General features: G+C 43.3%; 6 protein-coding genes and 1 pseudogene across 9 annotated transcripts; 6 read left to right on the top strand and 1 right to left on the bottom strand.

Annotated features, from left to right (window-relative positions):
- The first annotated feature begins 3,600 nt into the window (after positions 1–3,600).
- LOC121585996 (frizzled-6) lies at positions 3,601–10,714 on the top strand. Its single transcript, XM_045224968.1, has 6 exons — positions 3,601–3,793; positions 4,087–4,495; positions 6,465–7,067; positions 8,212–8,360; positions 8,578–9,030; positions 9,148–10,714. Exons 1-6 carry the CDS (start codon positions 3,603–3,605, stop codon positions 9,302–9,304), a joined length of 1,962 nt encoding a protein of 653 aa, XP_045080903.1. The 5' UTR covers positions 3,601–3,602; the 3' UTR covers positions 9,305–10,714.
- A 1,531-nt stretch (positions 10,715–12,245) lies between these two features.
- On the top strand, positions 12,246–21,340 carry LOC121585458 (collagen triple helix repeat-containing protein 1). 2 transcript variants are annotated; one of them, XM_041901799.2, is made up of 5 exons: positions 12,246–12,450; positions 13,256–13,339; positions 16,450–16,668; positions 16,976–17,192; positions 20,844–21,340. In XM_041901799.2, the coding sequence occupies exons 1-5, from the start codon at positions 12,340–12,342 to the stop codon at positions 20,984–20,986; spliced, it is 774 nt and encodes a 257-aa protein (XP_041757733.1). In that variant the 5' UTR covers positions 12,246–12,339; the 3' UTR covers positions 20,987–21,340. The 2 variants fall into 2 exon arrangements, with proteins under 2 accessions (XP_041757733.1, XP_041757734.1); XM_041901800.2 differs by lacking the exon at positions 13,256–13,339.
- A 1,247-nt stretch (positions 21,341–22,587) lies between these two features.
- LOC121585998 (mitochondrial folate transporter/carrier-like) lies at positions 22,588–31,330 on the bottom strand. The gene is given in 8 exon segments (XM_041902396.2): positions 22,588–22,856; positions 23,141–23,286; positions 23,524–23,637; positions 27,521–27,675; positions 28,228–28,313; positions 30,260–30,336; positions 30,338–30,411; positions 30,676–31,330. Coding segments are annotated over 8 exon segments (969 nt in total). The 5' UTR covers positions 30,869–31,330; the 3' UTR covers positions 22,588–22,732.
- Positions 31,331–31,397: 67 nt separating this feature from the next.
- On the top strand, positions 31,398–34,635 carry LOC121585999 (tRNA selenocysteine 1-associated protein 1-like). The gene is made up of 7 exons (XM_041902397.1): positions 31,398–31,516; positions 31,924–32,021; positions 32,204–32,303; positions 32,519–32,571; positions 32,834–32,987; positions 33,139–33,172; positions 33,389–34,635. Exons 1-7 carry the CDS (start codon positions 31,493–31,495, stop codon positions 33,535–33,537), a joined length of 612 nt encoding a protein of 203 aa, XP_041758331.1. The 5' UTR covers positions 31,398–31,492; the 3' UTR covers positions 33,538–34,635.
- Positions 34,636–39,441: 4,806 nt separating this feature from the next.
- Positions 39,442–42,057, top strand: LOC123492633 (annotated as a pseudogene).
- Positions 42,058–50,450: 8,393 nt separating this feature from the next.
- On the top strand, positions 50,451–52,170 carry LOC121585459 (popeye domain-containing protein 3-like). Of its 2 annotated transcripts, none has more exons than XM_041901803.2 (3): positions 50,451–51,069; positions 51,180–51,288; positions 51,847–52,170. In XM_041901803.2, exons 1-3 carry the CDS (start codon positions 50,588–50,590, stop codon positions 52,168–52,170), a joined length of 915 nt encoding a protein of 304 aa, XP_041757737.1. In that variant the 5' UTR covers positions 50,451–50,587. The 2 variants fall into 2 exon arrangements, with proteins under 2 accessions (XP_041757737.1, XP_041757736.1); XM_041901802.2 differs by having other exon boundaries at positions 50,451–51,090.
- A 950-nt stretch (positions 52,171–53,120) lies between these two features.
- bves (blood vessel epicardial substance) lies at positions 53,121–58,619 on the top strand. 2 transcript variants are annotated; one of them, XM_041902402.2, is made up of 8 exons: positions 53,121–53,207; positions 53,935–54,221; positions 54,732–54,856; positions 55,491–55,678; positions 55,846–55,954; positions 56,158–56,325; positions 57,040–57,181; positions 58,421–58,619. In XM_041902402.2, the coding sequence occupies exons 2-8, from the start codon at positions 53,957–53,959 to the stop codon at positions 58,558–58,560; spliced, it is 1,137 nt and encodes a 378-aa protein (XP_041758336.1). In that variant the 5' UTR covers positions 53,121–53,207; positions 53,935–53,956; the 3' UTR covers positions 58,561–58,619. The 2 variants fall into 2 exon arrangements, with proteins under 2 accessions (XP_041758336.1, XP_041758337.1); XM_041902403.2 differs by lacking the exon at positions 58,421–58,619 and adding an exon at positions 57,600–57,647.
- The last annotated feature ends 3,044 nt before the right edge of the window (positions 58,620–61,663 follow it).

Raw genomic sequence — 61,663 nt, 5'->3', positions numbered from 1 at the left:
CAGAATAATAGTAGAGAGAATTATTTATTTCAGCTTTTATTTCTTTCATCACATTCCCAGTGGGTCAGAAGTTTACATACACTCAATTAGTATTTGGTAGCATTGCCTTTAAATTGTTTAACTTGGGTCAAACGTTTCGGGTAGCCTTCCACAAGCTTCCCACAATAAGTTGGGTGAATTTTGGCCCACTCCTCCTGACAGAGCTGGTGTAACTGAGTCAGGTTTGTAGGCCTCCTTGCTCGCACACACTTTCAGTTCTGCCCACACATTTTCTATAGGATTGAGGTCAGGGCTTTGTGATGGCCACTCCAATACCTTGACTTTGTTGTCCTTAAGCCATTTTGCCGCACTTTGGAAGTATGCTTGGGGTCATTGTCCATTTGGAAGACCCATTTGCGACCAAGCTTTTGACTTCCCTGACTGATGTCTTGAGATGTTGCTTCAATATATCCACATAATTTTCCTTCCTCATGATGCCATCTATTTTGTGAAGTGCACCAGTCCCTCCTGCAGCAAAGCACCCCCACAGCATGATGCTGCCACCCCCGTGCTTCACGGTTGGGATGGTGTTCTTCGGCTTGCAAGCTTCCCCCTTTTTCCTCCAAACATAACGATGGTCATTATGGCGAAACAGTTCTATTTTTGTTTCATCAGAACAGAGGACATTTCTCCAAAAAGTACGATCTTTGTCCCCATGTGCAGTTGCAAACCGTAGTCTGGCTTTATTATGGCGGTTTTGGAGCAGTGGCTTCTTCCTTGCTGAGCGGCCTTTCAGGTTATGTCGATATTTAATAAAATGTCATATTGCATTCAGTCTTTATGGTTCATTCAGTAAAGCCTGTACTCGATTGAAATGAGTGTGGAGCAGACAGAGAGAATGCTGGAGGACTCTTTGTGTGGTGTCTATCTATCAAGCTGAGGTGCTCCTCTTATTTCAGGACAACCTCAGGGAGCCACAGGGAACTCTGGGTACTTTGTTGTGTGGGGCGGCCTTTGATTTAGGAGAGGAAGGGGAGGTAGACACACCCAGCCTCACACAAAGACTAGCCAGCATTCCTTCCACACTGTACTCTCTCTCTCTCTCTCTCTCTCTCTCTCTCTCTCTCTCTCTCTCTCTCTCTCTATTTCTACCTCTCCCCCCTCTCTTCCTTTCTTTGTCTCTCACTCCTTCACTTCACTTCAAAGTGTCAGTGTTAGGTATCTATAGTAATAGATGCATACAATGCCTACTGCTGACAGTCAATCTGACCAAATGGCATGTTGGAAAGTGTGCCATAATGGGGATCTAGGTATTGTTATGAAGTTGACTTTCCTGTTGCTCATCTGTTCAGTGTTATTCGATATGATTTTCCAGATGGAGGACTAGCCCTTTCCTTTAGGGACATTGTTCCTGTTACCATGTCAATGTGCCAATATTCTACTAGTGTTTGGCAGCTTAAAAGTAACACTTCAGGCACCTGTAAGGAAACGGACCAAAATAGCAGCGAGTGAAGAACTAGCATATGTTTTTAGTATACATTTCAAACTCAACCAATGCATTTTGAAGTTAGGATGCTATATTGTGTAGCCCTTTCTTTCAAATGACCAAATCGCTGTCTAGTGGCCTCATGGGTGAAATGTTATTAATATTTTCATAATTTAATAATTAATAAACATAGTTTAAAAAACAACTGCAGAAAATCTGGTGTTTCTGTGTCAAATGGTTTAGTTATATTTCAGTCTTCTGTGATGAATTCATTTCAACTCTATATCTGACATGGTACAGGTTTCTTCTTTTTTTTAAGTCCATTACCATGTGTGTGAGGTGTATAATTTGGTTTCAAAGTGTGACCCTGATTTAGCCCACTGCAGTAAAGGTTAATTGAGTCATTATTATCCATAGTCGAGTGACCTTTGGTAGAAATCTACAGTAGAGGGATCATGCTTTTAAATGAGAACATACAGAGGCCCCAATTCCAATACACTCCACATGTATTCCAATTTACAGTGGCTCCACAGACAAATACACGAAACGGCAGATTGTAGACTAAGAAGAGCTCTTTGAGATGGAGTTTGGGACCTCCAAAGAAGTGAAACAAGGAGCCATACAGTCGGAGAGCGAGTTCCCCAGGCCCCATCTAGATCTGGGCTGCTGCCAGCCTGGAGCTGGGGAAACAGTCAGGGAGAGAACGTTGAATAGTGGGGTTGTTAGGTTGGCCCTGTGTTGATGGTGGGATTGAGGGGGAAATGTGGCTTATACACTGTAAACATCGGCTGGATTTACTGCCGCCAGCAGTCATAGTTCTTTCTGCATAACTGCATTTGTAAGCGGAACAGGAATGTTTGATAACATGGTGTATCTGATCCAAAGCAAGTGGCCCTTAGATTAAGATGGCCACATGATACAGTCTGTAATCTTTGAAGGATACAGTTATAATTGTTTTGGGAATGATTTGTGGCAGTCGTTACTGATGGTATCTTAAGCTTTTGTGATATGGTCATTACTTTGACAAGATCTGTTTATTTGGATAAACTCTGTTTAGCGTGACAAAACAATGCCAAAAATAACCATTAATGCTTTGGAAAGATATGTTTTCATACTTTGGTAGAAATCACTGTGAACTCTTTAACGATTGTTAGAGCAGAGCAGCAGCTTTAGTGTGATGGAATGGATACTGAGCAGAAGCCCAACAGTTCTGTCCATTCCAGTCAACATCCCTCTTGACTCCTGGTTTCCAACCAGTCCCAGAGTCATTTCCTGATGCCCACCCCCATATACTAAAATCTGTTGAAACGGAAGAATATGAGACAGCCTCTGAAAGGAATCCTTTGTGTGGCACCATAATACAGTGCATTACAGCCTCTTATGTAGAGTAGCCTTTTTAGCTTTTCCAACCAAGTCACGTGTACAGGAAAATAAAACGATTCTATTTATGGATTTGCCCATGGCAAGGGACCTTCATGTACTGTATTGTGGCCTTGATTGAAAGAATTAACCTCACGTTGACTGACTTTTTAATTACAAACTGTTGTGATGTCTAAATGAATCTAGTTGAACTCAATATTGGTTGTTGGATTAAAAACATGTCTGACCATTTGTTCAGCTCCACCCTTACAGGGACAGGAGCACAGTACTGGTATTTAGTAGGGTAGCAAAATTCCGGTAACTTTCCCAGGTTTTCCCAAAATCCTAGTTGAAATATTCCTGGAATTAGGTTTGAATAAACCAGAAATCCAGAAACTCCAACCAGGACTTCTGGAAAACCTTTGAATTTAGGGAAAGATACCGGAATTTTGCAACCCTAGTATTTACAGTATGTTCTTGAACCATAAAAATCTGAATGTATCTCTCTCTCTCTCGGTCACTCTCTCTCTCCCTTTATCTCTCTTTCTCTCTCTCTCTCCCTTTCTCCCTCTCTCCCTTTCTCCCTCTTTCTCTCTCTCTCTCCCTTTCTCCCTCTTTCTCTCTCTCCCTTTCTCTCTCTCTCCCTTTCTCCCTCTTTCTCTCTCTCCCTTTCTCCCTCTTTCTCTCTCTCCTTTCTCTCTCTCCTTCTTTCTCTCCCTTTCTCTCTCGCTCTCTTGCTTTCTCCCCTTCCCTACCTCCTCTGTCTCCGTAGCCCTTCATGCCGCTGGTCAACCTGCGCTGCTCTCCAGACGTACATCACTTCCTGTGTCAGGCCTTTATCCCAGCATGCACTGAGGACACCAAGGTGATCCGGCCATGTCGTGACCTGTGTGTGACAGTGAGGTCAGACTGCAGGAAGGACATCAGCACCTTCGGCATTACCTGGCCTCCGGAGCTGCACTGTGACAGGTAGATGTGACTGACTGGGTTGAACGCAATTCTCCAGGTCTCAGGCAAGGTTACTCATCACGTGTGCGCGGTTCACTGAACCACAACATCTGTTACATACATAGGCGTGTTGTACTGTGCCAAGTTTTATAGATGAAAAGGCACATGCGTGACATTTTTCAGATGACCAAATAGTAAGCGTTTATAAACTGCTTGCTAACAGCTAGTTGACCAGTTATTACATTTATCAGCACTAAGTTTTGAAATGGTATTTAGTTATGGTCTTGACTCTTTACCCAACTTTTCTCCTCTAGATTGGAGGATTGCCTCTACTCTCCAGATGGCTCAGCTCTGCCACCAACCAGACTGACCACACCCAAGACCTCTCTGTCTGCTAAGAGGGACATGGGCTTCTGGTGCCCCCTTCAGCTGAAGACCCGGCCCGGCCAGGGATCCACGTTCCTGGGTGCCGGGGACTGTGCTCCCCCTTGCTCCAACATGTACTTCAAGCCCCATGAGATCGAGTTCGCCAAGACCTTTATCGGGGTGTGCTCCATCGTCTGCCTCTGCGCCACGCTCTTCACTTTTCTCACCTTCCTCATCGACGTCAAACGCTTCCGCTACCCCGAACGGCCAATCATCTTCTATGCCGTGTGCTACAGCTTCGTGTCGCTCATCTACTTCATTGGCTTCCTGCTTGGGAACAATGCATCCTGCAACAAGGTCTGTTTATATCTGTGTCTGAAATGGCACCCAATCTATATTGTACACTACTTTTGACCAGAGCCCCCAGATCCATATGGGCCCTGGTCTAAATTATTGTACTATGTAGGGAATAGGGTGCTATTTGGGATACATCCCATTACATCCCATGTCTTGTGATGTACAGTACCAGTCAAAAGTTTGGACACACCTACTCATTCCAGGGTTTTTCTTTATTTTTACTATTTTCTACATTGTAGAATAATAGTGAAGACATCAAAACTATGAAATAACACATATGGAATCATGTAGTAACCAAAAAAGTGGTAAACAAATCAAAATATATTTTATATGTGAGATTCTTCAAATAGCCACCCTTTGCCTTGATGACAGCTTTGCATACGCTTGGCATTCTCTCAACCAGCTTCATGAGGTAGTCACCTGGAATGCATTTCAATTAACAGGTGTGCCTTCTTAAAAGTTAATTTGTGGAATTTATTTCCTTCTTAATGCGTTTGAGCCAATCAGTTGTGTTGTAACAAGGTAGGGGGGTATACAGAAGATAGCCCTATTTGGTAAAATACCAAGTCCATATTATGGCAAGAACAGCTCAAATAAGCAAAGAGAAACGACAGTCCATCAATACTTTAAGACATGAAGGTCAGTCAATACGGAACATTTCAAGAACTTTGAAAGTTTCTTCAAGTGCAGTCACAAAAACCATCAAGCGCTATGATGAAACTGGCTCTCATGAGGACCGCCACAGGAATGGAAGACACAGAGTTACCTCTGCTGCAGAGGATAAGTTCATTAGAGTTACCAGCTTCAGAAATTGCAGCCCAAATAAATGCTTCACAGAGTTCAAGTAACAGACATCTCAACATCAACTGTTCAAAGGGGACTGTGTGAATCAGGCCTTCATAGTTGAATTGCTGCAAAGAAACCACTACTAAAGGACACCAATAAGAAGAAGAGACTTGCTTGGGCCAAGAAACTCGAGCAATGGACATTAGACCGGTGGAAATGTGTCCTTTGGTCTGGAGTCCAAATTTGAGATTTTTGGTTCCAACCGCTGTGTCTTTGTGAGATGCGGTGTGGGTGAACGGATGATCTCCGCATGTGTATTTCCCACCGTAAAGCATGGAGGAGGAGGTGTTATGGTGTGGGGGTGCTTTGGTGACACTCTTTGTGATTTATTTAGAATTCAAGGCACACTTAACCAGCATGGCTACCACAGCATTCTACAGCGATACACAATCCCATCTGGTTTGGGCTTAGTGGGACTATCATTTGTTTTTCAACAGGACAATGACCCAACACACCTCCAGGCTGTGTAAGGGCTATTTTACCAAGAAGGAGTGATGGAATGTTGCATCAGATGACCTGGCCTCCACAATCCCCCGACCTCAACCCAATTGAGATGGTTTGGGATGAGTCGGACCGCAGAGTGAAGGAAAAGCAGCCAACAAGTGCTCAGCATATGTGGGAACTCCTTCAAGACTGTTGGAAAAGCATTCCAGGTGAAGCTGGTTGAGAGAATACCAAGAGTGTGCAAAGCTGTCATCAAGGCAAAAGGTGGCTATTTGAAGAATCTCAAATATAAAATATATTTTGTTAATAGTTTATTTCTGCAACCACTACCCTGGCGTTACAAGCGCCATGCTCTACCAATTGAGCTACAGAGGACCACCCATACGTTGATTTGTTTAACACTTTTTTGGTTACTACATGATTCCATATGTGTTATTTCATAGTTTTGATGTCTTCACTATTATTCTACAATGTAAAAAATAAAGAAAACCCCTTGAATGAGGAGGTGTGTCCAAACTTTTGACTGGTAGTGTATGTCCTGTGATGAAGTTATGTAGCTATGTATTGTGATGTTTTATATGTATGCCAGGTATACCTCTTATTTTCCTAGCAAACTTCTCTATGGGACATAAAAGTAGTCATTCATTCGTTAATCAATTTATTCATTCATTCATCCCAGGCGGTGCACCCGGCTGCCATGGACACGGTGGTGCTCGGCTCCCAGAGTAAAGGCTGTACGTTACTCTTCATGCTGCTCTACTTCTTCTCCATGGCCGGCATCGTCTGGTGGGTCATCCTCACCATCACCTGGTTCCTGGCCGCCGGGCCCAAGTGGAGCTGCGAGGCCATCGAGAAGAAGGCGGTGTGGTTCCACTCTGTCGCCTGGGGGATCCCCGGAGCACTAACCGTCATGCTACTGGCTCTTAACAAGGTGGAGGGAGATAACATCAGCGGCGTGTGCTTCGTGGGGCTCTATGATCTGGACGCGCTGCGGTACTTTGTGCTGGCGCCGATGTGTATCGGGGTGGTGGTGGGGCTGTCTCTGCTGCTGGCTGGGATCGTGTCGCTCAATAACGTGCGTCAGGTGATCCAGCACGATGAGAGGAACCAGGAGAAGCTGAAGAAGTTTATGATCCGTATCGGGGTGTTCAGTGGTCTGTACCTGGTGCCCCTGGTCACTCTGCAGGGGTGTTACATCTATGAACAAAGCCAGCGCTCCACTTGGGAAAAAACCTGGATCAATGACCGCTGCCAGGAGTACAGCATCCCCTGCTCACACAAGGTAACACACACGCTTAGCACTAGAACATTTTCATAATAATTTGATATCTCTATGAAGATATGCCGCTGCAAAATTCATCAAACATTAATAGATGTTAAAAATCAGTGCTGTTCTTATGCCTTCTTTCAGCCACAGTAGAATGTACGATGATATTTGGCAGATGTTTAAATGGAAATGGTCTAATTAAGCAATAAGGCACGAGGGGGTGTGGTACTATACAACATCTGTAGAGGACAACCCTACCTCACACACGAAGTGGTGCATGTCCTAATCCAGGTACTTGTCCTCTCCCGTCTGGACTACTGCAACTCGCTGTTGGCTGGGCTCCCCACTTGTGCCATCAAACCCCTGCAATTTATTCAGAACGCTGCAGCCCACCTGGTTTTCAACCTTCCCAAGTTCTCCCATGTCAACCCGCTCCTCAGCACACTCCACTGGCTTCCAGACGAAGCTTGCATCCACTACAAGACCATGGTGCTTGCCTACGGCGCACTGCCTCTCCCTACCTATGCTCAAGGCCCTACACCCCAACCCGAGCACTCTGTTCTGCCACCTCTGGTCTCTTGGCTCTCCCACCCCTACGGAAGGGCATTTTCTGCTCAGCCCAGTCCAAGCTCTTCTTTCTCCTGGAACCCCAATGTTTGAACCAGTTTTCCCCTGAAGCTAGGACAGCACAGCAAAGTCCCTTCCCATCTACCGAAAACACCTGAAACCCTACCTCTTCAAAGAGTATCTTAAATAACCCCCCCCCCCAAAAAAGGATAATAATAAAATATTCCCGAAACAACACAATTTCCCTTGACACCTCCCCCCACCACCCTCTTTCTAGCTTTGCTGATAGCTACTTTATTGAGGGAATGTGTACTTACTATGCCTGTGATATGTGGTTGTCCCACCTAGCTATCTTAAGATGAATGTAAGTCGCTCTGGATAAGAGCATCTGCTAAATGACTCAAATGTAAATGTATATGGCTAATATTCCACGGCTAAGGGTTTGGCCATTTACCACAAAACCTGAGGTGCCTTATTACTATTATAAACTGGTTACCAACGTAATTAGAACTGTAAAAAAAAAACACAGCTTTCAGCCAATCAGCATTCAGGGCTCAAACAACCCGGTTTATAATACAATGTTGTGTTTCAGACTACAGAGTCTGATCGTCCGGACCTGTCCCTATTCCTGATTAAATACCTGATGACCCTGGTGGTTGGGATCTCAGCTGTGTTCTGGGTCAGCAGCAAGAAGACCTGCTCAGAATGGGCCTTCTTCTTCAACAGGACCAGGAAGAAAGAGTATGAACACTTCACTAATGCCTGTCTCTCAACTGCTGAAACAAATCATATTTTCTACATGGATTGTATCCCAAATGGCACCCTAGTGCAAAAGTAGTGCATTATATAAGGAATAGGGTGCCATTTGGGAAGCAACTTGGGTTTTTACAGTATGCAACATTTACAGATTGCAAATAGATATAATTATACTGTGTTCTAATTATATTTCTCTATCCAGCCCCATTAGTGAGAGCCGCAGAGTTCTTCAGGAGTCCTGTGAGTTCTTCCTCAAACACAACAGCCGTGTCCAGCACAAGAAGAACCACTATAACCCCGGCTCCCACAAACTTAAGGTAATTTCCAAGTCCATGGGCACCAGCACCGGCGCCTCAGCCACCGGCAACCACGGCACCTCAGCAGTGGGCAACCATGAGGCCGTCCGGGGCCAGGCTTCTCTCTCTGAGGCCAGGGGCTCGTCTGAGGCCTCCGCCAGAGAGCAGCTGGAGAGGGGCAGCTCCACCCGTGGCTCCAGGCTGGGGGAGAGGGACAGGGAGAGGGAGAAGCAGCCCAGCGGACAGGCCCTGTCTGGGGGGAGAGAGGGGAGAGAGGGGGCAGAGAGACGCAGTAAGAAGGGCAGCTCCAGCAAGGTTAGCAGCCGCTCAGAGAGCTTCCACAGAGTCGCAGAGGGAAGGTAAAGACAGATACTTTCACCCTTTTGCCCAAGTACTTTCTGACCTATACATACGTACTTAAAAAGGTTTTGTTCGCTCCACCGTTAACAGGTTGTTTTTGCAAACTTGTCTTGTAGGATGACTCCCAGGAGTGAACTATCAGAGACGAGACAGGTGCCCAGTGGACAGGACCTGGCTTTAAGCCACTCTCACAGCGGCAGTGCGAAAGGCTCCGTCCCTCACCTGGTTCGCCAGGTACCAGAGGAGAAGAAGGACAAGGACAGCAGCTGCTGAGCCCAACCAGCAGGCTCCTATGATACTTCACACTAGCAGAGATGGGCAACTCTGGTCCTCAGGGGCTGGACTGAATTTCTGCTGGTTTTTGTTCTTCCATTCAAATGAGCAACTGATTTAGCCTGTCATACCATACCAGATGTGTACACTCTCAGATCAATCAGTGATATTAGTGGATCGATTAAGTACCAGAGAGAGAAGAGAAAACCAGCAGAAAGTCCAGAAAATCCAGAGGACAGGAGTTTTCCTTCAAACCACAGAGACAGGAAGGAAGAGACTAGGTGGGTCACCAGGGTCTTAGAGAGCTCCATTCACTGACCGACCCAACAGGTGTAGCTACTGGACATCAGTCAGCTTTACTGGATCACTGGCCACATCAAGGTGAATGAGGTTAGAGAATCATGCAGCTCTTCAGACCAACGGATGCATTTCCCTGCTGTAAAACAGTCACTTAGGTTGACGTATTGTTTATTTACTTATGAAAGCTATACTTTTCTGTTAGTAGATTGATATGTAAAGTGTGTAGAATATACACTGGCAATATTTATGTAAAATATTTTTTTTTCTATCACTGGACTAGTCTTTACACTGAGTTTAAGCGCTTGAAAATCTGAAAATCACAAATGTTTCACCAAACAATCAGAACTTCAAGGATATCTAGTGTGGTGGTTAACTATTTTTATTTTATTGTTGTATTCAAATGGTTAATGTCATTTGCATGTAGACAATTCCATCATGAAAGAATGAGTAGCAAGCATAGCAGCTCTGTAGTTAAAGTAATTGCATTAGACAGGAGGGTCTCACTACCAATACACTCAGTATGCTACTCTACTTTTCATTCCATTTCCATTACAATGTTTATTTCAGTATATCTATAAATAGTTACATAAGCAATTTTCAATTTTGCTGACTCTCCTCATAAACTTATTTTCCTGTAAATCTGTGTGGAGCATGTGTTTTTATACTACAGTTTCTAGAAGAATGTGCCTCATGAACTAAATCATGGTCTTCAGATAATCTACAGATGCTTTACATGTGTGACATAGTCATTCCATGTGTGTATTCATCTCCAGTGAAATATGTGGACAAAGTAACCATTTCTGGCTTATTTCTGGCTCTTGACCTTATGTAAATTGTTGTGGTTGGACATCTCACTACACTAGAGGAGTTACCACTTAGAGATTAACCCAGTGCAAAGACTGAGTGATAATGTTCAATTTGTACAGAGATATAAAGTTTGTTTTGTTTTGTTTAAACCAAATATAGTAGTATGTATGCCTACCATAATAACTGATGATCCAATATGAAAACTCTAGTTGAAAAATCAGAGATTAAATCCAATCCAAAGCATGTACCTAGTTGAGTGGATTTTTTTGGACAAATGTGTGGGTTTTGTTCAGTATTTGCAAACTTGGGGAAAAGCGCGGCTAAAAAAACAAACAAATAAGTCAACTGATTCTTACCGGTAATCCTTGAATTGTGTTTGACTCTACACATTTTTCTTGCAAGCATTTTCCCGAAAGGCCTGTTGGGAATAAGTCTTGCAAACTGTATTAGTGAAAACCATTTATCCATCCATACATATTCACAATGCTTTGATTAGTATTTTAATCCCTCCATTCTGTACTGTTTTATTGTCTTTATTTTGACCCTGTCCTTTGATCTTCACCCAAATCTATAGTATTATGTGGCTATCCGAAGACAAAGGTTACAGCTAAAGGGAATTTGTTCTCTTGCTTCCACTCCTTCAAACATTAACAGTATAACCACTACTCATCCTTGATGGCATATGGACTTGTTTAGGCTATAGAACATTTTTATTTTATTTTAAATTCCCTATACATTTTTGTGAGCTTTTGTAGTGTTATGTTGTATGTACTATTTGATATATATTTTGTATCAATTCTATTTCCTTTTAATAAAAGATTATTGAATAAAATAAACTGAAATGTAATTTGTCTCATGAATGAATGCCTGGTTTTGTATCGCCCATACAGACAGTGAACCATGCATGGTTGTGTTATATGCCGTGTTCAAAACAACTGGGAACTCGGAAATCTCCGACTTCAGTGCGTTCATGACGGGAAAAAATTAGCTCCGACTGGGAAAAATATTTTTGAACGTTCATCCAACTCGGAATTCCAAGTCGGAAACTCGGGTGTCTTTCTAAAGCTCTGACTTTCCTAACTGAAAATCACTGACGTCATGATTTGACCTCGTTCTTTTCTGAGTTCCCAGTTATCTTGAAAGCACCAATAGACATAACCTATAATTGTTTGTCATCATCAACATAATCATCATCAGCTAGCCTACAGGAAAAATATATAGGGAAGATCTCAATTAAATAAGCCTCCTTCTCAAAACGCATTGGAGGAGAAGATCAGAGGGGACGGGAAGGGACGGGACATTTCCTCTTTTGTTCTTTATTGCTCCTCTATTGTTCCTCAAGCAAGGTAGGAGGCCGATGACATCACCAATTCCCATCAGACCATCTCCTTGAATGCCCAACTCCTTGAAGATTGCGCTTGTGTCTAAAAAACACAATTTTGCTCAAAAGTGTTACTCTTTAGTGTGTGTACTTTACTGTATTTATACTTGAGATATCGATTTTCAACAGTAAAAGTTCAATCATTCTGTAAAGCTGAACTTCCGCGATGCAGATTGAATAGAGCCCTTTGTTATAGTGAAGCAATTGAGGAGGAACAAATAGCCTAAAACGGGTCTTGAACAAGTGACCATGTGGTTAACAAATGTGCCAGTTCCAGACCTATTGACACGCAGTAGGCTCACATTAAGATAATTTATATTTTCAAATAAAATGTTATTTCCTGCCCATGATAGCTTCTGAGTAGGTCCAGACATTTGAACAAACTTTAGTGGCAAAAACCCATAAATCATAGGCTATGTGAGAACAAATTTATAGACAGAGCATAGGCGCGCTGTAAACTTCCCTCATTCCCACTCACTTGAAATACGGCGCAGCAGAGCAGCAGGGCAGTGCTGTGGTCTCGCTCGATCTTTTGGGGAAAAAAAAGATGGTATCACCTCTAACTCGTCTGCTGCTCCTCACATGCGTGATTCTACCTTTCCATGGAGCAGAGAAATTGAGAAAAGGACTTGACAGGAAGGATGTTGAATACGAAAAGGTAAAAAACTATCTCAAATATACTATTTTGGGTTAAAGCTGCACAGTCCTCAAACCGCCGAAAACTAGCGAATCTCATCCTGATTCATTTAACATTTAACCAATGTTTAAGCCTTTAATTGTTGCAATTTTTTTTCATTATTTCCCCCTTTAAAATATCAAAACGTTTTTTTAAAAGATATTTGCTTTTGAGTGATTTTCAGTTCTATACCTACTACCATCATTTTGAATGGGCTATGGATGATCGGTGCCACGTTGACCAGTGGCCACTCGCAAATGTTCTTTCAATATTATATAGCATATTGGACATAACTGATGCAAACAAGAAGTTGGCAAAGGTCCAGCATGCAGCAGAATAACAAAGACCCAGACAGAAGTCATGAGGGGTCTGGCTGGTTCATTGTTTGTTCACTGGGCACAGACGTCTGTTCAACGTCTAGTTTTGATTGACATTTGGTTGAGTTGTCAACTAACGTGAATTCAACAAAAAATGGCACCATGTCATTTGATTTAGGTTAAAACATTGGTGAAAAAAAGACGAAATGCCCTTAAGTTGATAACTTTTTGCAAATCCAATTAGTTTTCCACGTTGATTCAACTCATCACATAGATTTTGGGGGGTTGAAATGACGTGGAAACGACGTTGTTTCAACTAGTTTTTGCCAAGCAGGTCTAGCCTACTGTAAAATAGTGGGTGGTTGCTTTTGTGTAGGCCTAGTGTATAAATCTGACCAGCAGTATAGGACTGCATGGTAATAACTGAGTAATGTGATATGATGAACAGCATCTTGTTATTATCTGTCTAGTGTACTGGAAACGATGCAGACAAACCAAACTGCACCAGAATCTCTGCTGAATCCGATTCAAGATCCTCTTATTTGAACAACATGGTAATAATCTCATCCTTTCCAGAGCATATAGCTTTTTGGTTGCCACTGTACTGTGTATTCTGTATGTCTTTAGCAGCATGCTCTCACCCTGGCTTGAAGTCTGCTCACTGTTTGCTGAGAGGACATCACTTTTTTTCTCTATATTGGGTCTTCTTCTTGTCCAGCTCCTGTGAAAAGTTTTGATCTGTGTCCAAGCTTAATGTATGGTGTGTTGGGGATTTCTCAATGTTGGTCCATAGTTGCAATAACAGTCACTTTCTCTGTTATCACAGCAGTAGTATGTTTGTCTGTGTAAAGTATAAACACTGTATATTATACAGTTGGCTACTGCAGTTTGTTCAGCACGTTTCGGATTAGTTAATAGGAAAGTCAGCTGTGTAGCTGAGCAGAACAGAGGTTCCTTTCATGGCTTTTGAATTCTCTCCAGAAACAAATCAAACCCTAATAAATGTCATTCCATCAACTGTGGTCTTATAATGATGTTGGATCCAGTACTGTATGGCTCAGTTGATAGAGCATTGCGCTTGTAATGCCAGGATTGTGGGTTGGAGTCCCGGGACCACCCATATGTAAAAATGTATGGATAAAAGTGTCTGCTAAATGGCATATATTAGTAAAGGATAATAACCACATTCAAATCTATGTATAGTCTCAGAGGCATTTACATATTGTTACTTATAGGCTACTGTATTATGTATCCCAAATCCCATGCATGTGCTTAAGTGCTTTTATAGGAGAATACAATCTGTCATTTCAACAGCATGACCCTGGCACTTTGTTTGGTAAGATGAGGGACCCTGATACATCACTACCCCAGTCAGAGCAGACCCCTAGGTGGTTCCACCATAGTCACTTAATGGCAAAAACAGACCTGGGCCCGGTTTTCTGACAGCGATAGAACGTAGGCCTGCGAATGTTTTAACGATGCATCTTTCCTACAAAGGCCGAAATGTAATATGCGTTTCCCAAAACACCATGCAGAGAGAACGGTTGCTAAGCGCATCGTCGAAGCATGTGTTGATACTGATAGGATCGAAAGAAAGCAAGTGCTGCTCTCGGATCAGCTTTCTCCATACAAATCTTTCCTTAACATTATAATTATTTCACAATACTGACGACGGATCAGCTCCTAGAGTGATATTCCCACCTATGGCTGCAAATATTAAGGTGGCTTATTGTAATTATAAAATTGCACTAAATCACAGATTTGGCACATCATTGTGCACATGTTAGGCTACACATCATATCATAAAAGATGTTGAGACAAATTAAAGACAGTTGCCTACAAGTAGCAAAATAGAATTCAATTGATTGAACATGAAATGTATTTCAAAATGATTGAAATAGGCCTATAGCTTACTGTTTATATTTGAATGCAGTCATCTCTCATTTTAAACATATTTTTATACTAGCTTGTTTGTATCAATTGCAAATACATTGGCAACTTTGTATTTCTAGTCAACTTTGTTCTGAAGTTATCATGCTCACAGAAACAGATGTGATTCTATGTTTAGCGGAGATCTTCTGTGTATAAAGTGACGTGGGAGGGCAAAAAAAGCATCTAATGACGCACTTAGCTGTTCTACGAGTGGTCTGAGCCAGGCGTAAGATTTCGAGCGTTTTCAAGTGCAACGTTAATAACGATGGTTTTGGGAAACAGCTCGGACATTTAACGATGCTCCTACGAAGGTTCTAACGATGAACTTAGCCTTAAGATGATTTTGGGAAACTGGGCCCAGGGCTCCTCAGGCCTGGTATATTGCTCAGTATACCATTTGTGTCTCGACAGCTGGAATTTAAATACTGCATGTAATTCCATAGCCTACCCCATTTTATATTTGATTTTGGCATTCCTGAAATGCTCATTGTCTAAAAGATGTAAAATGAACAATATCAGCTCAAGTTAGAACAAGTTCTTGAAATAACCAGTTCATTGTAATATAAGCTGAAGTTGTCTTTGGTTTCTTTTTTGTTATAGAAGACTCAGGCTTTGCACAGCACAGCTGCATGACTAATAAAAAGCGGACATTTTCCTAGCCGATTCTCAACGGTCACTAATGACTCCATTGAGCACTGGCTAACTTTTTCCTATGTCCTTTTGTATCCTTTGAGTGAATGTTCTTGATCTGAGAACAAGGCTACATGATTTATTCTGATACAATGTGCTTAACTAAGAGTATCACAAGTTTGTATGTTAAATATTGGTCTCTAGGCCTAGTACATCAGACTGATTTCCCTCCATTTACATCTACTCAGTTGCAGATTCACCAAGTATATCTAAGTATGAGAGTCTTGTGATAAGCAGTCATGTTGGAGAAGCATGGTTTCTCTCTCAGTGTGTGGTATGGTTACTTTGGCCAGCCAGCCTGTCTGTATGTGTTTGAGTCATTGTGAGTAAGAGGGAGCATCCGTTTAAACAAAACAGAACTGGACATTAAATCAAGCTGGTCTGTCTGTCTCAAGTCACTGACTGACCAGAAACACAGGAGCACAGATTTACACTCTGAATTCCTGATGCATTCACTCTATCTCTCTCTCATTCACTTCATTTGGCCACAAATGGCCCAGACATCTGACATCATCTTTTGCACTTTTGTGATTGGGAGTCAAGTCCCCTTGGGCACAAACTGGTTGAATCAACGTTGTTTCCAAATAATTGAAACCAAAAAAAATCAATGTGATGAAGTTAAATCAATGTGGAAAACTGATTGGATTTGCAAAAAGTCATCAACGTAAAGGAATTTCGGAAATGTTTGTATTTCTTTCACCCAACTTTTAACCTAAACCCAATGACAAGGTTCACATTTTTGTTGATTTCAGGTTGAATTTACAACTCAATCAATTGTAAATGAAAACTAGACGTTGAACTGACGTCTGTGTCCACCATTATCCATTACAGGTCTGGATGTCCATTGTCATGAATGTGGACACATACATTTGATGTAGTCCATATGATGCTTAGATGACAATCTGGTATTTCTTAACACTAGGTGGTATGTTATTAGTGTGGTTACTAGAACAGTCTGTCTCTCCCTCGTGTTCCCCATTATAACAGTGTCTCTCTCTCTCCCTCCATCTCTTCCTCTCCCCCTCTCCCTCTCATTCTCCAGTACAACAGCTGCCCCCAGGGTCCGGCTGGCACCCCGGGCAGGGAGGGTAACCCTGGCACCAATGGCATCCCTGGGACCCCTGGCATCCCGGGGCGCGATGGCATCAAGGGGGAGAAAGGAGAGTGTGTGAGTGAGGTGTTTGAGGAGCCCTGGAAACCCAACTACAAGCAGTGTGCCTGGAACTCACTCAACTATGGGATCGACCTGGGCAAGATAGCTGTAAGTGGCTGGCAATGCTCACCAGACAGGATCTGGGGCACTGAGTAATATGGTTACATCAGCATTATTACTATATTGATCATCCATAATAAGGTTGATTGTGTTCGTTTAGAGAAAAGTATTCGTTAACATGTTCTTTTAATTTTCTCTTAAGCCTCTGTACTAACAGTGTAATTACTAGTAACAACATTGTATTATTCACACTGAATTGAAATGAGACATGAATACAAAACATAAAACATTGAAGATGCTATCATTGGATGCTATTGTTAGGATTTCCTCTCCACCTCTTGTGTCTCCCCTGTAGGACTGTACATTCACCAAGCTGCGTTCAGACAGTGCCCTGCGTGTGCTCTTCAGCGGCTCCCTGAGGCTGAAGTGTAAGACAGCCTGCTGCCAGCGTTGGTACTTCACCTTCAACGGAGCTGAGTGTACAGGACCTCTGCCCATCGAGTTCATCATCTACCTCGACCAAGGCAGCCCTGAGCTCAACTCCACCATCAACATACACAGAACCTCATCTGGTAAGCAACCTTACCATCACTATATATAGAACCTCATCTGGCAAGAAATTATACCATCAACACGCACAGCTCATCCGGTAAGCGGAACGTAGCTGAACTGAGCTAGTGTAGCTAGTGGGAGCCATTTGTTGGTGGTGGTATTTTGCTTATATATCTCAAATGCGAAATCTATTGTAGCCTTGAAATATTAATAATATCTCTACTATTGCTGTTTAAATTCTACTGTGAAGCAAGACATTTGACATATGCATACCCACTTCATGCTGTTTTTTTTCTTTCTTAAGCTGCCAAGTTCACCAGTGTAGAAAGACCAAAACAAAGCAATTAAAAGGCCTCGTCTTGGCACACATACGGTAGTGTGAGTGTACAATGTAACTCAGGAAGTTGTCTTGTAAATAAACCTCAATGACCTTAGTATTTTTCGCAGTGACACTTAAACTTAAGTTGCCCTTATACCTACAGTGAGGGAAAAAAGTATTTGATCCCCTGCTGATTTTGTACGTTTGCCCACTGACAAAGAAATGATCAGTCTATAATTTTAATGGTAGGTTTATTTGAACAGTGAGAGACAGAATAACAACAACAAAATCCAGAAAAACGCATGTCAAAAATGTTATAAATTGATATGCATTTTAATGAGGGAAATAAGTATTTGACCCCCTCTCAATCAGAAAGATTTCTGGCTCCCAGGTGTCTTTTATACAGGTAACGAGCTGAGATTAGGAGCACACTCTTAAAGGGAGTGCTCCTAATCTCAGTTTGTTACCTGTATAAAAGACACCTGTCCACAGAAGCAATCAATCAATCAGATTCCAAACTCTCCACCATGGCCAAGACCAAAGAGCTCTCCAAGGATGTCAGGGACAAGATTGTAGACCTACACAAGGCTGGAACGGGCTACAAGACCATCGGCAAGCAACTTGGTGAGAAGGTGACAACAGTTGATGCGATTATTCGCAAATGGAAGAAACACAAAATAACTGTCAATCTCCCTCGGCCTGGGGCTCCATGCAAGATCTCACCTCGTGGAGTTGCAATGATCATGAGAACGGTGAGGAATCAGCCCAGAACTACACGGGAGGATCTTGTCAATGATCTCAAGGTAGCTGGGACCATAGTCACCAAGAAAACAATTGGTAACACACTACGCCGTGAAGGACTGAAATCCTGCAGCGCCCGCAAGGTCCCCCTGCTCAAGAAAGCACATATACAGGCCCGTCTGAAGTTTGCCAATGAACATCTGAATGATTCAGAGGAGAACTGGGTGAAAGTGTTGTGGTCAGATGAGACCAAAATGGAGCTCTTTGGCATCAACTCAACTCGCCGTGTTTGGAGGAGGAGGAATGCTGCCTATGACCCCATGAACACCATCCCCACCGTCAAACATGGAGGTGGAAACATTATGCTTTGGGGGTGTTTTTCTGCTATGGGGACAGGACAACTTCACCGCATCAAAGGGACGATGGACGGGGCCATGTACCGTCAAATCTTGGGTGAGAACCTCCTTCCCTCAGCCAGGGCATTGAAAATGGGTCGTGGATGGGTATTCCAGCATGACAATGACCCAAAACACACGGCCAAGGCAACAAAGGAGTGGCTCAAGAAGAAGCACATTAAGGTCCTGGAGTGGCCTAGCCAGTCTCCAGACCTTAATCTCATAGAAAATCTGTGGAGGGAGCTGAAGGTTCGAGTTGCCAAACGTCAGCCTCGAAACCTTAATGACTTGGAGAAGATCTGCAAAGAGGAGTGGGACAAAATCCCTCCTGAGATGTGTGCAAACCTGGTGGCCAACTACAAGAAACGTCTGACCTCTGTGATTGCCAACAAGGGTTTTGCCACCAAGTACTAAGTCATGTTTTGCAGAGGGGTCAAATACTTATTTCCCTCATTAACATTTATATTAACATTTTCGTCATTTAGCAGACGCTCTTATCCAGAGCGACTTACAAATTGGTGCATTCACCTTATGATAGCCAGTGGGACAACCACTTTACAAATTATTATTTTATTTTATTTTTCCTTTTTTTTGGGGGGGGGGGGGTAAGGGGGGGGGTAGAAGGATTACTTTATCCTATCCCAGGTATTCCTTAAAGAGGTGGGGTTTCAAGTGTCTCCGGAAGGTGGTGAGTGACTCCGCTGTCCTGGCGTCGTGAGGGAGCTTGTTCCACCATTGGGGTGCCAGAGCAGCGAACAGTTTTGACTGGGCTGAGCGGGAACTGTGCTTCCGCAGAGGTAGGGGAGCCAGCAGGCCAGAGGTGGATGAACGCAATGCCCTCGTTTGGGTGTAGGGACTGATCAGAGCCTGAAGGTACGGAGGTGCCGTTCCCCTCACAGCTCCGTAGGCAAGCACCATGGTCTTGTAGCAGATGCGAGCTTCAACTGGAAGCCAGTGGAGTGTGCGGAGGAGCGGGGTGACGTGAGAGAACATGGGAAGGTTGAACACCAGACGGGCTGCGGTGTTCTGGATGAGTTGTAGGGGTTTAATGGCACAGGCAGGGAGCCCAGCCAACAGCGAGTTGCAGTAATCCAGACGGGAGATGACAAGTGCCTGGATTAGGACCTGTGCCGCTTCCTGTGTAAGGCAGGGTCGTACTCTGCAAATGTTGTAGAGCATGAACCTACAGGATTGGGTCACCGCCTTGATGTTAGCGGAGAACGACAGGGTGTTGTCCAGGGTCAAGCCAAGGCACTTTGCACTCTGGGAGGAGGACACAACAGAGTTGTCAACCGTGATGGCGAGATCATGGAACGGGCAGTCCTTCCCCGGGAGGAAGAGCAGCTCTGTCTTGCCAAGGTTCAGCTTGAGGTGGTGATCCGTCATCCACACTGATATGTCTGCCAGACATGCAGAGATGCGATTCGCCACCTGGTTATCAGAAGGGGGAAAGGAGAAGATTATTTGTGTGTCGTCTGCGTAGCAATGATAGGAGAGGCCATGTGAGGATATGACAGAGCCAAGTGACTTGGTGTATAGCAAGAATAGGAGAGGGCCTAGAACTGAGCCCTGGGGGACACCAGTGGTGAGAGCACGTGGTGCGGAGACAGATTCTCGCCACGCCACCTGGTAGGAGCGACCTGTCAGGTAGGACACAATCCAAGAGTGAGCCGCGCCGGAGATGCCCAACTCGGAGAGGGTGGAGAGGAGGATCTGATGGTTCACAGTATCAAAGGCAGCAGATAGGTCTAGAAGGACGAGAGCAGAGGAGAGAGAGTTAGCTTTAGCAGTGCGGAGAGCCTCCGTGACACAGAGAAGAGCAGTCTCAGTTGAATGACCAGTCTTGAAACCTGACTGGTTTGGATCAAGAAGGTAATTCTGAGAGAGATAGCAAGAGAGTTGGCTAAAGATGGCTCGCTCAAGAGTTTTGGAGAGAAAAGAAAGAAGGGATACTGGTCTGTAGTTGTTGACATTAAAATTCAAATCAATTTATAACATCTCTGGATTTTTTTGTTGTTATTCTGTCTCTCACTGTTCAAATAAACCTACCATTAAAATTATAGACTGATCATGTCTTTGTCAGTGGGCAAACATACAAAATCAGCAGGGGATCAAATACTTTTTCCCCTCACTGTATTTAACTATGCATTAATGACTGTCGAAACAACACTGTGTTAACAGTCGTTAGAGTAACTTCTCTTCTTGTCTTGTCCCAGTTGAAGGGTTGTGTGAGGGGATCCGGGCAGGCCTGGTGGACGTGGCTATCTGGGTGGGGACCTGTGCTGACTACCCCCGAGGAGACGCATCTACAGGGTGGAACTCCGTATCCAGGGTCTTCATAGAGGAGCTGCCCAAATGAGGCCGTCTTTATTAAGTGATGGGACCAGGCAAAATAGAGAAAGAACCCCTAACAATCCTTCTGAAGGCTTTGACTACATATCAGTTTTGTTTCTGGATGGGTTCCTAGTCTATGACAATGTCCTCTGGCCAATCAGACAACTTCAGTTGTGGCTAAATACAGTATCACTGATGTTCACTTGAATGTTTTGTACTACAGAAGGTAGGGTCTAGTATATTGAACACCTGAAATTAGATTTATTCCTCATTAGTCCCATTTCTGTTTAATAAAGCAAGATTTTGTCTGAGCTTGTAATCTGCTGAAGTCTTACATTTTTAAATGAATTACTGTCAATAAAGTAATCTTTTGTATGAATCAAGCATTGTGTTACTCATTACACTATAATATGTTTTCCTATCAGATAATATATATATATTTTTTTTTTAATTGGTGAATTCATAAAGAAATTCATGTGATGATATATTTGACAAGTGAACACAGCACAGCTGTTAAATTTAATCTGAGGCTAAAAAAAGCTACCAAATGTTTTCCTATCAGAGAAGAACATTATTTGAAAATTGGTTTATGCATGACCAGGTGAATTCATAAAGAAATGCATGTGTTGATATATTTTTCAAGTGACAAGTGAACACAGCACAGCTGTTACATTTAATCTAAAGCTAAAAAATTTTAACAAATGTTTTCCTATCAGAGAAGAACATTCTTTGAACATTGGTTTATGCATGACCAGGTGAATTCATAAAAAATGCATGTGTTCATATCGTTTTGAAATGACAAGTGAACACAGAACAGCTGTAAAATGTTATCTGAAACAAAAAGCTAACAAATACAAAAGGAACATAAAGCTTGAAACTTTCCCTGAAAATAAATGGACTAATGCCAATTCAACACTGATATTTCAGATTAAGACTTCTGAAATTAACATTATTTCAAAGTTGAACAGTGCAATCAGTCTTCTGCGATCATTTCGTATGACATCATTCACATGAGGGTTTACATGCCCTACAGCATGATGCCAATAAGTTAAATAAAAACAAATTGGGTGTACATTATACCCTGAAAATAGCAGGTATGCTCTTTTAATGTCGACGTTTAAATCGGACTTATATTACACACACACATGGTATTCACATCACAGTCAGCAGCCTTGAAAGAATGGTTTATTTTTGCTTTGATGTTTCACCCCCACATCCTGTACAGTACCTCCAGTGAGGTCTGTTCTTCTGTGATGCATCCAAGGAAGAGACAGAGAGACCAGTCTTTAATTACCAGCATTGTCAACATCATCTCGCTGAGAATGCCAAACCTCGAATGCATACTATAGATGAGAGTCCTGGTTTTTCATAGTGATAATAAGATCTAATTCCACCACATGCTTTTGGAGTTGCTTTATGGTTGTTTTGACTCTGCTGCCAGAGGTGCATCCAGGTGATATGTCCGCTCCAGTTGTCCAGTTACCTGCTATGTCCAGTTACCTGCTGTGACAGTTCTGGAGACTTCAGTTCATGGTGGTCCTCTGTAGCTCAGCTGGTAGAGCACGGCGCTTGTAACGCCAAGGTAGTGGGTTCGATCCCCGGGACCACCCATACACAAAAATGTATGCACGCATGACTGTAAGTCGCTTTGGATAAAAGCGTCTGCTAAATGGCATATTATTATTATTATTTATCTTATCTAGCACCACATACATTGTCTGAGTGTCCCTTCCTCTTTGTGGTCCTGCCATGGCTGTCTCTTTAGTCCTCCTCACTTCTGGCCCATCAGGAAGCGAGACACGTTCTCATAGACCACGAAGGTGATACAGCAGGCTGGGGTGACACGGATCAGGTTGGGCACCATGCCTTTATAGAACCCTACAGCTCCCTCATTCCTGTGGAGGAGGGACCAGAATAAACACAGTAGTCACTATGTGGAAAAAAAACAGACTGAAATGTCAGCATTGGAATGGGCGTTAGCAAGCTTTCTCATGGCTCTCTGTAGGGTTAGAGTTTGAAGCTGTGGATCTTAGTTGCTTCACACTGTTATGTTACCAAACTCCATGAACATGGTTATATGCCCACTTAACAGTAAATTATAGCAAGTTTTGGCTAGTTAACCTAAAACTAGCTGTTTTTTGTGTATGTACTGTAAACCAACAGTGTGGTCTTGGCCTACCTCCATGTCCTCCTGACCACATCCAGGACTCCATTGTACTTATTATGCTGGTCCTGCAGGCGAGCCCGCACCACCTGGTAAGGGTATGTAGTAGCCACAGCAAATATTTTGGATAGAGCTGCCATTGTGATATATTCCAATGGATTCTGGTCAGACCGAGAGAGCGAGAGAGAGGTTGGAGGAGTGATGCCTGTGAGTCACTTACTTCACAAGCATTACGGTAATTCTTCCAGAAATCCTGCAACACTTAGAAGTGGGTTTTCTTTATGAGTAATTTAAAGGTTTATTACCCATATGGTTGAGTCATTAAAACTATGAACACATTTACATTAGGCGTGGTTATAGAAGTCTTAATGTTTCCTCACTCTGCAGTCTGCACTCACCAGTTTAGCTTCTGAAGGCATTTTCTTGTATTTGTTGTAGTCTCTCTTCAGCTCCTCATAGGCCATGAACTGCAATGCCCCGTGTGACGTGCCAAATAAACCAGGAACATACCCCTGGAGGATTAAACACTGGGGTCATTATCTGTACCTGACAAATAACCTTTGTTTTAGCGCCAATGAAAGGTGCTGTTATCTTCCAAATCCAATTGATATGATCATGGTATTTATAATTTTGAAAAATACTTATAGCTGATATAAAAGACACTAATATCTTGAAAGTCAATTTATCATATTGACTACCCAGGCTGTTCAATTCTGGTCCTGGAGGTCCGAAACACTTCTGTTTTTGTTTCTACCTGGTATTTAATTGCACTCAACCGGTGGCCCAGGTCTGAATTAGTCCCTTATTAGAAGGAGAGGATGACAACCAGAAGTGTTTTATCCCTCCAGGACTGACATTGAAAAGCCCTGCCCTGTGCATGATCTACCTACCTCTACTAACACTGACTTTGCTGATAACTTGAGGAAATATTTACTGATTACTATGACTGTAAACAGCTGTGTAAAGTAGTTAAGTAAAAATACTTTAAAGTACTACTTAAGTCGTTTTTTGGGGTATCTGTACTTTACTATTTATATTTTTGACAACTTTCACTTTAATACATTCCTAAAGCAAATAATGTTTAAAAAAAGAAAGAAAATGGTGCTGTCTGGTTTGCTTAATATAAGGAATTTGAAATGATTTATACTTTTACTTTTGATACTTAAGTATATTTTAGCAATTACATTTACTTTTGATACTTAAGTATATTTGAAACCAGATACTCCTGAGTGGCGCAGTGAGATCCAGTGCCACTAGAGATCCTGGTTCGAATCCAGGCTCTGTCGCGACCGGGAGACTCATGGGCGGCGCACAATTGGCGCACAATTGGCCCAGCGTCGTCCAGGGTAGGGGATGGAATGGCCGGCAGGGATGTAGCTCAGTTGATAGAGCATGGCGTTTGCAACGCCAGGGTTGTGGGTTTGATTCCCACGGGGGGCCAGTATAAAAAAATAAAAAAATTATTCACTAACTGTAAGTCGCTCTGGATAAGAGCGTCTGCTAAATGACTAAAATGTAAATGTTAAGACTTTTACTCAAGTAGTATTTTACTGGGTGACTTTTACTTGAGTGGTATGTATCTTTACTTTTACTGAAGTATGACAATTGGGTACTTTTTCCACCACAGACTGTGAAATGTGGTTGTCTCACCTAGCTATCTTAGGATGAATGCACTAAATGTACACTGCTCAAAAAAATAAAGGGAACACTTAAACAACACAATGTAACTCCAAGTCAATCACACTTCTGTGAAATCAAACTGTCCACTTAAGAAGCAACACTGATTGACAATACATTTCACATGCTGTTGTGCAAATGGAATAGACAACAGGTGGAAATTATAGGCAATTAGCAAGACACCCCAATAAAGAAGTGGTTCTGCAGGTGGTGACCACAGACCACTTCTCAGTTCTTATGCTTCCTGGCTGATGTTTTGGTCACTTTTGAATGCTGGCGGTGCTTTCACTCTAGTGGTAGCATGAGACGGAGTCTACAACCCACACAAGTGGCTCAGGTAGTGCAGCTCATCCAGGATGGCACATCAATGCGAGCTGTGGCAAGAAGGTTTGCTGTGTCTGTCAGCGTAGTGTCCAGAGCATGGAGGCGCTACCAGGAGACAGGCCAGTACATCAGAGACGTGGAGGAGGCCGTAGGAGGGCAACAACCCAGCAGCAGGACTGCTACCTCCGCCTTTGTGCAAGGAGGAGCACTGCCAGAGCCCTGCAAAATGACCTCCAGCAGGCCACAAATGTGCATGTGTCTGCTCAAACGGTCAGAAACAGACTCCATGAGGGTGGTATGAGGGCCCGACGTCCACAGGTGGGGGTTGTGCTTACAGCCCAACACCGTGCAGGACGTTTGGCATTTGCCAGAGAACACCAAGATTGGCAAATTCGCCACTGGCGCCCTGTGCTCTTCACAGATGAAAGCAGGTTCACACTGAGCACATGTGACAGACGTGACAGAGTCTGGAGACGCCGTGGAGAACGTTCTGCTGCCTGCAACATCCTCCAGCATGACCGGTTTGACGGTGGGTCAGTCATGGTGTGGGGTGGCATTTCTTTGGGGGCCGCACAGCCCTCCATGTGCTCGCCAGAGGTAGCCTGACTGCCATTAGGTACCGAGATGAGATCCTCAGACCCCTTGTGAGACCATATGCTGGTGCGGTTGGCCCTGGGTTCCTCCTAATGCAAGACAATGCTAGACCTCATGTGGCTGGAGTGTGTCAGCAGTTCCTGCAAGAGGAAGGCATTAATGCTATGGACTGGCCCGCCCGTTCCCCAGACCTGAATCCAATTGAGCACATCTGGGACATCATGTCTCGCTCCATCTGATGAGTTGGCGGATGCTTTAGTCCAGGTCTGGGAGGAGATCCCCCAGGAGACCATCCGCCACCTCATCAGGAGCATGCCCAGGCGTTGTAGGGAGGTCATACAGGCACGTGGAGGCCACACACACTACTGAGCCTCATTTTGACTTGTTTTAAGGACATTACATCAAAGTTGGATCAGCCTGTAGTGTGGTTTTCCACTTTAATTTTGAGGGTGACTCCAAATCCAGACCTCCATGGGTTGATAAATTAGATTTCCATTGATAATTTGTGTGTGATTTTGTTGTCAGCACATTCAACTATGTAAAGAAAGTATTTAATAAGATTATTTCATTCATTCAGATCTAGGATGTGTTATTTTAGTGTTCCCTTTATTTTTTTGAGCAGTGTATATCCCTCTGGATAAGAGTGTGCTAAATTGCTAAAATGTAAAATGGAGTACTGCCCCCTAGTGGTAGTCTATAAAACATGCATTCAAATCTTGTGCAACTACAGTACATTCTGTAAAACTTCAATTAAAGCTGCAATATGTAACTTTTTTGGGCAACCGACCAAATTCACATAGAAATATGAGGTATAGGTATGTCACTCATTGAAAGCAAGTCTAAGAAGTGGTAGATCTGTTCTACGTGGCTATTTCTAGGCTTCTCGTTCTTAAGTTTCATTGTTGAGTCTTTTACTTTCGGTTTTGTACACATTTACATTTACATTTGAGTAATTTAGTACCAGCTTCAAACAGTTGAAAATACAATATTTGGGGGTATGGAAAAGCTATTTCACAGCGGTTTAGATGGTACAATGATTCTCTACACTATACTTCCTTGTAAAATGAAATTAGGCTAACTATTAGAATTTGAGGAACAAGGAAATGGTGGAGCGATTTCTGCATAGTGCATCTTTAATAGCCTGGGTGTTTATTTGCTTCAATCACTGAACATAATCGGTGCTTTTTAGAGACAGGTTTCTATTTGAGCCAGGCGACTATTTCCTTATTGCACACAGCTTTTGCTCAATAAAAAAGGTTGAAAAGACGACCACACTGTTCATTGTGACCAGTATGACCAGCATAACCATTATAATAACAAATCCATTGTAGATCAGACCTGCAAAGACTAGCCTGCCTATCATACACCCCGATTTCGCGCATCAGCACCATAAAGAGCTCCATTTGCTCGTGTTTTCTTTTGGTGGCTCCATGGCTAGCAACAATGAAATAATTAAATAAAAAATGTTGACTGTGGGAATATAAGAGCTGTGTCCATGGTAACCTCATTTAGACCCAGCGTTTATTTGAAACAGCCGTTTATTTGCCCAGCTATTAAAAAGGACAGGTGGCTATTTGAGACTCAGCGTTTAATTGAAGATTTTACGGTACATTGCCTAATTTTAGGCTGTGAGGGATCATAAGGAGAAAACATGTTTACATATGACACCATTCACATGTCCTGCACATTCACTGGACCTGCACCTGACTTGTAAGCAGACAAGAAAGTCCTAATAAGCTCTATTCAGGATACAGCCATCATACATACAGATGACAAACCCTGGGTTATACTGAGCCTCACCCTGTACAGTCCAGGTATCCCCTCATGCCGGTAGATCTTCACCAGTGCATCTATCATCCCTTTATACTGTTTCCTGGTGGGATCAGTGTTATACTGCAGCACCAAGCGAGTCTTAGTCACCCAGATAGGGTTGGTTAGGGTGAGAGTCAATACACCTGGAGACGGAGGAAACAGAGGTGAGTTTCTGACACACACACACAGCTGCATAAGTGTACAACATGAATTAAACCAAACTACAAGCTCTACGCTACACTACATGGAGCCTGTGAAGCATGGAGCTGGTGAAGACCCCTATCTCATTAAGTTTTATTAAATCACATGACACAGGGCAGCCAGTGTCTTTCTTTCCTTTTCCATTGTCTGTCAGTGAGTGCAGGGCATTAGTTTAACATGATTAGGCTAGGGTCAATCAAATCACATGACCGTATACAGCCAGAAAAATTATAAAAGTTCAGCAAATTGACCAATAACTGTATACATATGTACTTTTGCCTTAGTCAGAGGAGTCAAATATTTTGTTCCAACTAGTCAGTCACACGCCTGATTCAACTAATCAAAGTCTGGACTAGTATAGCAGACTATGATATGTTTATTTAGATGTGTAATGTTAACTGTTTGATCAAACAGTGTTGACCTTCGAAGTTGTGGTATTGACCACACACCACCAGTGTGTGTGTCCCTGGGGTCTAGACAGAGGCAGTACTAACCTGCTTGGGCGGCTGACAGCAGGTGTTCTGTGGCACTCAGTTCAGACTGACGGCCTTCCTTAGTGTACGCCTTGATGGCATTGTAACTGTGGGGGAAGTTAATACAGACAGAACAGAAAATTCATTGGATACCTCAATAGACAAATCCCGACGCTACCATTGCTATTTAAAAGTGCTAGAGTACAATGTAGAAATATTATCAACAGTCATGTTAAGTGATGAGTTCATAGTTGATTGGATAGACGAGGGGTTTCCAAACTGGGCTGCAGTGGGTCCGCCAATTTTTTGGGGCAATTTTTGGGAGGGTTTTTTAACGTGAAAAATAATTATTTTATGAATATCGCTAGCAGCAACAGAATACCATCGTGGATACAATGTTTATGTCTCTGCGTCCAGAATGAAGGAAGTTAGAGGTAGTTTCACAAGCCCATGCCAACTAGCGTTAGTGCAATGACTTGAAGTCTACAGGAACAGTTAGCATGCTAGCTGTTCCTGCTCATCCGACTCTGGGGAAGTAGATAAATGGCTTCATTGCCAAAATCTCAAACTACCCCTTTAATATTTTTACATTTTTACATTTTAGTCATTTAGCAGACGCTCTTATCCAAAGCGACTTACAGTTAGTGAGTGCATACATTTACTTCATACTGGCCCCTCGTGGGAATCGAACCCACAACCCTGGCGTTGCAAGTGCCATGCTCTACCAACTGAGCTACACGGGGGCCCGTGTGGAGGAGATGATTGTGGACTACAGGAAAAAGAAGAGGACCGAGCACGCCCCCATTCTCATCGACGGGGCTGTAGTGGAGCAGGTTGAGAGCTTCAAGTTCCTTCGTGTCCACATCACCAACAAACTAACATGGTCCAAGCACACCAAGACAGTCGTGAAGAGGGCACGACAAAACCTATTCCCCTAAGGAGACTGAAAAGATTTGGCATGTGTCCTCAGATCCTCAAAAGGTTCTACAGCTGCACCATCGAGAGCATCCTGACTGGTTGCATCACTGCCTGGTATGGCAACTGCTTGGCCTCCAACCCCAATTACCTTGACTAACCGGTGCCCCCGCACATTGACTCGGTACTGGTACCCCCCGTATATAGCCTCGCTATTGTCATTTTTACTGCTGCTCTTTCATTATTTGTTACTTTTATTTTGTATAATTGTATATTGTATTTTTGTGTGATTTTTTGTTTTATTCTTTCTTAAAACTGCATTGTTGGTTAAGGGCTTGTAAGTAAGCATTTCACTGTAAGGTCTACACCTGTTGTATTCGGCACATGTGACAAATAACATTTGATTTGATTTGAAATTACAGTCATTGGAGCTAATTACAGGGGTTTTTCTGTATAGAAAATTCTTAGGCGGGCCATGGTAAATTTCAGGACAGAAAAACTGTTTCAGTGTCAACTTAAACAACCAAAACCAGATAGAAAGCATGCAGAAAAGATATTGAACTATATATAAAAAATGGGCATTCAGGGCCCATGCCCATTGATTTTGTTATAATGTCTGAGCAGAGGAACACAGCATTAGCCATGGCCAAATGCATAGAATTGCTGGAAATTAGCTTTAAAACTGCAGAATTGTCTCTCAGCTCCATGCCAAACTGTATAGAATTGCTGGAAATTAGCTTCAAAACAGTAACATTTTCTGTCAGCTCAATAGATAAATCTGTAGAGTTGCAGAAAATGTGCTTTACAACAGCAAAATTCTCTCTACGCAGCCGAGATACTGTACCTTTCTAGCTAATAATGTTAAGAGTTTACACTCCCTCTTCCAATGAACTGTGGGTAGGTAAAAATAATGAAACCGTCTACCAAATCTATTCATTTTCAAATGTCGATTACTCCTACTTGCCTTTACCATTCACCTGATGATAAGACAATACTTTCTTTAACCCCTGGGATATACTATTGAAATTCCAATAAATGTCTGGCAATGCATGCATGCTGTCATGTCATCCAGCGTCATATTGTAAAGATATTATCCCAGAGAAAGTAGAACGGTTTTACTTCTTCTGGTTATACTTACAAGAAGAAGTAGAGGCCCCATGATGCCCCAGCACCCCAGATGTTTGGGGTGACTCCTTGGTAGAGTCCTCGGACCCCCCTCCTGCTGCCACACATTTCTCAAACAATGGATAACGCCATTATATTTAGGTCTCAGGTCCAGTCCATCGCTCACTGCAGGAAAATAACAAGGCAGGGGGAAAACATACACTGTCAGAGTCAACAGAACATCAACTGTCCATTCAAGTTCCAGCCAGGTAGCTAGCTACTCCTATGTTATTACCATGTGCCGATTGCATAATTTGCAGGTTCCCAATCTTACACCTGTCAAAGGCAGAAATTAGCTAGCTGCTGCCAGTCCCTTTTAGGCTGGACAAATAAACACCTTGTAGCTACTGTAAGAGTTTTAGAGCCACACATTGACATACATAACTTTACCTGCAAACCTGATTTTGACTAGGTCAAGAGGGTGCAGCACCAGTGTTGACACGACTCCTCCACCGAGTCCTGCAACCAAATTCTCTATTTTCACATGGCTGTAGACTTGCTGGATACGTCCAGTTATGGAGAAAGGTGTGCCACTTCCAGGTCCTGTTGCAGCTGTCTCTTGATTTGAAGTAGCAGGACTCATGTTTACCTAGCTATTCTGTGAATTTAGCTAGAATTAAGTTAACGTCAGCTACTTGATTATTCAGATCTTATTCAACAGAACGCGCACGGTATCGTGCTCCTGTTAAAATATAATCCCAGAATCCAAAAGGCACATACTTGAAGTAACCACATCATATTTTAAGACGTTTTAGTGACCCACGTTTTTGTCATGCGGTACAAGCTACATCTCTATCCGGCACGACCTTTCCAATGACTCGATCGAAGCTGATATGCCGAGTTCAAAACAACTGGATCTCGGAACTCGGAAATCGCAGACTTCCGACTTCAATGCGTTCAAGACAACTGGGAACTCGGAAAAAAACGAGCACCGACTGTGAAAAATCTTTTGAAACTTCTTCCAATTCGGGAACTCGGGCCTCCATCATTTGATGTTGTTTTTTCCTAGTTCCCAGTTGTCTTGAACGCACCAAAAGCACCAATACTTTAGGAAATGTGACGCAATTTGGAGGACTTTACTATCCCACAATGCAACAGTAAAAGGCACACCCCCGACCACCATGGCAGTCTGCGAGACAGATTTGCAAAAACCGCAGCGTATGTTATGAAGCTGTGTTTACGTCGGTGAACTAAAATTGTAAACACAATGAGTTGCTTATGGATGGGTAATGTAAGTCCTGATATGTTACTTTAACAACTTTGCATGCATAGAAAACTATCATTAGCATATCCTAGCTCTTGTGTTACTCCCACTTTAGGATAGCTAGTGTTACCACCTCTCAGTGCTACCAACTAGCTCGTTAGCTAATAGATGCACCCTCAGGCATTTTCATTATTTGGCAAACGTTAGCTAGTTCTTGCTCACTGACAAGCCCCAAAGAGCCTCTAGTCTAGTGAAGCCTGTCATTTCCTTGTCTGAAAGACCACACCAAGTCAGTGTCTCTGAAAGTTTGAGAATATGTCCAGTTGAATATAGCTAGGTAGCTACACTAAGTTACAGAGTGTAGGTAATTTACAGTAGCAAGCTAGAGTAGAGGTTTTCTGTTCAAGTTAGTGTTTTTCTCTCATCCCCTGTAGTTAGAGCCTTATATGGATGAGAAGTTCATCTCTCGTGCATTTGCCACCATGGGAGAGCTTGTGGTGGGGGTGAGAATCATCCGGAACAAAATGAACTGGTAAGACAGGAGAACATTATGCTACTGCAATAGAAGGGTTATGAGTGATACAGACAGTTTTTTGTCTTTGGGGATGTCTAGTAGCTACTGTATATTACTATCACTATTCACCAACAGAAGAAATTGCACAACCACAACGACACGTACATGTATGTGTTTTGGACCTTCTCCACCTTGTGTAGGGGTGCGGCAGGCTATTGCTTTGTTGAGCTGGCGGACGAGGCCACTGCTGAGCGGTGTCTCAGGAAAGTTAACGGGAAGCCTCTCCCTGGAGCCACACCGGTACAGTGCCACCACACACACACATCCCTCAATGATTCCAAAATTTTTTCCAATCTCGAATCGACCCATAGCCCCTACCCCTATCTCAGGCACTCTGAGAGGATTGGATATGTATAGGGCATATGGTGAACTCTTGATATACCCATTAACTTTATTAGAGATAAATCATGTCTGGAATAATCCATTCTGAACAAAACACTCTCTCTTCTCTACAGCCGAAGAGGTTCAAACTAAACCGTGCCACATACGGAAGACAAGGAGAGAACAGGTACGTACTGCATGCCACTGAACTTACTCTGTCCAGGGACTAACAGAGCCTCCCTTCATACAGTAGTGAAGGTAGTTGTGTGTAGATGAAGGAAGACACTTTTACTCCATTCGTTTGGTATGTTCAAGTTGTTCTCTCCAATCATGGATGTAGGAAATATCCCAAATAATCCACACTTTTCATTATTCATTATTAATAGCATATAGATTTTTTATAAATATTATGTTTATTCATAAAGGTTTTCTTTCCCTGTCAAAAACAGGGGTGGTTACTCAGACAGGTTCAATCAGGCGTACTCGTACAACAACAACCAGTACTACCAACAGTACCCTGACCACTACTCCAACTGGGGCTATGACCAGAACACAGGCAGCTACGGAGGTTACAACTACAACCACTATGACTATAGCAACCAGGTGTGTGTGTGTGTGTCCCGCACACACACTGTATTGCTCTTTAATTATACATCAGTTGTACCCATTCTAATGACCACTGAATATGTGATATTAGAGGTATGGCATATTATGGTATGGCTGTTGTGAGTAAAGACCTGTCTCTTTGTTTTAGGGTTATGGGGAGACTGAAGATGATGGACTGGAGTGTGAGTGCTCCGTTTTCTTTCATTTCTCTAGCTTCATGATACAAAAAAGCAGCTGAAATATTTGACACTATTTGACATAATGTATTGAACCCAGGCCTGGAGTATAGCCTACAAACTGTCCAGTCTGTCTGATCTTTATGGCTCTCGTGCTGTGCCCCTTTGTCTGTGTGCCTGACTGTGTGATCTTACTGTGTGCCTTGTGTGTGCATCCTGCAGACCCCATGGTGGCACTGGATGTGGTGGCAGCCAACAGGCAGTACATGGAGGAGAGTGAGGAGCTGTATGATGCCCTCATAGACTGCCACTGGCCTGCCCTGGAGCCTCCTGGTCCTATTACTGCCGCTGCACCATCCAAGGCACAGTAGAGCTAGCAGACTCCCTGGTCGACAGATAGCAACAGTCGGACTCTCAACCTCTCGATGTGGATTGTTTGGAACAGCCCAGTGTGAAGGTTCAAAGGGTAAAGGCATCTCGTCCTGCCTGCCAAGAGTAGCTGGTCTTCAGTGTCTCGTACTCTTGCAATGGGCTAAGCTAAGCGAACAGACCACAGTGTATGATTCATGTGATTCGTGTGAACCCAGCTCCAGTGACTGAAAGGATGCCCCCCTCATGTTTGAATTGAATTATTATTTTTATCACTCACCCCCACTCATTTCTTTTGGGTTATTGGGCACTGGTTTGGTTCCAATTGCCCAACGAACAGGCTTGTTTCGGTGCTTGATGTCTTTGTAATCATATCTTCAAGGACTGCGTTGCTAGTATTGGCCTCTGTCTTTCCCTCCCTCACATAGCTTCCTTTTTCATATTTATTGTCCACACTGGAAAATAGAATAAGATTGAAATATAATCCCTATTCAACCTATTGATTATCTATCTAGGGTCACTTGCTTCTTATTGTGGAGTGGAAGACTGTGTAGTAGGTGTTTTAAACCTTTCTCCTCCATGTTATAATCTGAAAGCTGTGGGACAGGCAGGGTTGTTGATTCTGCTTTGTGTAAATATTCGTCAACAGAAGAAAATGTGGAGGTGTGTGTTCATTCTCAATTCATCAGTAACACTTTATAATAATTTACATGAATAATACATTATAAATGCTTCATAAATTATAAATGATTTTTTCATATAATGAAATACTTAAATAGGTTATGAATGCTTATTCATGAGAGTTATTATAAAGTGTAACTGTTTCATCAATGTCAAATGGGATGTCCTGTTTAGCAGGATATGATGGTATTCTTTAAGGTTAGTCTACAGGTCACCTCATATTACTGTAGTAGAAATACAGTATCAGATCAGCTGGTTCAGTGTTAATAGCTCCAAGACCACATGCTGACTGCAGCAAAGAATATCAGTATCTACAAGCTCACATCACCAGTGTTCATGTCTTGCTTTTGAAAATAAATTCATGTGACATTGATGCTCAGAGACCAACATGTATTAAAAGCTAATTTTGATACATTTAATTAATTGTATAATATATTTGGTTGTGAATTTATTGTACTTTTTGTGTCTTCAGGAGTCTTCAGGAGTGTAGCTATGTCTTGACAATGTCGAACAACCTAATTCCGAAACACACTTTAGGGCACTAAAATAAACTGTTACTCTATTTGAAAAGACAACAAATAACCTGCTCCTGTAATAACAGAGTAGAGAAGCACAAATATATGTTTTTGCTCCATGCAAATGAAAATCCAGCTTTTTACTAGTTTCAATTCGTTTCCTAGAATGCTACGCAATTATAGGCTGGAATCCATACAGAATCCTGAAGTGAAACAATAGTAAAATGGAGCCATTCAGCTTGCATCCAGGCTACCTCAATCATTCCACACACCCAGCCCCAGGGAGAGAGAGTCTATTGTTGCAGACTGGTCTCATAGACTAGATGTAACATAGTAAATGTAAATCCGAGACACTCAAATTAGTATTTTATGTTATGTTTGGTATGCTTACATTGAAGGTTACTTAAGGCAAAACAAAAATAGGGTAGTTGGTCGGTGTGGGTGGGTGGATAATGTGAATGTCTAGCAACCTGAAGGTTGCATGTTCAAATCTCATCATGGACAACTTTAGCATTTGAGCTAATTAGCAACTTTGCAACTACTTAGCATGTTAGCTAACACTTCTCCTAACCTTAACTCATAACCCCTAGGGCTAGCTAACAGCGTTAGCCACCTAACTAACGTTAGCCACAACAAATTGGAATTTGTAACATATCATACATTTGGCAAATTCGCAACATATTGTAAGTTTTGCAATTTTGTAACATTTTGATTGAATTTCAATTGGTAACATACGAAATGGATGATGGACATCAACAAATTAATACATACCATCATACTAAATCAGTGGTCACCAACCGGTCGATCTCCAAGGCATTCCTAGTTGATCACCAAACATTTCTGTAAAAAAGCCAACGATAAAGCCTTGCATTCCTATTTTTTGTATTCGTTTCGTGCTGTTGGCGGTAGGTGAACTTGATTCAGCAGCCCTAGCGCCGGGAAGGCAAAGTGTTCCCATTTTTAACCATTTAATGTGTCTGCAGGTAGAACTCCGCCCACCCGGCAGGCCCAGAGAGCAAATCAAGTGCATCTATAGGTCTACAGCTGGCCAATCAGATGGCTCAGATTATCGTGTCTGCACAGTTTCCTCACGCCATAGACTAGAAAAAGAAGCGTTGAACACACAGCAAAGTTAATACAGATTAAAACATGTTTAAAACCATGACTAGAGAGAGACTCAACGAATACAGCAAAGAGCTGCTGTTTTTATGAGTGAGTTCATGTTTAAGTTGTTATTCAGCACTGTCAGCACTTTGTTCAAAACCTTTATAAGCCTTTAAATGTGTGTTCTCCCCTACTTCCACACACTACAACCAGTACTGCAGCTGCAATGAATGAGTATAGCAAAGTGTTTCCGTTGTTATTATTAGCGGCTTGTGTCTTTTTTAATATCAAGGAATATTTTACTTTCTCTGGACGTAGGAGTAACAACATGAATTGGTGCATGAGGCAGAAATAATGCAGTGCGACTTGAGTTTTGCCATCAGCTGGAAGACTGTGTCCCCTTTTCTCAGCAGAGGGAAGGAGGGTGGAGGGACGATGAGTCGGGTGAGAGGCCTCCACCGCTGCTCCCTCCCACCCCTCAGACTGACCATCAGATGTAGGCCATCAGTCCAGTAAAAATACATAGTATGCTCACTTAGCGGTGCTTCACAAAGTATTACAACAAATTATCCATTACCAGTGTGATCATATACTTGTTTTTTTATGGTCTGAGAAGAACAACATTGGCAGGGCAATTCGAGCATATCCAATACACAGTGATAATGTATTAGCCTACTGCACAAACCTCTTTGCTACAGAACAGTTAATGTTACATAGGCTTACATTATTTAATTCATGATTTAAAAAAAATCTGCGGTTGATCTCGGCATGCATTTTGACTCAGAAAGTGATCTTGACTCAGAAAAGGTTGCTGACTACTGTACTAAATGGAGTGTCTCGGATTTACGTACAGAATAATACTAAATGCTCTGAGACCACGTTGCAACATACTACCCACTCAATCTGTTCATGCCCTACTAATGAGCCTGACACCGGCTGGTCATGTGAGTGGAGCTCAGTGCAGCAGCCTTTGCTATCCATTATAAGAAGCAGTGTGAAAGTCATGGGACAGGCACAGGACAGCCAACTACTGCTGGCCTCTATTAAACCAAAAGGCTTAGTTATTCTATCGTTAGTTATGTTGACCTAGATTTTAGGACTGAGTGACGGATGTTGTTCATAGTGGCTTGATAATAATGAACCTGCAGACTGAGCTGCACTCCAATCATATCCAACCCTCATATCAGAGATATGATTCTCTCATTATCAACAGAGAAAGTAGCCTATAACCTAACATAAACAAATCAGAATTCATAAAATGGGTTACTTTTAGATAGGGATACACTTGACCCGAAGTGGCTATTTTACTTATGTAGTGTAGATCTAATATTTTGTTTCTGCGTATGAGTTTTTGTCTGCTGCCTCAGAATATGAGCAGAGTAGCGAGTTTGACACGATCACATGCGCACACGCTGAATTACTGCGACCAACCGCAAACGTGTGACGTCGCATTATGTGCTCGGTCTTCGATACGGGACAGAAACTGGAAACGACGCATTATACTGCAATCCTATTGAAAAGTAAGGATTTTATCATAATATTTAATCAATCATTTTACAGATGTAAGTAGAAAACTGATTTATCTTGATTGTCTACACTGGTAAAACCACCCAGAAAGTAGGCTACGATGCGACTGCCAGTGCCTATAACTGTCAGTGATTCAACTGGATAGGCTACATTGTATCTACTCGTTCAACACATAATATGGAATTGGTTACAATTGTTTCTAACCCGATGCAAAGTGTAGCTGTTTTTTAAAAATTACGTTTAATTGCTTTCGATTTTAATTAGCCTAGTGGCCTATAGGCTATACAACCCATTGAACCCAATAGCCTATATGAGCATGTCAGACTGACTGAGGGCGCTACATAAAAAAATGGTTCATGTTATGCAGGCTTGTCGCTGTCACTTTATAGCTTGTAGCCGAGATTTCAGATACTATGGTTGTATAATAGTATTTGACCGAGGCTATTCTTAAGTTGTCATTCGTGTTCAATTGGGCTATACTATAGCCTACAATCATGAAATAAGCAGCTCACAGAATTGTCTAATTAATAATCAGTTAAAATGATAAACTATGTGACCTCATATCTTGGTCATGGTTGACCCGCTAAATATCATTTCTGTGCAAATGGATGGCCAGCCTACATTCGGCTCCGGTGCCTGCCGAACCTGCTCTCCTATTGTAAACAACCTGCGCTCATGACGAAATGTGGCCTAGCCAATGCGTCAATGTGCACTGTAAGTAGTAGATATATTATAGCCCGCCCATGTGGTCGGATGGAGGATAAACCACAACTATTTATGTCTTTCAATCCTTACTTAGTTTTATGTAGCTTCAAGTGATGATATTATATGCAATCTGATAATGGTGCTTGTTTGAATATATGAAGGCTGCTATATGTGACTGTATGGCAGGTGTGTCCAACATTTCAGTCCCCACTACGGAGTGTGACAGACGCCAGGAGCAAGGATGTCATACGGGAGAACAGACAGCTACCACTCGCAGCCACGAGACTTCAGCAACCTCACCCAGACATGCAGTGTCAACATCCAGAAAATCACACAGAACAGTGAGTGGTGAAGAACAAGACAGTGACAGAACCCAGTGTTCTACTGCTGCGAGTGACACCTTGTTGCAATGCACATTTCCCTATATGGTATATTAAAGTAGGCATATTCTATTCTATAACCTACCCTAACACCATACTCCCACACTTTGGACAATTGAGTATCACAAATAAGTCTTGGAGGCTTGATGTTTTGGGTCTATTTGTGTCTTCCATCTATTTCTGATCTCCTCTCTTGAATGAACTAATATTAGGCAGAGATGTCTGAAGTCAAAAAATAGGAACTTCTGAGACAAGAACAGCCTGAGTAGGCCTATAGTATAATGTATAGTGCTCTATTTAGAGAGAGAGAGAAAGAGGGATAAAGAGAGAAGTGTTGTTTCTATCCTGCTTTCTCAGTTCCCCCTTCTCTTAGTTCAGCTCACCTCACAGTATTTGTTTTGCTATACAGCTGGGCAGATCAAACATGCTGTACCAGATGGGGACGAGACAAGAGACCCCAGAGCTGCAGGACAGACTGTGAGTACTACTGACACTACTGCTCAGTAACTAAGTAACTACTGACACTAACTGACTGCTTCAACATAGCCTTTTCCACCACTAATTGGGACAACAAGAGCATCACTAATGAAATATTTTAGTCATTTAGCAGACGCTCTTATCCAGAGCGACTAACAGTTGCATACATTTTTCATACTGGCCCCCGTGGGAATCGAACCCACAACCCTGGCGTTGCAAGCGCCATGCTCTACCAACTGAGCTACAGGGAGGCCTATATCGTACTGCATGTGTGTGTGTGTGTTTGCTACTCACAGCCAACAGGTACAGCACTACACCAACCAGCTGGCCAAAGAGACCAACAGACACCTGAAAGAGCTGGGCTCCTGCCTCTCCCTCCCTGAACAGGTGAGTGGGAGTTCTATGCATAGATACTGTATATTTCTATAGTTCTATGGAAAAGTTCCACATCTATGGACTGGTCCCAGATCTGTTTGTGTAAGCATATCTGGGACCAGGCTACATCAATGTCCTAACATTTTCAAACCAACGAACTGTATGTCGATAATCTCGTGTTCTGTTTCCTGATACAGTATATCATCTTATCTAACAAACCAAATGTGTAAATCATATATAACTCTGCTGAGGACATCTCACCATACAGTATATTCTACTGAATCTATTCTACTCTACTCTACTCTACTCTACTCTACTCTACTCTACTCTACTCTACTCTACTCTACTCTACTCTAATCTACTTTACTGTATTGTGTGATTGATCCTTCCAGAGACAGCAGAAGATCCAGAAGGACCGACTGATGAATGACTTCTCTGCAGCGCTCAACAACTTCCAGGCGGTCCAGCGACGGGCGGCCGAGAAGGAGAGGGAATCAGTGGCCAGGGCCCGGGCCGGGTCCCGCCTCACAGTAAACACTCTGCGTTCTCATTGGCCTAGATTTGGCCGGTCTGTCATAGTCACTCACCAATAGTATTATTAGATAGCCAAAATAAAACACAGTTTCATTGTCATATTACAGTAGGATGACTGATTAGTGTAATGCAATGTGAACGAGAGCGTTTCAATTATGGGTTTGTTTTTATTTCCAGCAGGGAGATGAGGGGAACGTTGATGAACAACTTGTGACATTTGAAAAGTAGGTACACAGTGGAGGTAGAGTCCTATCAAATATTCTGTTCGAATAATTGAAAAAAATATGTAATAATAATAATAATATAATAATAATAAAAATAACATAATAATAATAATAATAATAATAATATATAATAATAATAATAATATATAATAATATAATATGCCATTTAGCAGACGCTTTTATCCAAAGCGACTTACAGTCATGCGTGCATACATTTTTTGTGTATGGGTGGTCCCGGGATCGAACCCACTACCTTGGCGTTACAAGCGCCCGTGCTCTACCAGCTGAGCTACAGAGGACCACACATTAATTAAGTTGTAACAAAGGTGTGTGTTTGTGTGTGTGTGTGTCCGTGCGCTTGTGTGTGTTTGGTGTGTGTGTGCAGAGATGATGATGACTGGAGTCAAAGTCAGACCCAGCAGCTGGAGGAGCCAGAGGTCACAGAGGAGGACCTGGAGGTCATCAAGGAGAGAGAGACCAACATCAGGCAGCTAGAGGTATTCACCCAGCTACCATCTACCAGCTACCAGCTACCAGCTACCAGCTCCACTCACATTCCATACAGGAATCACAGAGCCACATTACATTTACATTTGAGTCATTTAGCATACTGTTGAACTCCAAATCAATCCTTAGCCCTTCCTCTCTAGTCAGTGGATGCTGGTGGGAGGAGCTCTGGAGGGCCGGCTCTGTGTAATGTCAGGAATGGACAAAATGGAACGGTATCAAACATTTCAAATATATAAAAACCACATGTTTGATACCGTTCCATTTATTCCATTCCAGCCATTACACAGAGCCCGTCCTCACAGAGCTCCTCCCACCAGCCTCCACTGTCCCTAGTACAGCCCGACAGCCCTATTCCTGAGTATAGCCACACTCCTGTAGATCTGACAGGACTGGACTAGGGGCTAGGGGGCTAGGGTTTGATTTGGACTTCACCTAACTACCCTTGTGGTGATTTTCTTCCTTTCTCCTCTCCCTCCAGTCTGATATCATGGATGTAAACCAGATCTTTAAGGACCTGGCGGTGATGATCCACGACCAGGGAGAGATGATCGGTTAGTAGACATGAAATTGATTTTCCCCCTCTCTGGTTTGATAACATGCTGGTTCAGAAGGTTACTGTCTGTGATGGTTTAGAATTCCATCTGATACTGTATCAGTCCTGGCTCCTGTGACCCTGCCCTTCAGTGTGTCTCCTCTCCTCTCTGTTTGACAGACAGCATTGAGGCTAACGTGGAGAGTGCAGAGGTCCATGTAGACAGAGGAACCGGACAGCTCCAAAGAGCCGCCTACTACCAGGTAGCGCTGTGACGATTATGGAATGACCACCATTATTGTCATAATTGTCATTTTGTTGAAAAAATGTTTTGAGCTTATAATGCATCTTTGAAAATTAGCTACGGCATACCTAATGAATACAACACAGCTTTGGAGACACCCTGTCTAAAAACGAATGGTTTGACTGCTTAAAACTTTTGGAAATTATGCTTTTCCTTCCAAACGTACGTTATGCTCGTAAAATAACTTGACCCTCTTCATTTAATAATGAAAAACTGCTATTGGGTAAACTATTTCTACTTGAAAATAAAATGGAATCCCCCCTCCTAAAATGAATGTATTAAGACGATTATGACAATAATTTTTTTTTGTTCATGGTTATTGTCCATAATTGTCGGTTACACAATTATATGATTATTGTGTCAGCCCTACTACCAGGTATCAACACAACACCATCACAACATGGGCCGTGTTTGATTTGTAGATAAGTCCGAATGCTCTGTCGATGATCAGGGTCCTTCATTTAACCAGGCGAGTCAGTTAAGAACAAATTAGTATTTCAAATCACCAATCACTGCCTTTTTGTGCTCCCTCCACCTGTAGAGGAAGTCCCGTAAGAGGATGTATCCTGGGCATGGTGGTATCTCTGGTGGTCACCGTCCCGGCTATCATCATCTGGCAGGCCATCAAATGAGAGGACAGGAAGAGCACCGAGGGAAGGGATTTTAATGGCACATCGAACTGACAACCTAGAATGGCTTCCAATGGAACGTCTGAGTGAGTGAATGTGTGTGTGGGGGGGAGCGGGTGTGTGTGCGTGCGTGCGTGCATGCTTTCGAGAAAGATATAGACAGAGGCGTAAGGAATAGATTGTATAAATTCTCTTCCCCATCTGTATATATTAAATACTAACTGTTCTAACACAGTCCTGCACTTACTTTCATGTCAGAAATGCAAATGATCTCTGTCATCATTACATACATTACTGTGTTAGAATATGTCTGATCTAATGCAATGTTGCACAAGTTTTCTATATGTATATAAATTCTATGGGTACGGTTTGATATGGTTTATTTTCTGCCTCCTTATTCTTCATGTTGTGAATGTCTGATCCTCTTCCAGATGTCTTATAGTCTATAGTATTATCACAAGGAGATTATGTAGTTGAAATATGGAGGATTCCTTTGATAGCACACACAAAATGTTTGTTATATTATTATTATTATTATTATTATTATTATTATTATTATTATTATTATGCTGACTTTCATTAATAAAATCAACTGTGCATAAGAGTCCCGACTGTGTCACGCAGGCCGATGTATTTCCACAAGATGGCGATGTTATGCCAGTATTATGAGGTGAATGTATAATGTGTACAAAGGCGCCATGTAGTCTACCATGCTTTTATTTAGATATTAAACAAGTCAAGATATACGTGTAGTAGTCTTGCAATTTTGCGTAGTGTTGATGATGTGTGGTAGGTTGCTTAACATATTGGTACCTTAATAAAACATGTTTACTATATGTTTATAAGACACTGTCCTGCTAAATATGCACAAGGTTAAAGAGCATTTTCCATGGTACTGTCATGGTGATTTGAAGCGGTGATTACAGTTATTGTGGAGACTGTGTCTTGCCCGACTCACACCTCTCCCTTGTGATTAGTGAGCTAGTCTAGTTTACCCCCTGCTTCAGGCCATATTACCTACAGGTGTTGCCTTTCCAGCTCTTGTCCCGATCCAGTGCCCTGCTGATTCCAGCTGCGGCACCAGCCTTCACAATCAGCTGCCGCCAGGGTGGGGGAAACCTGTATTAAAAACCACTCAGCAAGACAACTAACCCAGGGGATAGGGCAACCAATAGTTCACCAGGCTCTCCAAGAACTATGAGTACGTTCTCCACTCGACAACTGTTATGATGACGCAGATGCTAAGCTACAGGACTGTTTTGCTAGCACGAGACTGAAATATGTTCCGGGATTCTTCCGATGGCATTCGAGGAGTACAACACATCAGTCACTGGCTTCATCAATAAGTGCATCGATGACGTCGTCTCCACAGTGACCGTATCGTACATATCCCCCAACCAGAAGCCATGGATTACAGGCAACATCTGGGACTGAGCTAAAGGGTAGAGCTGCCGCTTTCAGGCGAGAAACCCGACGCTTATAAGAAATCCCGCTATGCCCTCAAACCCAAGAACCATCAAACAGACAAACCGTCAATACAGGACTAAGATTGAATCGTACTACACCGGCTCCGACACTCATCGGATGTGGCAGGGCCTGCAAAACTATTACAGACTACAAAGGGAAGCACAGCCAAGCAGAGCTGCCCAGTGACACAAGCCTATAAGGACGATCTAAATTACCATTCTATGCTCGTTTCGAGGCAAGCAACAACAAAGCATGTATGAGAGCATCAGCTGTTTCGGACGACTGTGTGATCACGCTCTCGTAGCCGATGTGAGTAAGACCTTTAAACAGGTGCCGAGAGTAACAACCTCTCCCTCAATGTGATCAAGACAAAGGAGATGATTGTGGACTACAGGAAAATAATGACCGAGCACACACACATTTCTCATCGACGGGGCTGTAGTGGAGAAGGTTGGGATGCTTCAAGTTCCTTGGTGTCCCACATCACCAACAAACTATTATGTGTCCAAACACACCAAGACAGTCGTGAAGAGGGCACGACAAAAGACTATTCCCCCTAAGGAGACTGAAAAGATTTGGCATGGGTCCTCGGATCCCTCAAAAGTTATACAGCTGCACCATCGAGACATCCTGACTGAGTTGCATCACTGCCTGGTCATGACAACTGCTCGGCCTCGACCGCAAGACACTACAGAGGGAAAGTGTCTTGTCCCAGCACATCACTGGGGCCAAGCTTCCCTGCCATCCAGGACCTCTATACCAGGTGGTGTTAGAGGAAGGCCCTCAAAATTGTCAAAGACTCCAGCCACCCTAGTCATAGACTGTTCTCTCTGCTACCGCAGATTGGCAAGCGGTACCGGGCGCCAAGTCTAGGTCCAAAAGGCTTCTTAACAGCTTCTACCCCCAAGCCATAAGACTCCTGAACATCTAGTAAAATGGCTACCCGGACTATTTGCATTGTATTTTATTTTATTATTTAAATTATTTTTACACCTAAGCAGGTGCACGCCACAAACTCTTCACCTGTGATCCTGGAGTTACTCCCTGTAATGGAACTACTGTTCCATGAGACGCAGAGTATAGTTACCATGTCAGAGTTAGCCTTCCCGCCTAACACATAATTAGACACCCCCAAGCATGGACCCACAGAGTAATAAAAAGAAGAAACCCTCTGGTTCTATTTCGGTCAGTGGCTCCCCAGTCAGAGAAATACACACTGCCTGTTATTATTCAGGCCAAGCCCTTTACAATGATTCTAATACCCTGTAAGTGCCCTAACTCTCAACCTCGAGGAGCCCAATCCCTATTCCTCCAAAAACCAAAATATCCCAAAAGAGAAGGGGTTCTATCCCTCAAACAATGACTTATATAGTGGCATACTCCTTAACTCCTACCTCAAAACTGGTTACATCTGGTCCATATTGGACTCACCCACCCCCCAAGCCCCATTTTTTGTTGCACTTGTCAACCTCCAGAAGGGAAGCGTCAAAGGAGGGGGTTGGAGGTTAATGTTCCATTGCCCTTTCTTCGACCTCCCTTTCTGGTTCTTCCCCAAGTTCCACCCATGGATGCTGGTGTCGGCAGCGAAGGTGCTGATGTTGGCAATGACCATGCTTACTCTGCAGTCCTCGGCTGACTCGCGACGCTGCCCAGCTCTCCCCTTACCTATTTTTCCTCCCCCACTACGTAATCAAAATTTTTCTGGCCTCATGCTCCTTTCGCCCTAGAATCAACTGTTAGTCTCAGCAGGAGTGAGAGTTACATCCATCCCACCCTGGTCACAACACCCACTCCATGGATTAACTCTCGCTCCTGGTATATAACCTTTCTTCCATTGGCCAGGTGAATGATTCAGGTTCTGCCCCCCACCCGGCTTTCTTCATGACTTCACCATCACCTCATGGATATATTCTCCCTCGAGCTCTCTCGGCACCACCCCACTCCTTGGTGAGCCCACCAGCGAGGTGTGCTCTGTACCTCAGGCTTTTGTACCTTTCCACATCTACCTCCGGCAACTGGTCCCTGAAAATCCATAGCCATCGCCCTGACCTCTTCTATCGCTAGACCTCTCCACACAGTTGGTACATAGTGGTGCCTCCGGGGGTCAACTATAGGTAATGGCATCTTACATGGGCAATCCCGCATGTTCCACAGTGGACCTACAGAAACAAACAGCCATTGTTAGCATACAAATAAACCCACAAACAACTGTGGCCCCTCATGATGAGTTCAGAATGTTTGTGGCCCCCACCCCGATCAAAGTTGGAGCTATGACTTGCCTCCGCTCTGTAAAGTGGATACCGTACATTACTAAACACAGCATAGTCGGTCCATTTAAAAATATATAATCCAGTCTAATGCTGTGAACAATCCCAACACCAGCAGCCACCCTGAGATCTTACACGCGGCCCAGTAGTATCTGTCACCACAGATACACTCCTATTTGCAGCACACCCCATTCTTACGTGACTGTACCCAACCTGCCTTGTTTCTGCTTCTAGTGGCCTCAGGGTACCATACCATTCTAATCCTATGTCACAGCTTGCCACACCAACAAGACTAATTTGCAGTACTTGTCCTTGCCTTGTTCCATAGGCATCTCCCCAATAGGTAAACCCATAAACCAACTGCATTAAGTACCTCCAGGGCGATCCCAACCATATCCACCCTCCTAGTTTGATGGTTCCTCCCCTAGTAAAGAATGATCCTAATTACCCAACCCTCCTTCCATAAGCCCTGTACACAGTATCCCAACCATAATAGGGTACGTAAGGTATAGTCTCTACCCCACTCACCCATGACTCATTCAGGTTTGTCTCTCGTTCTCTGTGAAATTGCCCTCATTGTTGTTGGTGAGGTTACCCAACTATCTTTTGCCTCCTTGGCTCCTATCCTCTCTAGTGCATCCCTCACCCACAACACTTGGCTTATATCACATTTCATTCCTTCAACAGGAATTCGAATCTGCTACATAACGTTTCAATGCTGACTCGGAAGGTGGCCTATTTTACCCATTCTGCTGAGCAATTCTTGCCCCCACCCAAAACTGAGCCCCTTCCTACACGCAGGAGAGCCGGGGTTCAATTCCCTGATGGGAGCCACTCCCAGCTATGTTCCCTTCCGCCATGGATATTATTAATCCCGTTTACTAACTGCGCTTGTTAAATTCATTACAGGTTCATCAGGGAGCACCTCGGATTCCAGTCTTGGGTCAAACTTTCGACATACCTCAGATAGCCCTTCTCCTCTCCTCCATCTGCTCCCTGAATGTTTTCAGAGTGCCCAAACTCCTAGGCTTTACCAACATAGGGACCTTCTTCCTAGGGTTCTCTCCCTCCATTCCCTGCTGCTGTATAGCCACCTGGAGGCCCCCATGGCACAGCTAACGCGCCTAGTGGTTGTTTTCCGACCTTTAGCAAAACAAACAGATTCCTCCCGGTTACATCCATCCCAGAGTCACAACAACTGTTGAGATGGTAGCTAGTGGTTGTCGTGGAGACAGTGGAGGAGATAGCTGTGTTGCTGTTGAGGATTGCCATGAGTGGTCCTCATGACCAAGAGGTTATCTATCTGTCATTCTCCCACACTCTCTGTCTCCTTCACCGGCCACTTTTGGCACAATGACTCAATGGCTTATCAAACCGCCCTCCCCTCTTCTCCTCTCACTCTACACTGATTGGGAAAGACTTGCTAGGTGTAAACAATATGGTGGGAAGCTCATCATTAGGCTGGCTTTCACCTGGTCAGTCTTTCAAATCAGTGCAATGAAGGAGAGGAGCGAGGGAGACGACAGACTTTTAGACAATGGAGAGAGAGCCAGTGAGTCAGTCCTCTTGTATTAGACACACACCCTCCTGGTCCTCTAGCTGTGACTATGCTAACAGCTTCCTGATTACTGGAGTGGGACCTTCAGGTACACTGACTAATGAAGACAAGGAAATGAAGACTTTCTCCTCTGCTCCTCGGACATGTGTTCATATTCTGACCGAGTGTGTGTGTGTGGGAGAGATGCAGAGTTTACTGAGACTTGCAGCAAAAGCAGAACCACTAATGGCTCTAGCTAGCTACCTACTCTGTGAAGCTAGTTGGGATGTTTTAATGCCAGTACTTTATGTTGGGGACATATTCAGAGTGATGTGTGACTGGACCTTGTAACTCTGGAAAGTGTGTGTGTGTGTTTATACACTCTTAAAAAAAAAGGTTACAAAAGGGTTCTTCGGCTGTCCCCATCAGGAGAACCCTTTTAGGTTCCAGGGAGAACCCTTTTTTTGGTTCCATGTAGAACCCTTTTATAGAACCCTCTGTAGAAAGGATCCTACATGGAACCCAAAAGGTTCTACCTGGAACCAAAAGGGGCTCTTCAAAGGGTTCTACTATGGGGAAAGCGGAAAAACCCCTTTTAGATTCTAGGTAGCTCTACAATTTAGTTTTTCTAAGAGTGTTAGGAGCCATACTCTGAGTTTGACAGGAGCCAAGACTCTGAGAGTTACGGAGACATCTCTAAGCTCACCTTTTCTCTTTTCTTCAACCAAGTCCAAAAAAAACGGAAGAGTCTCTTGTTCGTCGAAAGAATGAACAAATGAACGTCTCTGGAGCACAGAGAGAGAAAAGCCAGATAAGAATCCCCGTCTAAGTCTCTCTCATTATACGAGGGAATGAAAAGAGGCACTCAGAGGCCAGTCTCTTTTCTTCTGTCCCCTTTTCATTTTCCCTGTCGTGTGTGTGTGTGTGTGTGTGCGTGTGTGCGTGTGCGTGAGCCGGCTCGAGGCTGATCTGCTGCTCTGATGGACTACAGGATGAAGACAAGGAGGATGATGGCCTGTTTTCTCTTCTCCCTCTGAGATGCAACAGATTCTCTCCCACCTTGAAATCGTAGGCTAATAAATGGCTCTTTGTAATAACAATTATTGTCTCTAGTTCCTACAATCTCCAGTCCTCTGTCAAATCTCTTGGCTCTGGTAGCCTATCAATATTTTGGTGAGTACCTGTAGTTATAGCAGGACTTCATTAGTATTTGTATTTATTAGGGATCTCATTACGCCTCGGTTTTAGTTCACCAGTGTTGTGTGTGTGTGTGCGTTTGTCTCTGTGTCTGCGTGTGTCTGTGTGTGTAGAGTGTGTGTAGGGGTGGGTGTATTTGTCTGACATACTTTCTCCTAACCAAAGCTAGTACCAGACATCCAGATATCCCTACATGCTCATGCTAATTGGGATTTTTCATACCCACCCACCTGCTCCCTCTCACTTCCCTCCCCCTCTCTCTTTCTCTCTATCTGTCTCTGACTGCCTGTCTCTCTCTCTCTCTCTTTCTCTCTTTCTCTCTCTCTTGGACAGATGAAGACCTAAGGGATAGATACTTCTCTGCCAAGGTTGTCTAATGCCATGGCCCAATTAAGACCCTCCCTCTCTAAATTAATGAGGGAGCAGGTCCACCATTTGTCAAACCTGAACACACACACACACACACACACACACTAGGGTGTGGAGGGTGTAGTCCTAGTTATAGATGGGTTGGGTTTCTGATTGTCATTGTATAGCTGGCAGGCTGCTGGTAGCTGGCACAATCTACATCACATTCTCCCTGTGTTTAAATGTAGTCTCACACTCACGTACACACAGTGCTTGAATTGGTCCGGTGCACACCAGCACCTCTAATGTTGTACTGCTTAAGTACCGGTTATATTTCTTATCAGACTGGAGTGTGCCCCGGGGGATAAACACTGCTAGAATATTTGCTCTAAAATATGAACACTGGTACTGTAAAATGTAATTGAGTACCAAAGTCTAAAATGAGTTGCACCTCTTTTATACTGAGATTGAATTTGATAACCAGGGTAGTGTGTTGGTGAGAGTGTATGTTTAGCGTTCTGGGCAGCCCATGGTGCAACCACAATGTTAACCTTAGACTGGAGTGCAGGAAGGGGGATCACCACTCCTAGCATCAAGTTAGTCACTCACAACAGCTGAAGCCAGGGTCCGATTCCACCACTACATACCTTCAGACTCTCTTACTGTTTCCCATCTCCCATAGAACCACTGTGGTAACCTTCAGTTTGAAAAGAGGGCAAGAATTCCTCTGAGCAGGGGGGAGGGGAGGAGAGAGAGAGAGAGAGAGAGAGGGGAGGGGGAGAGGGAGGAGAGGGAGAGAGAGAGAGAGAGAGAGAGAGAAGGGGAGGGGAGAAGAAACACTCATACAAACACAGAGAGCACTCACACAAACACAGAGGATGTATCTAGCTCTGTCTGACACATTGAATGATTTGGACCCAGGGGATCTCTGCATGTGTTTGCAGAATGTCCTAAATATTTCACTGAGTTTTCAGTCCTCTGCAGCTCTGAGATTCTCAATGTCACCTTGACTGTCTGGTCAGGTAGGCAGCAGCTCACCAGGGGAAACTGCAGTGGGTTATTTTAGCCTAGATAGATCACTGCTCCCTCCCTCCCTCCCTGCCTCCTTACTACTAGTCTACCACTGTGATTTATGATGTCCTGGTCTGAAAACAGAGAGATGAAGGAGTGGGAAAGACACACATGAATGCACACACACACACACACACACACACACACACACACCCCACAACCCAAACTAACCACCACCTCTCATTGGATTTGGCTGTTTCATCCCTCAGGGTCCACCCTACTCACCTTGACACCTATAGGAAAACAAGAAACAAGTAGTGGAAGTGTTACAGCCCTAGTGAGTTGTTGGAGACCACCTTCTGTCAGAGACCTTGGAGGCTTATCATTCATCATCACAATCTTCCCTTGATCAGGCAAATTCATAACACCATAGTCACAGTATATGTTTAGTGGTTTTTTTATTTTTTAATTATCACTTCTGTGCAATTATAAGAGATAGTTTGGTTGAGCCAGATAGAGCTTTAATCAGTAGGACGTCAGGACCAAGGGGAGCAGTAGGCTACTGCGCCACCCCAGTCCGGATACCCGGGTCATATTTTAAGAGGTGATATAATCAAAATTTAGGGCGATTACATTTTAGGGAGGAAGTCTCGGTGACGTTTCACTTATTCGTTTTCTCTTACCACCTCTCAGTTTTCGGAAAAGTGACGTGCTCCCCACGCGTGACAATGGAGGCGACAGAATTGTTCCCACCTCCTGAAAACTTGACGGCGGTTGTCGTGCACCCGTTATGCGAAGAATGGAAGGGGGGATCCGAGGGTGCCATCTTCCACCTCGCCAGTATCTTCCTTGTTTTGGGGTTCATGGGAGGGAGCGGGTTCTATGGGCTCCTCTACTTGTTTACCTTTCTGACGCTCGGTTTCTTCTGCACAACCATTTGGTCATGGTCGGACGCGTGCACCACCGACACCTTTTTGTGGAATTTCGCTCTTTTTGGGGTATGTGCGGTTCAAGTTGTGCATGTCGCCTACCGGCTGAGGAACGTTACTTTCGAAAAGGAGTTTCAAGATCTGTACAGCTACCTGTTCAAAAAGCTGGGGGTGTCGCTCACCCACTTCGGCAAGATAGTCGCCTGTTGTGAAGGGGACATCCACACCATAGAGAAAGACCACTGTTATGCCATGGAGGGCAAGACTGCTATTGATAAGCTGTCCGTTCTTCTGTCCGGCAGGTGCATTTCAACTTCACTTGTACATTTGATCCAACTGTATTTGATGTTATGTCATATAAGATAGCCTAATGTCCCACTTTTTCTTACAGAATTCGTGTGACAGTAAATGGAGAGTTTTTACATGACATCTATCCTTTCCAGTTTCTCGATTCACCTGAATGGGACTCTCTCCGGCCGTCAGAGGAGGGAGTTTTCCAGGTAAATAGTAAACTGATCCAATAAGCTAATTTTGGCAAATGTGTCTGGCATATACACTGAGTATACAAAACATTAAGAAATATTTTCTCTTTCCATGACATAGACTGACCAGGTGAATCCAGGTGAAAGCTACTGTATGATCCCTTATTGATGTAACTTGTTAAATCCACTTCAATCAGTGTATGTGAAGGGGAGGAGACCGGTTATTTTTAAGCCTTGAGACAATTGAGACATGGATTGTGTATGTGTGCCATTCAGAGGGTGAATGGGCAAGACAAAATATTGAAGTGCCTTTGAACTGGGGTATGGTAGTAGGTGCCAGGCGCAGCGGGTTGTGTCAAGAACTGCAAGCTGCTGGGTTTTTCACACGCAACAGTTTCCCATGTGTATCACAAATGGTCCACCACCCAAAGGACATCCAGCCAACTTGACACAACTGTGGGAAGCATTGGAATCAACATTGGCCAACATCCCTGTGGGGGTGCAACTCAATATTAAGAAGGTGTTCTTAATGTTTGGTATACTCAGTGTATAAGCATTAGTGTTTTCTTTCCCCAGGTGACCCTGCGTGCAGATAATGGCTGTAGGTACGTTTCTTGGAGGCGTAAGAAACTGTACCTACTCTTCGCCAAGCACCGCTACATCGCCAAGGTCTTTGCTCTCGTGGTGCGGAATGACATCGCCGACAAGCTGTACTCTCTCAACGACAAGGCGTTCGACAGCCGCGGGTTCCGATATGATCTCAGGTTACCCACCTACTGTCACGTGCATCCGTTGCCTGAATTAGACCACTCGTTCCTACGAGTCCCGGCGCAATATGACCATGGCCACCGTGCCCGTGTCCCTATAACTATAACAGCACCAGAAGAGACTGACTCGTGACTGGAACGGAACTTTTGAATGTTTGTTTTTCATTAATGTATGTTGTTTTTGTCTTTTTGTTATCCTCAAGTGCTTAGGCTATGGATAGGGCATAAACTATGTAATTTACGCATCAACATAGACTACATTGTAGCACATGAAGTAACCCTCCACTCTTGGTTTGCCAGATCATGCAATAGGCGTGTGTGTGTGCGTGTGTGTGTGTGTGAGAGAGAGAGAGAGAGATGTGAGAGAGAGAGAGAGAGAGTGAGAGAGGAGAGAGATGTGTGTGAGAGAGAGAGTGAGAGAGGAGATTTTCTCTGCATCAAAATACCAGTGAAATGTTACCCCTGATTCCTGTTTATGTTTTATAGTGCACTTTACTACCTGCCTGTCTTAAATTGAGACTGTATATTCAATTGCCTGACAGAGGTTTTTGTCAATATTTGTGTTTAATCATAACAAAGTATTAACAATGCAATGTAGCCCTATACGTTTTGTATGTCGAATAACTTTCATTAGGCCTACAACATTTTATTCGGGGAGCGTGCATTTCTGTAGAGCAGCCTACAGGTGAGTGTCAATCACTTCTCGCTCTGATCCTGGCGCTGACCTTGGTGCTGATCTCATTCATATCCGCTCTTGTCAACCTCATCACGCAGCTCATGTCACCTCTGGAGGGTGAAGGACCACTGTTCAATTAGGTTAACCAAAATCTCGAAACACATAACACGATTCACTCGACTGGCTTCATAATATTATTTTCGAGGAGTTGCTGGCTGCAAGGCTATATTTTCAGTTTTCAAAAAGGGAAGTTTGACCACCCCCTGTTGGCGTGCCCGGACTTTGCAGGTGCGCAGCGGCGGGGTAGTGTTGACTGCTGTCTCCTCGCCGCTTGCCCATTTTAGTCAATGCCTGTCAGCTCGCTGGAATGCGCGACTCACATTGTGCAGCCCCCCAGCTCGCGAGGACCTAAATTTATAGCTCCTCAATACTTGTCCATTGTTTCTTCTCCTTATTCTGTCCAGCGGCGCGTTTGATCGATTGTTGTCAGATTGGTAAGTTATATCTCCCATTCTCTGTTATCTTACTCTGACTGAGTGGTGAAAGTAAAGTTGAACGCTCAAACATATTAGGCTATTTCTTAAGACGTCTACCGGTAGGTCCCGTTAATTTTCTGCAAGCAAGTGTAGCCGACACATTTCGCACTTTTCCCATTTCCATTTCATCATCTGTATCTGAGGGACTGGCAATCACATATTGTTGAGCGCTGGTCGGCTGATCTGCTCTAAACCCAGTGAAGTTTGGTATTTTCCCACACATTTGTTTGTGTGGCTGCAACATTAAAGTGAAACCCTTCAATGTCACTCCTGTGCTCTATGATCGGTATGATGAATTCTCAGGCTACTTACAGTATTAAATCAGTTGCACATTTTTTGTTGAATCAAATATTATGTTGACAGTGTCAGTAGGCCTACAAGCATCTCAAAAGTGATTCTAATGCATTACTACATAAAATAAAACATTTGGAAATACTGTAATCTGTTATGAAAATCAATTGAAACCTGAGGATATTGAGATTGTGATAGTGACAAACTGATGTACACTATGAGAACAGCAGCAGCGTGAATTAAACTTTAAACTGCAAAAATCCCCTGTTTCTATCACCAATCCTGTAACACTTAACTTGAAAGGTACCAACATAATAATACATTCATAACCAGTACATACCCTATTCATAAGCACTACATAAACAACCACAATACCCTCCTCACCTCTCTCTAGGTGACCCCTGGGCAGGATCAGGATGTCTGCCTCTCCAGAGATGACCAGTAGCCTGTTCTACATCACCCTGGCCCCCCTGCGGTCGGCAGTCCCTGGGTCTGTACCCGAGGCTGGAGGTGGAGGTCTGGTGATGACCACCATGGAGCCCAACGTGACCTCCTGTGAGGAGTGGGAGGAGGCCCACCACCTGCTCTTCCACCTGGGGAACCTGTCTCTCCTCCTGGGCCTGGTCATCCCCACCACCCTGACCCTGCACATGATCCTGCTGCGCCTCATGCTGATGACAGGTGGGTCCATACTGCCCTCTGCTGGCCCAGATTACAGTCCAACTCGTGGTCATGATACGATTGCATTACACACTTTTCAGTTTCATTACCAGCTCTACCTTCACAGTATTTCTCCCTTCTCTACAAAGTATTCACTCGTTCACTCCCCCTCAAGGATTGATATGCATTGAATTGCTGTTAGAAATATGATAGAAGCACTATAGTGAGTGAACGAGTGCACACTTCGTGGAGAAGGGGGAGTTGCTGCGGTAGTACAGCTGGTAATGAAATTGAAAAGTATGGAATACAACCATATCATGACCACTATGTTGGTGGTAGCACAGTGGGAAAGGCCCTGAGTAGAGTGGAATGATATCATATCATGACCACCATGTTGGTGGTAGCACAGCTGCCTACTGGAGTTTTCTCAAGCTAGTTGAAGAATTTACGGCTATAGGGCAATATGAGGATATAACTCAACCAATAACAACTCAAGTGCGCTTTATTACTTCCTGTTCCTGTCCCTGACAGGAAGCTGTCTGTTCATCACCTGGGCTACGCTGTACCGGTGTAACCTGGATGTCATGGTGTGGAACGTGGTCTTCCTGCTGGTGAACTTCATGCACTTCTTCTACCTGGTTTACAAATGCAGACCTGTGAGTTCTGCCCCAACTCAACACATTCCAGTTAGATGCTCATTGTGGTCCATTTATATACAGTACACACATACAGCTTAGAGTAGGTACAAGTTACCTGGAACAGTTATTTTGATGAGGACTTTTGGAGATTCGTTTTCCATTGTGTCTCTCAGCGGGGAGACAGCCAGTCACATCCCCCTGGTGTTGGGGCCACTCTGTCTCTCTCTACCTAAATGAGATGCAGGTCTTTCAAATGCACTGCTGCCACCAGGGGACTTTCAGTGTGTAGAGGGCCTTCACATAACTGACAGAATAGGACCAACTGTCCTCATAACGAGAAAGGAAGTTATGTATACTGCAGTCCTCTTCACTCCCATGGGAATGACATACATGAGTGAATTGTGTGCTATCAATTCAATATCAAGAATGAGTAGAATTAGGTGGCCTTCACTTTATGTTGGCTGCTGTGGTGACATTTTATTAAAGACCCTAAAATATACTTAATGCCTGGTTCTTGATAACACGCCCTGTGGCGATCCACCCTGAATCAGGAGCCTAGCTCAAGTCACGTCAATCATCCATCATAACACTTTATATGCCACTTTATCAGCGTATAGACAATGAGCTGTAACCGTACTATGTCTTCTGTCAGATTAAGATTGACAGGGAGCTGAAGTCAGTGTACAAGCGGATGTTTGAACCCCTCCACGTGCGCGAGGCCCTGTTCCAGAGACTGACGGGTCAATTCTGCACCATCCAGAGCCTGAAGAAGGGACAGGTGTACGCAGCCGAGGACAAGACCTCCGTGGATGAGCGCCTCAGTATCCTCCTTAAAGGAAAGTAGGTATCACTCTGAGACATCCCTGTCACCTATTTACGATGTCATTCCACCCCTGGTTTTCCCTGAATGATGTTTGATCAATAAGGTTTAGCAGTATCTGTGTGCATCTGTGTGCATTTGATCCATCCATGGTCATCCGTGTTGACTATAAGTTTGTGTGCGACAGAATGAAGGTGTCATATCGAGGTCATTTCCTCCATAACATCTACACGAACGCCTTCATCGACTCCCCTGAGTTCAGATCAACCCAGATGAACAGAGGAGAAAAATTCCAGGTAACAAGCAGCTCAGATTATTGAATGTACCATTTATTTATTTATTTTTGATATATAACCCAATTTACCACTTACCCATATTCCAGTTCATAGTAGTATCCATACTGGGTCGACCAAACAATACAAGTGACGTTGGCATGATTAGGTAATGATAGGGCAGGTTTGTTACCATGACAGCCTGTGACTTGTTGATTAATTTACAGGTGACCATCATGGCGGAGGAGAACTGTAAATTCCTGTGTTGGTCCAGAGAGAGACTCACCTACTTCCTGGAGTCTGACTCCTTCCTTAACGAGGTGTTCAGGTACCTCATTGGCAAAGACATCACCAACAAGCTGTACTCGCTCAATGACCCCACTCTCAGTGACAAGGTGGGTTTAGTCACTGTTCAGAAACTGAGACACTGTAGTTTATATTGTCTAGAAACACCTTCCTAATGTTAAGTTGCACCCCCTTTTGCCCTCAGAACAGCCTCAATTCATTGGGGCATGGACTCTACAAGGTGTCGAAACCGTTCCACAGGGATGCTGGCCCATGTTGACTCCAATGCTTCAGACAGTTGTGTCAAGTTGGCTGGATGTCCTTTGGGTGGTGGACCATTCTTGATACACACGGGAAACTGTTGAGTGTGAAAAACCCAGCAGCGTTGCAGTTCTTAACACACTCAAACCGGTGCAAAGGCACTTCAATCTTTTGGCTTGTCCATTCACCCTCTGACTGGCACACAAACACAATCCATGTCTCAGCTGTCTCAGGTCTTAAACATCCTTCTTTAACCTGTATCTCCTTCATCTACACTGATTGAAGTGGATTTAACAGGTGACATCAATAAGGGATCATAGCTTTCACCTGGATTCACCTGGTCAGTCTGTCATGGAAAGAACAGGTGTTCCTAATGTTTTGTACACTCAGTGTAATTGTGATTTGGTCATTATCCTTCCTAAGTTACAAATTGTCTCCTTAGATTCAAATAACGATGATTGTGTAAGAAATGATGATGATGATGTTGATGACGATGATGATGGTGGTGGTGACACCGATGATAACAATGATGACAATAACAATAATGATGTTTACATGAACAGGCAGCAAAGAAGATGGAGCGTCAGCCCAGCCTCTGCTCCCAGCTCTCTATGATGCAGATGAGGAACAGCATGGGCAGCACCAGTGACACCGACGACATCCTGAACCAGATCCACCGTGGAGGCTCCAGTGGCTCCTCACATCGTAAGTCTCACCACCTCCCATCAAGCTGTGATACTATTGGCCCATCTGTCAGTGTTTAACAACCTGATTAGCTATTGAGTCTGAAAAAGACTGACACAATCATTCTCCTAATGCTACCTTTTAATTGTGACAAAGTTTCGATCCACAGTGGATCTTTGCCAGGTCAATAGTAGCTGTTATACAGTCACTAAATTTACTGAAATCATGAGGCATTCTGGGTATTTTCAGTTGAGTCCATCTTCGTCATTTACCCCTCATATCCTCTCTGGTGTGTGATGTTAACAGACACTAAATCCTGGTTTATTAGGGGTTTAGCGCCTATCTGACAACATTGTTTTCTAGGGGTTGTGTTCTAGTTAGTGTTGTTCTTTGACATTGTTTCTCCTGTCCCCCACTCCTCCTCCACCTCCACCTCTAGCTGTGAATCAACCCACTCTCTCAGATCACACCTTGCCCTGAAGGGGGTGTAAGACTATCTCTTTTCTCCCCCCCCATCCTGAAATTCACCTTCCTAATGCCTGAGTCCAAGATCTGTTTGTGCTGGACAGTTCAAACAGATCTGGGGCTCAGGCTAGTTAATTCCCTCAAACCCAACCCTCAATATTTAACCCTACAGCTCTGCACTATGTTGCCTGTTCTAAAACGAGTGATCCCCGGTAACCTGGTTTGTCGTTTTAACATCTTAAAAGTTCAGTGTTTAAGAGTAAGACAGCATTCATTCATATCATCCATCCTATAGTAGTAGTGCTGCTGTACAGCTCCTATTGGAACATGTATTTAGACATACAAGATACTCTTTAACCCCAATAGCTTTTACATTATCATGTTGCAATTTCCATATCAAATGTAGGACTTCAATTGCGAAGTTGACTGATATGTCAGGAAAAGTATTCAGAATGCTTTTTTTTTCTTACCATGCTGATTTAACTTCACACTGTCTTCCCTCTGTCTCCAACACAAACATACAGTATGTGAAATTAGGGCCTATGTGTGAGCCTATGTGTGTATTCTGTCAAATGTGTGGTTGTGATTCGGTTTTGTTTTTAAAGGATTGCCATATGAGTCAGAATGAAGGCTTGTGGAATTTGTGACCTATGACAACCTCGTTTGTGTCACCTTTATAGTGTGTTTGTCTGTGACCATATGAAGATGGTTACCTTGGAAACACACACGGTTACATTGAAAACACACGCACACACACCTCTATTACCATGCTAACCGATGTGTCCTTCTTTCCAGAAAAATATCCTGCCTCCAAGACATCCAAAACGATGAAGCCCATTGAAGAAACGATGGAAGACGACGTCTTTATAGAGTCTGAGCCAGACTCTCCTGTTAAGAAACGCCACACCCACTCAACAGCCATAGAGGAGGTGTAACGAGATGTGACATTAACCTACAACAACAGTGCTGACCACCCACCTATCTGTAACCTGATACAGAAACCTTTGTTTGCAATTACAGAGACTACATGCTTTCTGGGTAGGTCTGCACTCAGGTTTGTACACACTGCAGCAGGGATTTTGGCTCACACTTCCATAGCTCCATAGACCTTCTTAGATCTCAGGGTTTGGGTTGTCGCTGGTCAATACTGGACTTTCAGCTCCCTCCAAAGATTTTCGCTGGGTTCAGGTCTGGAGATTCAAGAAGTAACCCCAGGACCTTGAGATGCTTCTTACGGAGCCACTCCTGCTGCCCTGGTTGTGTGTTTCGGGTAGCATTGCGCCAGGCTGACCTGGCCACGACTCCATCTTCAAGCTTTACTGAGGGAGGTGAGTGGGCCAAGATCCGCGACACATGGCCCCATCCATCCTCCCTTAATACGGTGCCGCTGTAAGAGTGCTATCCTGAAGAACATGTTTCCCACTCATGTTTCACTGGGATGGTGTTCTGGGGTTGTACTCATCCTCCTTCTTCCTCCAAACACGGCGGGTGGAGTTTAGACCAAAAAGTTTCTATTTTTGTCTTCATCAGACCACATGATCTTCTCCGTCTCCTCCTGATCATCCAGATGGTCATTGGCAAACTTCAGACGGGCCTGACATGCGCTGGCTTGGAGTAGGGGACTCATGTAAGCAGGATTTTAATCCATGACGGCGTAGTGTTTTATTAATGGTTTTCTTTGAGACTGTTCCCAGCTCTCTTCAGGTCATTGACCAGGTCCTGCCGTGGTGGTTCTGGGCTGATCCTCACCTTCTCATGATCATTGATGCCCTACGAGGTGAGATCTGGCGGGAGCCCAAGACCGAGGGTGATTGACCATCTTGAACTTCTCACCAAGCTGCTTGCTTATTGTCCTGTGCAGCCCACAGCAGGCCTACAATTTTGTATATCCCTGATGTCCTTTACACAGCTCTTGGTTCTGGGCACGGAGAGGTTGGAGTCTGCTCACTGAGCTTGTGGACAGGTGTCTTTTATACAGGTAATGAGTTCAAACAGGTAGCATACAGGTAATGAGGAACAGTGAGGGCTTCTTAAAAAACCTAACAGGTCTTGTGAGGAGCCGAATTTACTGGCTGGTAGGTGATCAAATACGGTGTCATGCAATAAATTGCAATTAATTACTTAAAAATCATACAATGTATTTTCTGGATTTTTTTTAGATTCCGTCTCTCACAGTTGAAGCGTACCTATGATAAAAATGACAGACTCTACATGCTTTGTAAGTAGGAAAACCTGTAAAATCGGCAGTGTATCGAAATACTGTTCTCCCAACTGTATTTAAAATGTATCTGGAAAACAGAACTGTACATTTGGCATCTCACTTGTCTTGTAGTGTTTGTGAGTTTGTGAATTGTTGTACTTTTTTAAATCCTGTTTGATTGGAGTTGTACAAATGCCTTTGATGTTCATTCATTAGTGCTTCACATCAGTGTTTTCAAGAAGTATTCTCATGTGTCACAACCAAAACATTTTAGTGTAAGCATTAAACTCTAAGGAAGGTTTATTTAAACCTTTACCTGGTTGGTGTGACATATTGTGTGATGAATTCTCTTATTTAGTGCATTGAGCTTCTGCACTGTTGTTTGGATGAATGGAATTAATAGTTAAACCTCCTGGGTCAATGCTAACTATTTGAGGCTGTTGCGCTGTTTTTTTTCACGTGGCACAAGCTTGCTATCACTTTTTTATGCCATGATAGTAAGCTTATATTAATTACTCAGAGGAACATTTGAAAAAAGAAATCAGCTTAGAATTGATGGGAAAGCTTGTCCTCTCCCAGTTCTAGGATCTATCATGAGTACTACCCGGTTTCTTTTCTCAGTCTGAATTTACTGTCACTGTTTAAACTTGAGGTCAATGTTCAAACTCATTCCATGGAGGGCCTAGTGTCTGCGTGTTTTTGGTTTTCCTTTTCCAATTGCCTCGACAACCAAATGAGGGGAGTTGTCACTAATTATTGACCTTCAATTCATCAATCCAAGTACGGACCAAACAGAAACTCGTCCCTCCGTGGAATGAGTTTGACACGTGGTTTAAACCATCACATGTGTCTGAAAGATCAACCAGACCAAAAGAAGAGGTTAGCAACAGGCTTTTTTGCTTATTTCAGTCAAATAAACCTTTTGAATATCTCCAGACAAACCATGATTGATGTAACAAAAAAATGTAATACAATGAATGAATGACAAACAGGAAAACAATACAACAGATATCAGTGCTCTTTTGAGACGTTAAGACAATCTTCTGCTTTGGAGGAACACTTGATTGTACAATACAACCACAGCACTGAAAATACATACATACACAAGCTTTTATTTTTTAACAAAAAACGTGACAAAGTCCTTCACATCACAATAGTGGGCACCTCAACAGTGCTTTCTGGGTTGTCTTTGGAGTATATATCTCCACAATAAGTGCTTTGGTTCAGTCTGAATCCACAGGGCTGTCTCAACTATTACAGAAATGTTGCAGAATAGTTAAGGGTCAATTCCATTTCCAATTCAGTCAATTCAGGATGTCAACTGAAAATTCTATTCCATTTTTCCTCATTGCTTTCAATGATGAAAAATGGAATTGAATTTTAGTTTCCAACCTGAATTGACTGAATTAATGGGAATGACTACCCTGTTACATAACCATGAGTTAGCGATTCTCTGTTGCTTATCTGTTATGAATTGATCATTAATACACACGATTAGATGATATGATCCATACAAGGTTAAAACAATATCAGTAGCTACATCAATCTCGGAGGACCGCACATAACAGAGAGGATAAAACACACACATCACTGAGGTGTTTAAGTTTTCATGTAAACAAAAAAAGACAAAATCATAAATTGTTTGTGAGATGAGTTTGACAGAAACCATATTGCAACTCAATATTAGGAAGGTGTTCTTAATGTTTTGTACACTCAATGTAATAGGCCTGTGTGTAGGATTGTAATGTTTGAGGTATTACTTCACAGTATTGTCCTTTGTCTAAGTGATGTGACCAAGGAATGCTAAGACCAACAGAAACCATAAGGTAAACAGAATA

The sequence above is a fragment of the Coregonus clupeaformis genome, chromosome 15 (assembly GCF_020615455.1).
Source record: "Coregonus clupeaformis isolate EN_2021a chromosome 15, ASM2061545v1, whole genome shotgun sequence".
In the NCBI taxonomy this organism is placed as follows: domain Eukaryota; kingdom Metazoa; phylum Chordata; class Actinopteri; order Salmoniformes; family Salmonidae; genus Coregonus; species Coregonus clupeaformis.
Note: the sequence above shows the minus strand (reverse complement) of the source record. Positions and strands in the feature narration are given on the sequence as shown.

Excerpts from the sequence above, each read along its gene's own strand:
- LOC121585459 (XM_041901802.2), top strand. The coding sequence starts at position 50,588 with ATGGAGGCGACAGAATTGTTCCCACCTCCTGAAAACTTGACGGCGGTT. Across the intron at positions 51,091-51,179 it reads TCCGTTCTTCTGTCCGGCAG|AATTCGTGTGACAGTAAATG; the intron begins GTGCATTTCAAC and ends TTTTTCTTACAG. Across the intron at positions 51,289-51,846 it reads CAGAGGAGGGAGTTTTCCAG|GTGACCCTGCGTGCAGATAA; the intron begins GTAAATAGTAAA and ends TTCTTTCCCCAG.
- LOC121585996 (XM_045224968.1), top strand. The coding sequence starts at position 3,603 with ATGCCGCTGGTCAACCTGCGCTGCTCTCCAGACGTACATCACTTCCTG. Across the intron at positions 3,794-4,086 it reads CCGGAGCTGCACTGTGACAG|ATTGGAGGATTGCCTCTACT; the intron begins GTAGATGTGACT and ends TTTCTCCTCTAG. Across the intron at positions 7,068-8,211 it reads GCATCCCCTGCTCACACAAG|ACTACAGAGTCTGATCGTCC; the intron begins GTAACACACACG and ends GTTGTGTTTCAG.
- LOC121585999 (XM_041902397.1), top strand. The coding sequence starts at position 31,493 with ATGAGTTGCTTATGGATGGGTAAT. Across the intron at positions 32,572-32,833 it reads GGAAGACAAGGAGAGAACAG|GGGTGGTTACTCAGACAGGT; the intron begins GTACGTACTGCA and ends TGTCAAAAACAG. Across the intron at positions 33,173-33,388 it reads TGAAGATGATGGACTGGAGT|ACCCCATGGTGGCACTGGAT; the intron begins GTGAGTGCTCCG and ends TGCATCCTGCAG.
- LOC121585458 (XM_041901799.2), top strand. The coding sequence starts at position 12,340 with ATGGTATCACCTCTAACTCGTCTGCTGCTCCTCACATGCGTGATTCTA. Across the intron at positions 13,340-16,449 it reads CCTCTTATTTGAACAACATG|TACAACAGCTGCCCCCAGGG; the intron begins GTAATAATCTCA and ends CTCATTCTCCAG. Across the intron at positions 17,193-20,843 it reads CATACACAGAACCTCATCTG|TTGAAGGGTTGTGTGAGGGG; the intron begins GTAAGCAACCTT and ends GTCTTGTCCCAG.
- bves (XM_041902402.2), top strand. The coding sequence starts at position 53,957 with ATGTCTGCCTCTCCAGAGATGACCAGTAGCCTGTTCTACATCACCCTG. Across the intron at positions 54,222-54,731 it reads GCGCCTCATGCTGATGACAG|GAAGCTGTCTGTTCATCACC; the intron begins GTGGGTCCATAC and ends TGTCCCTGACAG. Across the intron at positions 54,857-55,490 it reads TGGTTTACAAATGCAGACCT|ATTAAGATTGACAGGGAGCT; the intron begins GTGAGTTCTGCC and ends GTCTTCTGTCAG.